Below are 72,089 nucleotides of genomic sequence, written 5' to 3'. Positions count from 1 at the left end.
ACCCATTGTGTGGCATTGCTGCCCGCGGATCGGGCGCAGGCCACGCGATCCGCGGGCAGCAATGTCACCGGATAAATACAGATCCGTTTGTGACGCGGGGGGAGGGGGGGCTGCTTACTCGGTAAGTGGCCCCCTTCCCCCCGTGGCCCAAAGCATGGGGCCACAGCGCCAGAGACCCCTGGGGGCAGATGATCACTGCCCCCAGGGGTGAAAAGAAAAAAGAAAATCGAGGGAAGGGTGGAGGTGGGAGGGGTTTTGGGGCCCTGGGGGCTTCGACACCCTAGGCCCAAATCTGTAGGTTGCCCACATGAACAAAATGGTCAGTGGCGAAAGGCTTGGGGTTACCAGAGGGCTACCCTTTTCCTTTTGCGCCCCCGGTAGGTGCACCCACACATCTGAGGTCCCGTTTTCATTGGGACACATGTGGGGATGCGGGAAGGTAGGCCATGTGTTGTTGGCGGTGTGTTTCGGTGGGTGGCCAGAGCGAAATGTCTGACAATTGTCTTAATTTCCAGCCAATTTCAGAGACTTTTCCCTGTGTCCACTCACCGAAACAGGTCGCCAACAACAGATATCATACCTTCTCGCGTTCCCACAGGTGTCCCGACGAAAAAGGTACCTCACATGTGTGGGTGCACCTACCGGGGGCGCAAAAGGAAAAGGGTAACTTGCTGGTAACCCCAAGCCTTTCGCCACAGCACAATTTGTTCATGTGGGCAACCTACAGATTTGGGCCTAGGGTGTTGAAGCCAGCAAGGAAAACAGCGAACCCCATGCATTTCCCAAACGAGGACACCCATTGGAATGCACACTACACATTTTTACTGCATTTATTTTGGATTCTTTTACAAACAAGTATACATTGTAAGATTTATTTTTGATTTTTTCCAACTTGTGTCTCTAAAAACAATCCAGTTACATAAGCACACAATTTTACTGCATTTAAATGTTGGAAACATAATGTCAAACTAGTTTCGACGCTGGTTGCCGTTATTTAGCATTTTAATCTGATTAAACATTTTGCAGAGATTAGGTTTTATTCATTTTGCATTTTGTTGGTGCAAATTACAAGTCCAACTGCACTTAACTAATTTCTCCAGTAGATAATGCCTAGTCGCTAACATTCAGGGTATACTAATTTGCAGCAATGGGTAGACGAAATGGCTAACACCTCGGCCATCCCATCTCCCAACGTGCCACCTGACTCGCTGGATGGTGGCTGCCTGTCTCCTGCCTGCCACCCGGTACAGCTGTACCCCTCCTCTGTGCCCCTCTGTATACCACCCCCGGCTGTATATCTGTTATGTTGTTACCTCTGGGAAAAAAGAAAATGTATCCGCAATTACTATTTTATTTCTTTCATTTATTGGATACTTTGTAAGTCCCCTACACAACAAATGGTGTTTCAAGGTACCTCAAGACAAAATAAAGGTGGGCAGGGGGGACAAGGGAGAAAGATAACAACGGCCCGGCTAGGCCTTGTGACATTTGGATCATTGGCAGCAAACCATGCCTGAATAGCCTTCTGTCTCTACCCCAAACAATAAATACTATGTATGGTACTCTTAAATAATTTACATTTCTTAAGAAGATGTAAGTAAACCAAGCAGAAAAGAAGCAGAAAAGAAATAATATGCTTACCAGGTGGGGCTCATGGCCGGCCCCTGCTTCTGGCAGGCACTGGGCCATGATGGGGGGGTTTGGCTTTACCTTTAAAAATGCCATATCACAGTGAGAAAACATGTCCAAACTGGATGCACAATGTAGGCCAGTCTTATAGTCAGGCCTGGCTGAAGAGGTATGGGGGCCTAATTCAACATGATGGTTGGAGGACCCTTTGCTTATAGTGGAAAATAGTCTGAGGCACCTGTGGGGTGCATACATCATAATTGAGAGAAAGAAATACAGCCATGGGTTAATAGCTGCCAATTTTCCCATTGCGCTTGCACGATCCAAATGGAATGTGCCTGAAGATCCTCCATCTGTTCTCCCTTGTCTTCTCCCGTTCATTGCACTGGTAAAACTGCAGAATCGCTGCCAGGCCTATTTGAAGTGTCTCAACTGTTAAATGTATATTACGCACTTACTCTGCCTCTGGAGACTATTATCGTCTCAGAATTTAATGATAAGACGCTTTAGGGAAATGGTGAAATCAGGATTGGCGTCCAGTCTTGCAAATGAAGTACTTAACCACATATCTTCCCAGCTACAGTTTGTGGACATGTCTGGGTTTTAATGGAGATGACTCCAAATGTATGCAAATCACATGATAAACCACGCTGACAAGCATTTCCTTATAGAAATATGTGTAACACGAAAAAGAAAAAAAGAGCAATTTTAGTTGCCTGACCCCATCCTCCTCCCCATTTTCACTGGACAGCTACAAGTACCAGAAGGCAGAGTAATATAAACCCAATCTCCAAGTAAAAACCACTGAACAGGTTATCATGCCATGTTCATTCTAGAGAGGAGTGCCTGCTATCTTTTTTGTATTTTTTCAAGGAACTTGGTGTTGGTCACCTTTGTTATCTGGGGGAACCCAGACGTGGACCCCTTGCTCACTGTGCTCAGAGAGGCACAGCTCCAACTCAATGATGAGGCCCAACAAGGCTGAAACACGTGTATATGGTTTCTGTTGGTACTCTTGTTCAAAGGGAGTTTGCCAGGCATTTCAGTGCTGGACTGCCCTTGTGGGCGGGACAAAGACTGATATGCAAATGGATATTCCTCCTTTGTGAAAAGTACAGTGAGCAAAAAGTGATGGCTGCGGACTCTGAAGGGGGTAAAAACTACTGAACAGGTTATCATGCCATGTTCATTCTAGAGAGGTGCGCCTGCTACCTCTTTTGTATTAATCTGCATGGGGTTTGCAAATGTGCTTTCAAGACACACAACAAAATGTATTTTGTGGTAATAATATGGACCTACATTTAGTCATTGTTTGACTAATAAAGAGAATTTAATTTAACTGTGATCATAAAGGGTTTCTGAGGAGAGTGGGGTTACATTTTCTGAGTATACACTCATACTTGCCAACCCTACAGATTTAGGCAATAGGCTACTGCTTTCTAAGCAGTCCTACCGCCTACAGATTTGTGTGACAGATCCTACTGCATTTACAGTGACAGGTAATTTATGTGACTCGGGCAGGCTGCTTGAGGCTGGGCCCAGGACAAAGCATGCAACACATTAATTAGTGTGTCTGTACAGTGGGCTGGTAGGTGATTACTTTGATTGGGCTCAGACCAATCCACTGACCTGACAGCTACGTGAACCTGTCCTGCACTGGTGCCGGTACAACACTTAGGTGAACCACAAGTGAAGGCAAGTGGTAGAGCATAACACCATCAAACAGCATCTATCTATCAGACTGAGGGGGGTATCAGTCTCCATCAGGGCTGGTCATTGGGCCGGCTCTCGCCGGATCCGAGATCCGGCTACACATCTGGTGCCGGATCTCGAATCCGGCCAGAGTCAGCCACCTCAATCCCTTGCTATGCGCTGGGAAGAAGAAGAAAAAAATAATAATAATAAAGCGCACGCAAGCAAACTGTAACCTCCTCTGGTGACCCCATGCAAGAGGTCACAAGAGGAAATTACAGTCCTCAGCTACGACCCAGCTAATTTATTTATTTATGCAACGTTTGTCGGATACATGGTCCCGAATTATTTATTTATACATTGCATAAATAAATAAATATACAGCTATCCGACAAACATTGCATAAATAAATACCCCTATTAACATCACACATGATGCAGCCACCCAAATGGTTTCATAAGGGATCTGCAGGAGCTGTGCCGGGTGGGGTTCAAGTGAAGGAAAATGTTGCTTATGGCAGAAATCGCCGTGTTTGAATAGTACCTAAGGGGGCGTTTTTTAAAATAAAATTGGATGCAAATTGTCAATTTTAAAGAATATTTACTCAGCAACACAGGTCAAACTATTATTCGCATAGTGAAGTAATTCATCACCAGTGCCATGCAAGTGGTTTAAAGTGGAATTGATATATAGTTTGGAAAAGAAGCAGCATGAAAGAAATAGCACCGTTTTAAAGTATTATTTTGGACATTTCCTTTGATCGGAGGTCAACTGCCAGCTCTGCCCCCTTAACCCCGTCTCCTCGTGCACTGCCCCCCAAACTCTGCCCCCACTCCGGCCCTTGAGGGATCCCCCACCAATTTGTTTCCATTTCCACCACTGGTCTCCATGTCATTCGGTGTTCAACTAGCACTGCAGGAATACATATCTATTGCCCAGGCTGCTGCTACAGAGCAGTGGCAAACGCTGCCTACCAGCTTTGTGTGATTACTTCTGTGTAATTGAATTTGGTGTTCACTTACCATTCGGAATTATACATTTTTAACATTTGAACATCTTTCTATGTTGTGCTGTTTGATGGGTTGTGTATTTTAGGATGCTTCAATGGTGCCAACAGTGTATGTTTTGTATTTTCCTGTAATGTCATTGTTATGCGAATAATTATCTTTGAAACTTTAAAAAATCTACATCTTTTTGGTCACAGAATGTTGGCAACCCTAGTAAAAAAGAAATCCACTTTTTGGATTGTTTGGGATTGCTTCTGGATTGTTTTCAAGCTGCAGATTTTTTGGGGATTTATTTTGGATTTTTTGGGGATTTATTTTGGATTTTTTGGGGATTTTTTCAAGCAAGGATTTATTTGTCTTGGGTGGGAGGATTTTTTTTGGATTTTTACTGACTTGTTTCTCAGTAAAAACAATCCACTAACACTAATTGGCAGGCAGGCATTTCTACAGGATTTATTTTGGAGTTTTACTGACTTGTTTCTCACTAAAAACAATCCACTAACACTAATTGGCAGGCAGGCATTTCTACAGGATTTATTTTGGAATTTTACTTACTTGTTTCTCACTAAAAACAATCCACTAACACGAATTGGCAGGCAGCATTTTTACAGGATTTCTTTTGGATTTTTTGAAGCAAGGATTGCTTGCTTTTAAAGTGGAGGATTTATTTAGGATTTTCTTCAACTTGTTTCTCAATAAAAACCAATCCAGCAACACTACACATTTTTATTGCATTTATTTCGGATTCTTTTACAAGCAAGTATAGATTGTAAGATTTATTTTAGATTGTTTCCAACTTGTATCTCTATAAAAACAATCCAGTAACATAGGCACACATTTTTACTGCATTTAAATGTTGGAAACCTAATGTCAAACTAGTTTTGACGCTGGTTGCCGTTATTTCGCATTTTAATCTGACTAAACACTTTGCAGAGATTAGGTTTTATTAATTTTGCATTTTATTGGTACAAATTACCAGTCCAACTGCACTAATTTCTCCAGTAGATAATGCATAGTCGCTAACATTCAGGGTATACCAATTTGCAGCAATGGGTAGAAGGAATGGCTAACACCTCAGCTATATCTCCCATCGCGCCAACTGACTCGCTGGACGGTGGCCGCATATCTCCTGCCTGCCACCCGGTACAGCTGTACCCCTCCTCTGTGCCCCTCTGTATACCACCCCCGGCTGCGTATCTGTTCCATTGTTACCTCTGAAAACTGCTCCGTTATGCATCTGTATTGTTGTATACCTCTGTAAAGCGCTCTGCTGTTTCTCGAAGCTTGACCTGCACTTAATAAATTCAATAATAATCAAATAGGATGTACTCAGACTACAATTGGTATGCATTAAATTTGAAAGGATGTTTTGATTTAAAACATAAGACCATACAAATCTCATATAACAGTTACAGTTCTTTTTATTTAATATTTGTCATTTTCTTTTCATAAAACATATTTGGCAGATGTCAACATTTCTTTTACTTAACATCCTGGATACTTAGACACATTAATAGCACAGTTCTTCTTAAAGCAGTTTTTTTACTCCCCACTTTCATTTAAAAAGCTGTCAGTAGTAGAATGGACAATGAAGTAATGGTGACAACACTTTCTGCCTCATCACGAGTTTGGCGGTAACCCTTACATGCGGCGGCAACGCTATTGCTGCCGCCGCGATTTTGCTGATTTCCGGCCCTCTGGGGAATGGGGACTTCTCGAATGGGCCCAATGGGGAATGGGAACTTACTGTTTCGGCCAAACCTGTCATCCGGTGCGGGGGGTTTGGCGGTAACGCTAATAGCCCAGGTGGTAATACCGCCGGGAATACCACCCAACTCGTGATGAGGCCCTTTGTCTTTACAAGCTGTGTGGATTTCCTTAGCCAATTAAAAGAATCTGCTGCTTCTTAATCTAGGTCATATCGATTTGGCGGTGCATGTCAACACCTTGTTTAGCATGAATATTTTTTAACAGAAAGCCAATCAAATCTTCAAAAATAAAACAATTATTGATATACAGCGGGCCTTTAAAACGTATGCAGTCTGTCAGATGGTCTTGAGGTGCTTCCAGAAACAGAGATGGTTCTCCTCAATTTTTCAGAGAGGCAGGGAGGCTGTTCCAGAGGAAGGCCACAGCCAGAGAAAGAGATTTACCACCAACTTATTGCTTGGAGAAACAACTGACCCTGTGGGAGTTGGAGGCAGATGAGTGAAGAGCTCGAGAAGGAAGATATTTAGGAACTTGCTAACTGGCCACCTGGTGTACCTCTGAGTCTCACAGGTCCCAGGCACTCCTGCCAGTCCTCTCTCGCATTTGCCACTGGGCCCTTCACCCACTCACCTTCAAGGCACTTAGAAATAACCAGAGAGTGTGGTTCTCTCTGCACTTACCCCTGTCTCCACTGACTGGGTGCACGTGGACCTTCCCCTCCCTGTTACTCTCTATGCACTTGCACGATCCAAATGCATATGCCTGAAGATCGTCTGTTCTCCCCGGTCTTCTCCCCTTAATTGCACTTGCAAAACTGCAGAATTGTCGTCAGGCCTATTTGCCGTGTCTCAACCGTTACATGTATTTTATGCACTTACTCTGCCTGTGCAGACTATCGTCGTTTTTCCTCTTGTTCCCACCCTCCTTGAGCGCTTTGAACCACTTTCCTGTGTATAGGTGCTATATAAACAAACAATACAATACAATACAATACCTTAAAGAGATTTACAGCCTCCACTCCTCATGCAGTATGCTTCCACAAATGTCCAGTCGGCCACTGCACATTAATAGCAGGCTCTACATATGCTATAACAATATCCAAAAATGGACTCCATGAAACATAATATATACACCTCGTCTTTGGGCCAAAGGTTATTGAGTTTGTCAGTGCTTGTTTAAGACACTGTGGCTTTTTTTAATGCTCGCAGCTTATGTTTGTCTTTGCCAGTTCAACTAATAGGATATTTTTTCCCTTAGCTTTGCACAATATATTTCAACAATACACATTTTTTTTCATTCAGTCTTTCCTCTCTGCCTATGTTGTACCTGCCTTCCTCAACCCCGTCTTTCCTCTCTGCCTATCCTGTACTTGCTTTCCTCGCCCAACCTAGTCTTTCCCCTCTGCCTATCCTGTGCCGGCTTTCATTGCCTAATCTAGTCTTTCCTCTCTTTCTATCGAGTTGCTGCTAGGAGGGGGGTCAGGTCTTGGGGACATTTGACATATATGGGCAATTTTCCACCAAAAACACACTTTGCTAAACTTGTTGGAGATATTGCACTGATCCTGAAGGTAATTATGCTGCTGTATTTTTTTTTGGCCCACTAGCTGTTTGCGCAGCGCTTTGTTTAAGCAATGTGCCAGCGGCCGTGTGATCGCAACGCCATTAATGCGCATCGCGGGTCCGCGCTATCCCTGCAAGCTGCTGCCTGTGGGATAGTCCATGCTTATATAACACCAGCATCGCGGTCATCGCGCGCACTGCTCGCGGCACTGATTGTGTGATTGCCTGCATTGCAGCGACTGTGTCCAATCGAGATTCACATTACCGGTAACTCGATCCTGCCACTTCATGCATGGCGAAAAGGATCTTATGAAGTTCAGAAAGTAAACGTGTTTCCTGCATAGGGGCTCAAAGGCTTAGCCATCTTTATCACAGCTTTGCATTGCAGGCTGCAGCCACGCTTGCTTAGAGTGGAAAACAGTGTGAGGCACGTGTGGGGTACAAACATTATAATGGAGAGAAAGAAATACAGCCAGGGGTTAATAGCCACTGGTTTTCACTAGATGGACAGCCAGAGGGAGCTGAAACACTAAATCCGCACTGAAAAGCTACCAATCCTACTTTGTTAGCAAGTGTCTGATGTGGAGACACCTGTGTTAAAGGGCAACGAGGGAATAGTAACATGAAGGAACAGAAGTGAAGGACCAAAAGCCAATAATGTGAACATTCTAATTGTCAGAAAAATAAAATGCATTTAAAATTAAAACAAATTATTGTAACATGAGATGTGTGTGTTTTCTCTATGTTTATGCTAGTGTACTACGTTTCTTACTTTTGAGAGCTATCCACACTGTTTGTGGCGTACGCTTGCTTTTTTCCTGATTATTTTGATGGGAGTCAGCTTGTTTTGGGCTTGTTTGGGAAGGAGATGAAGCTTGTTTTTTCCTTCCGACCTGGAAACACTGGACTCCACCACCACACCACCAGCAATGGCGGCGGCCGAGATTCCAGCGTGGGCCGGGGAATCGAAACACATGAACACCAGAATAGGGTAAGCAAGGGATGGATGCCCTTCTAGGCTTGCTTCATTTAGAGTCATTTCGCTGCGCATGTTTTTGATCAGGACGCATACAATGTTTGATTTACAAGGAAGACGACTGCCTCCCATGTCTCCCTCCCCAAAAACAGCATTGTCTGAAAGGCGCGCGTTGGCTGAAAGCTTGAGTACAACTTCTCAACATCACAGTGACTGGTGAGGAAAATGTGAATTACATAAAGCGACTCCCTGCACGTGAGCCGCATTTGTTTTTATGATGTGTAATGCAAAATTTAGGTGAATGGAGAATGGATACAAAATAGTCCATCACAATGGGAAAGCGCATGCAGGCAGCAGTTTCACGCTCCGCAGACATGAAGCTGCTTTACACTTTAAGCTGAAAAGTTCACCAATCCCAGTACGTCGGGCGGCAAAGAGAATACTTTCCCGATGTTGCTGGGCCCCTCCAGACCCTGGCAAACCACGTAAAACCACTCTCCAAGGATCAATGTGAAATGCTTTGCGCTACCGTGTGTTTTAATAAGTTTAAATGTCCTCCAAGTGAAGCCACTGTGAACAGACTGCGGGGCACACACATTTGTATTGGTATATGCTAGCCAATATTTATACTGCTGAAGAGGGAAAATCGAGATCAAACCCATGCCCCCTCACCTCAGGCGCACATACAGAAGAACAGCAGGAAGAACAAGGAGTGCACTTATCATTTGAACCAGGCCCCAGCGCACCCATGGGTGACAAATATGCTGAAAGACACCCACTTCACCAACAGTGCAACTTCCATGCTACATTACAATCAATGCTGCAATATCAGAATCTACAAACACAAAAATCCCTGTTTAAAGGCTTGCAAACGCCTAGATGAATTAACATGGTCTAATTGCACAGTGAAAAGCCATGTTTCAGGAAAATTACAGCCAAGTTCATTTCTCTCACTGAACACTAGCTGCAGATGCCTTCACCAATACTCCTCGCAAGCCCACGAGCAGCCAAGGTCGCGCAGTCAGATAACATTGCTTTCTGCAGACACACATTTCTTAATTCTCCACTAATGCTACTAAGCCACGGCAAAGCACCAAAGCCCAGTGTGTTTTTTTTTCTTTTCTTTCTGGGAACAAAAGACATTTTCGCAAAAACTTGCACAACATTTGAAACATAATTGTAACAAGAATGGCTCAGCCCTGGCCAATGAGCGCTCAGAGCTCAGGTGCGAAATGCTTGCTTCAGCTAAAAAGTTATGGGAACAAATTCATAATGCAACAAGCTAGAATTAGGTAATGGTGGGCTGGCACAGCTAAACCAACCCACTGACGCAAAAGTCTAACATCCAATTATCAGGCTCTCTATAAGGGCTACAGAGGTAACCTATTACTCAGCAGCCAATAGCAGGAGAAGATAGGTTTCTGGGAGCTGATCCAATTCTGTGAGGTCAGCCTGCAGTGTGATTACAAAGCTGGCTTACAAGCCAGCCCCGTTGGAGACGGCGCCTGAACTCTCGATGTGCATGATGCTCTGCATGTTTTTTTTTTCTTTTTTGCTGCCCAGAAATAAACGCAGTTTGGAACATGTGGCTGCCTGCTGGGGTCTCTGTTGCATTTCTGTAGTCCATATGGGAGGTGTTGGGGTCTCCCATAGCTGGTGAGGGTATAGCTGCTGGGCCCCACAGCCCTGGTGGGGGTCCAGCTTCTCCCCAACACTGCCTCCTCGCCAGTGCTTTTACAGCGCCTGGACCTTGTGCAAGGGGTGGCGTTTTGGGATTCCGCTGGGAATGTATATGCTGAAAGAAACGGAAGAAAAGAGGTCTGGAAACTTGATAGTTTAAACATTGCTCCCTGGGAATGCTGAATGCATGTTTTCATTTACAGTGTGCACAGAAAGACCTGCACGACTGCACCAAGTGCATATTACTAGTGCTATTTCACATGCTTTTCACCAGTATGGAAATAGGGTCCTGGAACATTTCATGCACTGTTAGAGAGAGCAGATGAGGGTAGCAGTCAGGGCTAAAATAGTCAACTCCCCAGGTCACCCAATAACCATCGGCCCATGGAGCTTCCATCTACTCACATTTCTGCATGTGCAAATCTGATGATGTGGAAGAGGCCGGGTTTAAAATGTGTGTTATTGGTGTGACATAGATGACGTAAGTGGCAGTGCTGCTGAGATTGTCTACTTTGTTGCCGTTCTGATCCTCCTTACAAAATGTACCTCCATCTACTCTAGCAGTAATCTGTGTTCCACCAACCATATGGGTAAAAGATTCACTTGAAGGTGCAGGGATTGTTATCTGCTCTGTTTCTGTATATTGCCCCGCTGCCCGTCCACCTCTCTCCCTGTGACCTGCTGTCTCTTCTGCTATCTTGCTCTCTCTCCTGGTGGCTCCTTCTGCGACTCCTGCTGTTTCTTCAACTCTCTCTGTCTACCTGTGCATTGCTGTCTCTTCTGTATTGCTCTTCCTCTCTTGATAGCTTAACCTGTGAGTGATGCCTGCTGTCTCTTCTCTCTCTCTCTTTCTCTCTCTCTCTCTCTCTCTCTCTCTCTGATGCCTGCTGTCTCCTCTGCTCTGTCTCTATCTCCCTGTGACCTGCTGTCTCTTCTGCTGTCTTGCTCCGTCTCTCCTGGTGGCTCCTTCTGTGGCTCCTGCTGTCTTTTCTACTCTCTCTCTGTCTTCCTGCGAGTTGCTGTCTCTTCTGTATTGCTCTACCTCTCTTGGTAGCTTACCATGTGAGTGATGCCTGCTGTCTCATTTTACTTTTCATAAGTTGTATGCATAATGTTTTTTTCTGCCAAACTGTCTCATCACACGACATTCCATCTTGAGTGTACAATTTTTTTGTAAACGATCATTACTGTGCGTGAGGTGGCTATCTGCCACAGTGATTGTGTATACGTCTTCGTGTAACTTGACTCAGATGCATCATATCATAATTTCTTTTTGTGTGCATATTTCACCAGCTATGTGTCTTTTGAATCTTTTAATCACGCTTTATCTTCATGTAATACCAGTTGAGTGATTGGATTGCAAAGTGACAGGCAGTACTAAAGCGTTCAGGATGTTTGTTTGCATGTATGAAGTAACTAGTGCCCAGATTACAGGATGTCATGTGAGTGCACTGCTTTCCCTATTTTGCCAATCACCGAAGCCTGAAAAGTAGATCCACGCAGGCTTGACATGTGGCCAGCTTTGCACCACACCTGCAGATGAAATGGCCTGCTGTTTAATCGCAGTTATCAGTTGAATGGTATCCACTACAGAGTGCAATTTGCTTTCTCACTTTGAGAACATTCAGACATATAATTACTCATTTTGCTACAGCCGGTAAGATAGCTCAGTGGGATAAGCACTGGCTGTAGCGATGTGTGATATTGTATGGATATTCGTTCTATATAATGCGCTTAACACATCATTATCATTTGGCCTTGGACATCTACTTGAATTCAGTGATTTAGTAATATGGGCCTATACACACTGATATTAATGATACATATGGTTATCCATTCTTGTATGAAATGTATATCATATTATGGTGATAGTGTAACCATAGTTTTCGTAGTGTATTTAGGAACAATGCTATGTGATGCCACTTCTGTTTTGTCAAGAGGTGAAAGGTCGCGTTTCATCACTTACCGTGACACAACAATGTACAGCATTGTTGGTAGAAAGTTTATTATGATAATAATCAGGTGTTATATGGAGTAAAGTAGTATTTTAACACAAATATGCTACAAAAGAGAGATTAACATAAATGCAAATATGTAAATCATACACATTGCAATCCCTCTGAAGTTTCAAGGTAGTGGGAAGTGAGTTTGGAGTGTGTGATGTGGGTAGAATGCCATTTCCTGACTGTTTTCTCATATGCAATACTAGAGATTGATCTTGCTGGTGCGCATATTGTTTCGTGATTGATCTCTTTGGCCCCCCTCTTCTCACCTCTCTCTCCCCTGTCACATCTGATGAGGTCTCTAGAGAAGTCCTGGTACCTGCTCACCCTGCCACACACCCAAAACTGCCTCCGGGCAACCCCTTGCACTGGGATACCATACAGTTGCCCCCCCCTCTTTTTCTTTGTGCACTTATCAGACATACCCTGTCTGCTGCCTTAACCCAGCCCTTGCCACTTGCTGGCTGCACTGCCACTGTTTGTTGCCTTTATTATTTATTTATTTTCTATAATGTATTTGGTTCTACTCTGGTCCGCACTTCCCACCCCCAGCCCCCCCATGCACTTTTCCCTTTTCCCTCTTCCATGCACTTGCGCGTTCTCAATGTCACTGGGCCTAGTAAGATTCTTGTTTTTGTTCCCCCGCCCCCCCCCTTGCTCAAATAGCATGCATTACTAGTTGCTATTTTTCATAAAGTTTATATTGGCGACTAGTTGAAATGAAACATCTGTTTTCAAATTTAGAAAACTAATTTGTGCCTTGCTTTGGGTATTTAACATTTGGGTGTCTTTCAGACCACCGATACCGTTCAGTGCTTAGGAAGAGAGGAGTTGGAGTTGGAATTTATTACTGATGACTTGCGTGGCAATGACAGGGGGCGCATTCGTGCCTTTTTTGATACTGTAGAACTGGACCACGACGGAAAAGATGCGATTATGAAAAAGGATTACTCTGGAACAATTGTATTGTCGGGTGGTAAGTTATTGTGAGTCACTGGTTGATACTATGTCGGCCATCTGAATCTCTCGTAGCTTCTCAATGTGTATTTCAATAATGCAATTATTTTATTGTAATAAAAAATGTTAAGAATCATATAGGAATGTTTATGATTTGATTTGTGTATCGCACCACCACCATTATTATTAGTCCACGTGCACCAGGACTTAACTGGGGCAGGAATAGCCCATTGTGAACAAAACGCTGAACATGAAGACATGAGCAGTGTCTTCAGGGGGAAGCATGGAATCGTCATTTGGAGATCAGGGACAACGGAAAAGGTTGATCGGTCCCCGATAGACAAAGATGACAATATGGTGGAAACATTAAATTGTAATCTTGGTAATTGTCATTAGAATGTATACTGTATTAAAATGTGTAATATTAATATTTGTGCTATTATTTCAGCATACTGGGACACAGTGGATTCCCGTCAGCAGGTAGCAGTTGTGCACTGCTTGGAACTGGCCCTTCAGTGGATAAAGAGGAGACGGATGGGAGCCACAGAAAACGTTTTCCCCGATCCAAATCCCAACCCTGGTCCATCAAAAGCATCAGAGGTAAGTAAGTGCCATTAGAGTTAAACAAAAGTTGGTTTGTGCCCCTATGAAATAAATAAATGTTTTTTTTCTCTATCCAAATGCTATTGGTTGTAGGCTTCTGTGTGTCTCCACCCCAATCTCAAACCCTCCTCCCCAACATTCCTACGAAGCCATAGGGTGTGAAAAGGTAGCTCAAATACTGTGACTCATGTATTCACCGGTTATTGTCCATCACTCATTATATGCCCACATGCAAACATATCGCTTTGTCCATTACTTATGACCCGTTATGCTTCCAATGTCATATAGTGGTGTCCTAAGTTTTTTGTTGTTGATAGTTACAAAAGCAAGCACATAGTTAAATTCCCGTGGGTATACGTGATCGACATTAGTTGGCCTGGGAGCCAAATGGAGCTCCTGGTAGGCATGTTATAAAGCTAACCAGGCTCTTGAAGGCTACAAGCAGGGCTTCATAGTCCCCAGCTCCCCTCTATTTCAAACCCTGTGTATTTATTTTGCTTGTATGGCTCCTTTACCAATGCACTGTACATGGGGAAACATGGGGGAAACATGAGATTGATAATTTCTTCACAATATACCAATTATGCAAAGAAATGGGAAACAAGATAAACGGAGAGCCACTTCCTGGGGAAGTGACACTAATATATATTAAATTCTAAGGAATTTCCATGGTTTTATCCAGATTGAGAGCTTTGAGAAATGTAGTAATTTTTCATTTTTTGTGTACACAGACAAAAATGCCCCTTGCAACAGATTGGACCTGCGGGTTTGCAGATGTTAGCGAACCCCATGAAGTTGATGGAGATTGTCGTAACTGGCAAAAAATCAGACTAGCAACCCATCACGTTACCTACTGAACAAGCTGCTAGATCTTTTGTTCACAAAAGAAGAACTGATGGCAGCAAAGGGGAGGTTAAAATTGGATCTTCATCAACAGGAATCTATACAAGGTACATAAATGGAATTACGAAAGCACATTAGAGGGTGTACAGTGAAATTGTCTATGCTTTATTTCTCACAGCTGTGTGTCAACCAAAAAGTAATTTGCTTGCTCTTCTCAAACTTTTTATACAAATCTTTTTTGCATTTTATCAATGTTCAAGCCAGGGATATTGGCTTTCCAGTACTTTCTGCATCAGAGTACAGAAAAGCCCTCCAAAATAAAATTGGGAACTACCGGATGAAGAAGGAGCCACACCTTGTCCTTTCTACACAAGTGTAGTTCTGCATTCCCTTGCTCTTTGGCCTCGGCCTGGATACTTGTATGACTCTCTGAACTGGTTCTGCGTCCCCTATCAGGCTTGCTCCCTGGGCTGGACCCCACCGGACTTGCTTGCTCCCTGGGCTGGGCCTAGATACTCGTGTGACTCCCTGACTGGGACCCCTCCCACCCTTGCGCCCTGGGCTGGACCCCACCGGACTCGCTTGCACCCTGGACTGGGCCTGGATACTCGTGTGACTCCCTGGACTGGTTCTGGGACCCCGCTCACCCTTGTTCCCTGGGCTGGACCCCACCAGACTTGCTTGCTCCCTGGACTGGGCCTAGATACTCGTGTGACTCCCTGGTCTGGTTCTGGGTCCCCTCTCACCGTTGCTCTCTGGGCTGCATACTCGTGTGACTTTCTGGACTGGTTCTGTGTCCCCTCTAACCCTTGCTCCCTGGGCTGGACCCCACCGGACTGGTTCTGGGACCCCTCTCACCCTTTATTTTTAAATTGTAAAGCACCCCACCTCCCTTCAACACTTACCATGGTGCACACCTTTTAACCTGGAAGCAGGACCAAAGAGGGTGCCCAGTGCGCTGGCCACCTTATATAGGGGCTAATTGGCCGTGGCTCCCCCAGCGTTGCCCCTTGATGACGCATCTACCCCCCAACCATACCCTGGGTGGTGAGTGCAGAGGCCCCCTCCTCTTTAGCATAAGCCGAGCCAAGTGGGTGTCCCCGCTAAGGGTGGTCCTTGCCGAGTGGCTGTTGCAACGGCACGGGAGCCTCGCAGAGTAAGCATGTCTGAGTCCAACCAAGCACATGTAATTGAATGACTGGGATTGTGTGGGAGTGACTGACTGTGGCCCTCATTACGACCCTGGCGGAAATCGAAAAACGATGGCGGAAATGCAATACCGCCATCGAATAGCGCTCGGTGCGATTATGACCCGTCACCGCAAAGTACGATGCCATTAGCGACACCGTAGTGAACGCCAACGCTAACTGCACCAACTACGCGCGCGCGCGCCATGCCAAACCGTAAATACCACCATGGCGCAACGGTACGCGAATTCTGACCCTAGTGGACATGCACCTAACGCCATCAAGCACGGCGGAAAGTACCATTCCGCCATGGTGAGAAGTACGGCATCGCGAACCAACCGTAAACGGCCCCACTGAGTGCCTGTACACCGCTCCCTGGCCACATTGTACAACTCCCCGTAGGTGCAATGAAGTCACAATGCAACCAGTGAAATGTACAAGTCACCCATTCATGCCAACGAACAAAAGAATCTCAAGAGGGGCCAATGGGAGCTGCAGGGCACAGATGGCACGAATACAGAAGCTATTCCAATGGACATGACCTCAGTCTCCCACCAAGAAACGCACGCAAACACAGGCACCTGTGACCAGCAATATTCCGAAAATCACATCATTCCACCAATCCACCTGGCTGACCGGCATCTGTTACACAAAACCTAATCCCCCGCCCCTGAGCATGACATCATTCAAACAGTCATATTGGCAGCCCTCATCCCTGACCTCACTGGGCTTCGTAGGCAAACGCGCCCAGCACAGTACCACGCAACTATACTCCGAAGCTGGAACCCAATGCAGATCTCCTCCCAATACATCGCTCCCCAAATAGGAATATGCCACATCACTTGCAAAGAAGAACGCTACACGGCCCATATCAGAATAGAAATTTAATGCACAACAAATTCACCAAGCCCATACAGCCATTAGGCCATGAACTCCAAAACACATTTCACCATTGTGGGCTGCATCCGCAATAAATGACCAGCTACTTCTTGTGTGACGCCCTGTTCCTTCATGGTACACAGGGCCACATTCTCGTACGAAAAGGCAACATGGAAGCGCCCAGAACCGCAGGGCCGTCCCAATGGGGAGGCACTAGTCCAGCTGAAAGGCCGAAATGTTGCTCCGAGCCACTAGTACTGCGTAAGGGCATGTGGCCCATTGGCGATCGTCCCATAAGATCGTAATGCTGCTCCACTGATTAACACGAAGCAGCAGGTGTCGGGAGTAAAATCCATCTGCAGGAGTGGCATACAGATGGCAGTGGCAAAAGGGGAGGAGATACCTGTCAACCAAATGAAAAGAAAAAGAATAGAATGGCCATCAGAACTACATTAGAATAACTCACTTCAATGATCACACCAAATCCACAGCCATATGCATGCTAGCCCACTCCAAAGGATCATCACCACCCAAAAACCACTTGCGACTCATAACTATCTATATCGAGGTGAAAACACCATCACAAACGAGTGTACCTGTGCATGCGTCTGTTAAAACAGAATCCATCAGATGGGATTGGTAACGTGCATGGACACACGTGTCTGAAGGCGCGTCGAGACAGGGAGGGCTCAACAAGGCCAGATAGACGATGGTCCCACTATGGCAGCCCTGCATCACATAGCGCAGGGGAGGCGGACAGATTCCAAGAAGCCCTGTACATGGCAAACTCTGTATCAAATCATCTGTCCATGCATCCATTCATCATTCCCTCATCCCGTAATGATAACGCCTGTTTCCATACTCACATAACATGTGAAAATTCCATTGAGTCTGTGCGTTATGCAGCCTGCAAAATCCACTGTGCCCCAGCCCGTAATTCCAGTGTTGTGAAGTAACATGTATTTGGGAACGTCCGGCCTCATCGTCCACTTCGCTATTGCGCATCCCAAACTATTCATATCAATAATTGCATCCTCGCCATGGACCCTGTCCCAAGGACATTGAACAATAGAACGTTATATTTGCAGTCAGACCTGTGGGCATCTCCTCGCCGCTAGCTGAAAACCGAAGGCGCTGCCCTTCAAATTCCTCATTTGCAACATCAAGTCGAATGGGCATCTGTGGCCGCTTGAAATCACAAATTAATCCATCTAGTGCGGCTGTGTGTGAAAATGGCAACTGCCTTCACTCACAAATGGGACGCCCCGCCCGTCGTTGAAACTCGGTACAGTGATGCATGAGGGTCCACCGTTACTCGAGTACTACGTTCCACTGACCCTTCACAAGTCTGTTCGCGACTGCTAAGATAGTATGTGAAACAATGGGACCATAGCCGAATGAACATATCAACCAATGTTACACTGCCATCGGGTACAAATACATGATTGTAATAGCAAGATGCCATTCCTCGAATTGCAGCGTTGTGTGCGGGACGTGCTCGCCCAAAGGGGAGAGCAGCTTGCACAGGTGGAATGAATCACCACAGGTGGAGGCCATACAGCCTGAAAACACATAAATAGCACACCCACTCTCCTCCCACAACCACACCCACTCCGAAATGCTACCGGCAGGACTCGCGATGTTGGCCTTGGGGGACCTGATAGCACTGCAAGTACTCCAACTCCAAGAAGAAGACGAACACCAACTACAACCGGCCGCACGGAGGAGACGCAGGAGGAGGAGGAGGGCAAGGCAGGGCCAGCAAGGGCCGCCAGCACAGCCACTACCACCACGCAGGCAGCCCGCAATCCCACGCCAACGAGCACATCCGTTCAACCTCACTGATGAGCAGATCCACACCCTCTACCGTTTGGACCGGGACACCATAGCCGCCATTGTGGACATGACACAGGCTGACCTTGTCAGCATGATAGATAGCCCAACCGCCATCCCACCCCTACTGAAGGTGGTGTCTGTACTCCACTTCCTGGCCACAGGCACCTACCAGCACACAGTCGGACAGTTGCATGGCATCTCACAGCCACTGTTCTCACGGACACTATTGCAAGTGCTCGATGCCCTCCTGCAGCACGCAGACGACTACATCTCTCTACCACGCTCGGAGCAGGAAATTACCAACACAAAAGTGGGATTCCATGCACTTGCCGGCATACCGGGTTGCATTGGTGCCATCGACTGCACCCATGTGGAATTGGTCGTCCCACATGCCATGGAGGCCCAGTACCGCAACCGAAAACAATTTCATTCTCTGAATGTACAAATGGTGTGTGACTCCAACAGGATCATTACACATTGTTGTGCCCGATTCCCTGGATCAACCCATGATTCTATGGTCTTGAGGAACTCAACCATACCACGCTACATGGAGCGACACGCAGGGAACAGATCCTGGCTACTCGGTGAGTCTCATTTCATGCATGATGATGTGGGGTATGTGATGCGGCAATGACCTGGCAGGAAGGGGGGGGGGTGCGTACGTAGCAATGGCATTCCACATAATTCGTTTATCATCCACATACAGGTGATGCCGGATATCCACTGAAGAGATGGCTCCTCACACCAGTCCGGAACCCACGGGACCAGCATGAGGAGGACTACAACCATGCCCACTCACGTACCCGTGTAGTCATTGAACAGGCATTCGGCCTACTGAAGACTCGTTTCCGGTGCCTCAGCAGGTCTGGCGGGGCACTCCTGTACCGCCATGTGAAGGTTGCAAAGATGGTGATGGAGTGTGTCATGCTACACAACATGTGCGTACGTAGAAATGTGCCCATGCCCCCTGACGCAGAACTGCAAGCACCTGAAGATGGTCATGATGAGGGTGGGGATGTGGCAGCACCTCAAGGAGTCTGCGAGGCACAGGAGGGCCGTGACATTCGTCAGCATCTCATAGATGCATGCTTCTAGCACTCACGCCTGGTGGCTGATACATGGACACGGGACTCGTGGCACTGTGTGTGTCTGGTACATGCACAATATGGACTGTACGCCTATAATGGCCTCGTACACAAAGATCAATGTCCACACATCTCATTGGTTGATCCTGCATTGTTTATGGCATATGTGATATCATGTTGAACACCCTATCGACCCGCCACCCAAGTGAGCCCAACACACCCCCTCCACCCTCCTACCTCCCCCCCGAACACCAGTGTCCAAAGATGCTCATTGTCAGTGGGCAGTCGCTATTGCAAGCCCCCTCTGCGGGTATCAGGGGCACCCCTGCCTGTGGAGCGCAGGTTCCTCCCAGATCTACGTTGGGGGCTGCCCTGGACGGAACTTGCAACGGATGATGTCTCTGCCTGCTCACGTCCATGCATGTCCCTAAGGGTTTGTGAGAGCTCAGTGAGCACACGGCGCACTGCGGCAAGTTCGGCACATACGTCTTTGGACGTCGCATGCAGTTCCCCCCTCAGGCTCTCGGTGCTTCTCTCCATTTGTACTCTCAGGCTCTCGGTGCTACTCTCCATTTGGACTCTCAGGCTCTCGGTGCTACTCTCCATTTGTGCCCTTAGTGTCTCTGTACTTCTCTCCATTTCTGCCCTAAGTGTCTCAGTTGATGTTTCTATGTCTGCCTTAGTGCCCCCACATTCATCGGCATGGTCCTTGAGGAGCGTGGCCAGTTGCTGCTGTTGCACGATTAACTGGTCGAGGGACTGTTGCCTCTGCTGGGCCATGGCCATTTGCGGTGGTGTCACAGAGTGGCTGTTCGCCTCATGTTGCCCTGCCACAGGGCTTGTGGGGGATGGCCAGTCGTCGTCTTGTGGGTGCCCCTGCGTGGTATCCTCATGGTGTACGGGATGGAACAGACAGGGGGATTGGGACAGGTCATGGATGGATCTGACTTCGACATCCCCGTCTTCTGTGTCGGAGCATGCTGCCATTAATGGAGTGTCACCTATGGTGCTGCTGCCACCAGAGGCAGTGCCTTCTGTGGCATCCATTGGGGGGACCTGTGGTGGTGCTGTTGTGGGCATGCTGGCTGCTGGGGTGCCTGTTGGAGTTCCCTCCTCTGTGCTGCCACTTGATTTGTGCTGCTGCCGTGTCTTGATGCGTGCAGCTGAGGTGGAGGGTCTTTGGCCGTTGGTCTTGGCCCTCTTTGCAGGTGTGCTGGTAGGGGTGTCCTGAAGCTCGTCGTTTGGATCGGACCCTGTGGTGGAGTAAAGGAGGGCGAGCGTTATTAATGGGTCTGTGGGAATTGGAATGGCAATGTATCACATGCATTGGGGTGGTACCTGAGGGTGATTTGGGTCGGGGCCTTGGAGGTGCTTTCATTTGTGTGTGGAGTGAGGGTGCAGTTGTTTGGCAGCCTGCAGTTAGGGTGTGCCTGCTGCACGTGTAGTGGGTGTTTTTGGGGTTTTTAATTATTTATGTATTTATTGTGAGTTTTAAAGTGCGCTGTCAGGCCAATGTGTGTGGACGTTCTCCTGGACATGTGTTACTGTTGCGCTATGTGGACACATGTGATTCACATGATTGGACATTGTGGATTTGGCATGGTTTTATTTGGGCCACCTACCGGATTCTTCGGATGTCTGCACTCCTTTCTCCATCCCTCCGACTCCCTCTATGCTCTCCATTCCTATGGTGGAGGCACAGATTTCTTCCCAGGGGGTCAACTTGATTGGTGATTCCGATCCTCCCCCGGTGGCTGTGGCAATGTTGCGGTTGGCAGAAAGTATGCTACGGACGCGTATCCGCAGGTCGTCCCATCGCTTTCTGCATTGCTGTGGGTTGCGGGGTGCGGTCCCCACCGCACTTACCCGCTGTGCCACCAGGGCCCATATGGCCTTCTTGTTCGCAAGTGCCGTCCTGGTCATTTGCGTGGAGAAGACGGCGGCAGCATTCTCCTGGAGGGTCTCTGTGAGCACGGTGAGTTCCTCACGGGAGAAGTGGACCTGCCGCTTGCGGTCGCACGCTTTCTTCGCTACTTTTCCCATTTTTCTTGGTTTCACTAGGGTGGATGACGGGTTGGGATGTGTCTCAGGGTAGTGTTTTTAGTGGTTGTGTGGATTTTGTGGTTTTATAGGTGTACGGCGTGATGTTTCCCGTTCCGGGACCATGTTTTTACTTCCGTTTCCGTATATTTACGGTCACCGTACTTTCCGGTTGGCGCTCACTGCGGTGTCCGCTAAGATGGGTGGCGGTATTGCACCTAGGGCGCCGTACGGCGGCGGTGTGGGCCGTTTTGGGGTCATTTCCGCCATCGCGGACTTTGCACTTCCGCCATGGCGTGGTGCTCGTGCCCGATGGGTCGGAATGGGCCGCACTTTGCTCCATCGTGCAATGGCGGAAACGCTATTTACGCTGTGGCGGTCCGGTCAGTCACTTTCCGCCAGGGTCGTATGTGACTAATGTTGAGTTACTGACTGAATGTGACGTGATGGTGTGACTGCATGAGTGGCAAAGTGATTGAGTGACCCTCAGACTGGCAGACTGAGTGAGAGAGTCAGTGAATTTTTTGGTTTAGGAAGTGAGTGACTGGTTGGCTGGAAATGTTATAAAAGCCTACAACTGGCCCAAGCAAGGGCTATTTCTGATATGATGTCTTTTTTCACCAGCAGATTCAAACAGTGCTCTTGGTGAAAGTTGATAAAGTAGATTTATCTTCTTGGCATCTACGAACTCTCGAGGCCAGTATGGATAAAGAAAACAAGAGTGAACTCTTGGGAGGAAGTAGTCTGCTACTCCAATGCAAATATGCTACCTTTTTTAAGAATGGTATATCAAATTGGGATTTCTTTTAAACAGTGTTTTTATTTTATTTCTTGGTTATTTTATTTGATTGTTTTATATTGTACTTTTTGCCCCCTTCAACTGCATAGAGGGAGTGATCGAGTAGGTGGGAGATGTTGTGTCGGTGGGAGTGTTTGTGTGGGTAGAAGATGGGTCATTTTAAATTGTGTCTGCGGCACCAGGGGTTCAGCCTCCTGCTTGACTGGAAAACAATGCCTTCAGCTAGATTTGGAGATGGATGGCAAATGCAGGACAACGTGGTGAATGAGCGCAAAACCAGGGTGCTCACAGCAGGTATGCAGGGAAAAGAGGCACATCAGAGTGAGTAGCCACTGACTGTTATAGCGGTCTGGAACTTGAGCAAGAAGCGGGAGATCAGAGCCGAGTGGGATGGCCATGGGAAGTGCACAGTACAGCATCCAATACATACAGTGTTCAGGGGGAGCAAAGACTGATGACCCCAGGCCTCCCAGCCAGCCAAAAATCATGGCGAGGGTACACTGGGAGTGGGGGATGACTTGGTGAAAACCGATTTCAGAGCAAATTGAACATCTGCACAAGAGGCTCAAGTACCTGAGTGGGAATCAGCCAATGATCTGGCTGAGGTGGTGTTTACTTCAGAGCAAATTGAGCATCCGAACAAGAGGTTCAAGTACTTCAGTGGGAATGATCCAATGTTCTGGCTGTTGTGATGTTTTTGAAGTGTTTCGACAACAAAGAGTAGTTGTTATATTGTCATTTTCCAAGCAATGAGGCCATCCGTCTGAATAGGAGTCCCCTTCTTGAAGAAGCATCAGCAGGCAACTGAGTAGGTCAATATTGAGTCCTAATGTCAAGGCCTTTGTAACACTTTCTGGAAATGAATAAGACCCCAGCGACACCATAGCACCCATCTGCTACATGAGCAGTATAACAACTGTGCTGCCTCTGACTCTTGCACCACACGTCCCCCTTGCCCCTGCAGATCACTCCTCCCATATGTTTGCGCCTTGAGGTCCCTCTTCTCTGGCCTGGACTTTCCTCTCATGCACCTGATCTTTCTGCACCTGTCTTGCTGCTAGGTTGCCTGGTGAGTTCATTGTGCATTGTCTCCATCTCACTCTACCACTCTTCCATCATCTCCATCTGTGGTACTCTCCATCTCCCCTATTTACTCTAACTGCTACTCCATCACCTATCCTACCTCTTTTCTGAAGCCTGGAAGGATAAAGTTCAAGAAAGCTCTCCAATACAGGCCTGCCCATCGCTGACACCTACGTCAACGCTTCTTCGAAGTAGACTATCACTGACATCCTCTTTGTTACTTCAACTCCAGACCTTCGGACTCTTCACCCATTAATGGTGAACCCAGATGGGAAATGTTCTTGGCACATTTTTCATCCTCTAGGTGCATCATTAATGTCTACCAGAATGGCACTGTCATGGCCCAGAACTCTTAGCCCGACCTTCTCCGTCTTGATGGGTGTCTTTCATCTCTCATCAACTTCCTCCTTTCTCCTGCCACTCCTCCTTCTGCTACCCCCCAACACTTTTGCCACCACCGAGGTGTGTACCGCATCCCTGTACTCTTCCTCAGAAGACCTTCCAAGGTGGCAACCAGCTTCACTTAGATACCCTCAACTTTTGCTCTGCTGTTAAACATTCCTCTGCTATCTGTCACCTCCTTGAAGACTTTGACCTTGACGTCCTCACTCTCAATGAGACATGGTTCACTGCCAGCTCTGTCACAAGATCCTTTCTAAGTCCCGGCTTTAACGGGCTGGAGGCGGAGCGGCCCTGATATTCCCTGAATGAGTCCCTGCTACTATCATACATACCCACTCAGTCCTACTCTTACTTCGAATGCCTCCTCTGTAGGCGTGGTCTCTTCTGTCCTCTCACTGACTCTTGCCACCATCTACAGGACCCCTGGTCCAGTCCCTCACTTTCTTTCTGAGTGGTCTGACCTCAATTCTTCTCTCCTGGCCTCTACCTCCAAACTTCTCCTACTCGGAGACTTCAATATTCAACTTGACTCTCCTGATGCAGCCACTGGACTCTTCTGCAGCCTCTGTGACTCTTTCCCTCACAATTCTACCCTATGGTCTGACCGACTCAGCCGAACCCACCTCGGATGAAGGATGAGGATCCGCCCTTCCCTAAATATCTCCCTGCTTGAGCCCTTCTGTTTTCTAGCTCCAATTCTCTGCCGATCAGATGCTTTTCTAAGTAGAGAGTGGGGGTAGATCTCTCTCTTCGGCAGGATCCTCTCTGTGGAATGGCCTCTCTGACCCTCTCAGGCTTGAGCTGAATCTCCTATGTTCCAGAAGCTTCTCAAGACCTTCCTTTTCACACCTTCCTTTCCTCTCCCCCTCCCAATGCCCCCCTCTACCCATGGACTGGCTGCCTGGTCCCTTCTGAGTCCTACAGGGAACCAGGCCCTCCTCGCCCAGTCTTCCCCAGCACTCTGGTCTCCCTAAACTGCACTTGCCCTTCTGGGCCCCCTTCCCCTCACTAGTCTGACAAGTGTGCATCTCTCCCGAGCCTCGTCCAACCCCGTCCTCACACTTAGAATGTGTTCCTCACTCCCTGCATCCCCTGGCACTTGCCCACCTGGTCTCCCCTTGGCACTTGCCTAGTTCAATGGGCCCTTCTATTCCCTTTCTCCCCACTTGTACTTGTATGCCCTCACTCTACCCCATATTTCCTTCCTACCCTAGAATGTTCCCTCCCCCCTACCTGCACTCCTTCCCCCTGCAATCCTTGTTACTGCACTTGGTCAATCCAAATGACACAAGGCCTAGTAGCACCGTTTGTTTTGTTTTCTTTGCTGCCCAAGCCCCCACCCCCCCACCGCCACACACACTTTTGTCTCGTGGCACCTTGAAACACCATTTGATGTATAGGCGCTATTTAAATAAGCAATACATGATAACATAAAATATAAATTTTACATTGTGGAAAGTGCAAAGACTGGCCATTTCGTTTTCTTTTGTCCTCCTCAAATGGAATGCAGCAAATGAAATTGCTAAGAGCTGTTTATCTCATGCTTGTAGATTCAGAGAGCCCAGATAGCTTGACATCAAGCAATACCAGGAGCTACAGTTGACTCCCTTGTCAAACCGGTACCATTGAACTATACCTATGTGAACATAACCAGTTATGGGAATGTGTATAAAGGAGCATTATGACACACATTTAAGTAAAATGCAGCATATTAATAATAAAAACTAGTGTATAGCTTAAAATAAACATTCCACAAAACAATCACACCATAACATAAAGAAAGAAAAACAAACACAATTTCATTCGCATTACAATGAGGAATTTATAATGGACAATAGTTTGGATCTCAAATGAAAGATACATTTGTGGCATGCCATGTACTAGCTGCTAGTTCTCCAGATATGTTTCCTGTATACTAGGTGATGCCAAATACCTCGGAGCTGCTCCTGCCCATTAATTCTTTATTTTTATTAGTAGCAACATGTCCCCACTCAATCTCATAACCTCATTGCTGGTAATAACAGGTAGAAGATGGTCAGATGACTTGAGTTACAAGGCAGATTGCCTTTAACCCAGTCCGTGTTCCAAGAGTTTCTTCTATGCCATTCCAGCTTCCTGGTAAGAGATCTAGACAACCACTAGTGTAAGGATGGGTACTTGGAAAAAAGATGCAATATAGTTGCATGCCAGGGTTTTGACCTGCTGTGTTTTACAAGCATGAGTTGCGTTTCTGGAAATCTGATTAGGTCAGAGGGAACAGCAGCACCACACAGACATATGTTGGTGATGGATTTTAATGCTAACGAGGATTGGTAATCCTCTTTATTTTGGGATGGCTGTTCGAATTTGGGTATGAGTTTATTGATAGTTGATTGAAAGCACAATATACACATCTTTCACTGAATGTTTAACTTGAAATGAAGGGGCTAAAGGGAATGTGTTAGATGTTTTTCGACTTCACACGCATACAAAGCAGTAATCAACGGCTATTGTAATACAAGGCTGCTCAATGTCCGACAATGCATAGGCATTTAGGCTGAGTGATGTAAACTACACTACTGTCTCAAACAGTTAACATTTGTAGACCAGTATTTAAAGCTTGGTCTTGTTTGTGCCATTCTCGCTCACCTCCAGCTTGGGATTCTCTGTCCTGCCTCCACTCCCTTGGATCCCAAGTAAATATCTGTCTCTAAGAAGTCTCACACTATATTAATGGTCATCTTCCTCCTTTCTTTGAATCAGAGGCACTGTGGGGGCGCTCGCTCCAAGCGGTCTGCTACTCATTGCTAATGGTTAGCCTACTTTCTTACAATCTGCCATGGAAGAGGCGCTCGCTATAAGCGGTCTGCCACTCTGTGCTAATGGTTGTCTTGCTCTCGCTCTGCCTTCTTCTCTTTCTTTCTCCCTTTTTTCTTTCTCCCTCTCTCTTTCTTCCTTACTTTTCATTATAAGCAGTAAGTCACAATTAGCTAATAGTCCCCGTTTTGCTTTTATAGAATTTGAGTTATGCATGTATATGTGGTCATTCACACCATGTTAATTTCATACCCACGTTCACAAGGGGGATACAGGGCCTCACAAAGTGGCTAAGGGAACCATGGTTCCATGATGAGGGCACAAAGAAGTAAGACCTTCACAATGGGGAGTCCAAACTTTACAAATTGGGTATGGTTAACACATTGTTGTGGACACCTGGTTCTGAAGGAATAAGTGACATACCTCAATAAACTGGAGCATTAGCGGACTTTATAAGTCGCCAACTTGTCAAAACTCTGATCTTGGTCAAATCAATATCGATAATGCCTTTTATGCTACTAGTTGCTTTCTAACAGGAAATATCTTCTGAAAAAACTATTGAATACTCTACAATTTAAGACTCAAGATGGAAGGTTTAGCTATTTCTGCTTTGTAAGTGGTTAATATTACTATTTGATGAACTCTGTCAAGTAATCAGTGGCTGATGTAGAAGCTAAGATGATTATATTGTTGCTGCTGCAGGGAATTGGTACAGCAGATGCGTCTAACTTCCCATAGGTTTGTTTCTATATTTCTAATGACCGCATTCAACATGCCCCAATACCTGGAAGGCTTAATTTGTACAACTACTTGACCACAGTCACACACTTTGTAATTGCCATTATTCTGTTTTGAACGCGTGTGCCTTTTAAGTGCTTGTGTTTAAGACAGATTTCCCGACTCCAAACAATGGATGTGAAATAAGGTTGGATACTGTCTGGGATTAGAATTGTGATTTTGATTAAACCCTCTGTGAGGCGGGTGCTCTGCATCGAAGCAGGTTTGAAGTGCACACCAGTACTTTAGCAGGCTAGGAGAAGCATATGCTGGACTTGTCTAAATATAGGACCTTGTTTTTCAAAATGCTTTTATTGTCGGTTTCCAATATAGCATACTTTAGCTTCACCTATAGTTCTCTTCTATGTGCTGTAGGACCTCATCTGGCTTCATCAGTGTTTTTTTAATTACATTTGCCAGTGTCCACTATATGTCTAATGGTCAGCATACAACAGTTTCTTTAACTTTTAAACCCACTAACCTATTGGTGCATATGGCTGTGACCATGATTTGTATCTGTTGCTTACATTAATTTGCCCTATGAAAGTTATTTTTGGTACTCTAGCACACTGAGGACTTTTATGACATTTGAGCGACTGGTGAATTTAGATTAAAAAAGACAAGTAAAGAGCCATAACTGGAGGATTAACCAACAATTCATAAGACATGTAGGTGTTGTGTAGCAAGAGTCTAGTGTCCTAGAGAAATTGCTGGTTACTATTGCAGGGGTTGAAATTAGGATTTCTTGACCAGGAACAAATTTCAGCCCCCTTGTTTCGGGCATCACCAATTAGGCAGTAGCTAGTGCATAGAGTACAGCAAATGTAAACTTTGCGTAAGACACAAATTCTAAATGTTTGTCCATTTATACATTATCCAATAAGTTTGTCCATGATTTTATACACATGCCCAAACCTACCCTGTTAATATTACAAAACCATGTTTGTATTGCACCACTTGGTTTCGAGGTAACCAGGCTCTCCTTGCTAAATAGCTCCTAGCTCCTGGCAATTTCGAGCCCTGTTATTTTTTTTTTATTTTTTTTTTCAAATGGATTTACATCTTTGATGCCCCCAATGTCATATTAACATGCAGTCAAATAGTTGAGAGGCTTTAAATATTTGTGTAGCCTTTTTTAAGGTGAGCTGCCAATGATGCACAATCAAGCTGTTTTCTTCAAATCATATGTGCCTTTTCTAAGTCACTGCAGATAGTGGAGAACAGGTCTGTATTTATGAGGTTTCGTTAGTAAACTCCTAAAACACAACCTGGGAACATTGGGGGTCATTATGACATTGGTGGTAGCCGTGCCTGCAGTACAGGCACGGCTGCTGCCGGTGTCATTTTGTTTCCGGCGCCCGCAAATGGGCAATTACCGGGTCATTACGGCCATTACGGACCCTGCCGGACCCGTTAATTGCCCATTTGCGGTCACTGGAAAAAAGATGCTCCCCATTCCCAGTCGGCCCCAATGGGCAGCTCGGATGCACCGGCACTGTTAATGACGGTGCCGGTGCATCCGAAATGCTGTGCTCGCAGGTGCTGCTCTGCGGGTGCCTTGGCGGGCAGAAAGGCACCCGCAAGCACAACTCGTAGTTTGCTGGTTCGGGAACTATGGTACCTGCAAGCTTACTGGTACTGTAGTTACCGGACTGGTAAACTTATAATGAGGCCCATTGTGTTTTAAGGGGTTTACTATTTAATAAAGTAAAGGTGGAACTGAAAACTATTTGCAAAGGTTTACACGCTTTGTAAATTCAGTAAACCAAATGTTTACTAATGAGAATTTCAGGTGTACACTAGGTTTACAAAGGTTTACAAATACGTTTTCTTGGTAAATGAAATGTTCATTTGTGCATGAGACATTAAGTGTACATTGGGTTTACAAAGTATTCATGATTTGTAAACTATGGCAAACTTAGGGTTTACAAAGTATTTATGATTTGTAAACCATGGCAAACCTGGGGTTTACAAAGTATTCATGCTTTGTAAACCATGGTAAAACTTAGAGTTTACAAAGTATTCATGATTTGTAAACCATGGCAGAACGTAGGGTTTACAAAGTATTCATGATGTGTAAACCATGGCAAACTTAGGGTTTACAAAGTATTCATGATTTGTAAACCATGGCAAACTTAGGGTTTACAAATCGCTGGAACATAAAGTCCAAATGGACTTGCATAACTACATTGGTTTACTTATGTGTAAACGCAATGTAAACCAAAGCTTTACAGAAAAGGTTTCAAACACTCGTAAACCTTTTTAAACTTATAGTTTGCATAGGTTTGCATGCAGTTTACCAAATTTGTAAACCATGATTTTCATGCACTGTTATTCCCATACCAGTGAAAGAATTCCCACCCTCCACGGTGACACCTCCTATTCTAACGGTCAATAACTGTCCTATATTTGCACTTTGCTGTTTCTGCATGGGTGCGTGCTGTGACTGTCCTTCTGGCGGACTCAATGGTGCTTGCTGTGATTGCAAAGAATGCTGTGTTCATGGTGCTTGTGTCCACTGTCGGATATTGGGTGAACCCGTCCCTGCTTTGTGGGTTATATGCTGGCGGATAAGCTGTTCCCCCCCCTTGAGAATTGCCCATTCTATACATATCCTTGGCTCCCACATGTTTGTGCTATATGTCATGTCATTCCACATGTTGAACATACAGGAGGGAATCATCTACATTGCCCATCCTGCATGCCCTGATTGCCACCTTGGTTATTCTGAAAGTTTCCCTGATTATTCTGAAAGCCTCCTCTTCTGCGGACGCCTCCTCTGCCTTTCCGCATAAATCTGTCCTCCTTGATCTGACTGCTGTTGGTTATTCACCTGCAGCATGCCTGCTGCTTGCTGTGCTCCTGGCCCTTCTCCACTAGTCAGCAGTGCCACTTCTATAGCATATTTGGACAATTTCTTCTGCACTACTTTAGCTTCTTCGATCTTCCTAGTGTCCACTTTCTTCCGATTATTCTCTTGCAACAATTGACAATAATGTGCTATGGTCAGCTGTATTTCTGGCCATGGCTTCCCCTCCATACCCACCAGCTTCTTAAGCTGCCTCTGTACCTGTTCTGGCAGTCCCTGACATAGAATATGATAGAATACCGGTATAGATTTTCACCACGGTTCCCGAGTTTCCAAAGACCACTGCTCTTGAAAATTCTGAATGTAAATAATCAGATCCTCCCCATCCTGCATTTTGCATGCCATTATTGCTCCCATATCTGAGGTGTCAGGATATTGTACTCTAAGCGCTTTCCAGACTGCTGCTCTACAATTATTAAACAGCGCACCATCATGTGGTGTGTTCTGTGCAGTGACTCCTGTATATACTGCTCTCGTCCAAATGTCGTCAGCCCTTTCCCAAAGGATGGCTTCAAGGAGAGCCTTAATGTCCCATTTAGCTAACGTGTTTCCTCCTGTCATTTTTTCTAATTCATAAATCAATTTTCCGACACCCGAACATAAGCTGGGAAACTTACATCTCATGTTGTCCTTGGCGATTTGGGGCCATGGAATATACTGCGGTCTGGCCCCTCCTTTTTCTAACAAGGAAAACTGTGAGATCCCAACATTGCAACCGCTTCCATCATGTGCCTATCCATAGTAGGGACAATGGTTCCCAATTGCCTTCTTATTGGCAATGATCTTAGATTGTTCACCTATGGTGACAAGTCTCCCCTTACACTATGCGAATGCCCTTTAGGTCGACCTGGCCATTCCACAAGCTCTGGCATCCTCGGTTTAGGTAGGTCCAGATCCTACCATTTAACTTCATTGTCTGGTTGAAAACATCCCTCGGGACCACATGCACCAGCTCCCTCCTCCCCACAGAAGGTTTCCCTTTCTTCATCTGACATATCTTGTCCCCAACTCATATGCCAATCCTCTTTCTATTCCATATTCAGAGTTAGCCTGTCCAAAGACAAATCTTGGTGCTCAGAACTAAACAGACTTCCCTCCTTACCTCGTAACTGGTAAAAATTTCAAATTGATCCTCTATCCCCTTGTTTTTCAATGCACTTTTTGTCCCCATCTCATGATATGCTTTCACAATTCTGTCTCCTATAGTTCCTATTTCAAATTCCTCCTCTAGATCTACCCTAGAGGGCCCTGGCATCGGCCCTGTGTGGGAATAATTCTTGTATATCTTCCCATATTACCAATGGATTTGGATCCATTAGCTCTTTTTCAATGTGATCAATGTTGCATGATGTCTGTCTCCTCTTTCGTTCCATTTCCTCATAATTTTGCTTCTTCTCTAACTCTCTCTTCCTTCTGTCTTTTCGCTTCCCTTCTCTCATTTGCCCTACACACTTCTTCATCTTTCTGTCTTTGCATTCTTTTCTCTCTTAATTTCTGCCTCTTCTTCTCTCTTCTTTTCTAGCCTGTCCCGTTCTTTGATCGCTCTCTGCCTGTTGTCATTTTTCTTTGCTCTTCTGCCCTTTCTTCCTTTCTTAGCTGCTTATCCTGATATATCTGTTCTCATCTTTGTCTGCTCTTTCATTTAGACTCATCTTCTTTCAATCGTTTCTCTCGTTCCCTGTCTTTTTATCTTGCTCGTCCTGATCTTCCCTTTGCCTCACTTCCTCGATGCTCTTCCCATCAAGTTTGAGCAATATCTGACCACCCATCCACTCATTCTGAATGAGCGCTATCTTGTCAGTTTTATCTCTTTCTCCTTTCCATCTCTTAATTTCTCTTTCTATGTCCAGGGTCACACCTGACGATTCACTTCTCTCTTTGTCCTGTGGGACTTTAGGGATAACACCCTTCTCTGGAGCCCTCTCTGCGCTCTCGTCACTGCTATAAGCAGGTGGTTCATATGTCGGATTACTATATCCTGCCACTGCTTTAAGCTCTCTGAGTGGATACACTACTTCATCTTTTGCATTATCACTATTTATTTCAGGCACGGTAAGGGGAGCAGGAGGCTCTTCACCCCCCTCTTTACACTGGTTAAGCCTCCAGTCTTCAGGAGGCAGGTCTTCCCGTTCCTCCTGGTACATCTTCCAAAGCTCTAGGCTAGCTAACCTTTTTTCAACTTTTTTCCTGTGTATGCAGAGTGCAAATACTTGGCCATGTGTTGCAAAACCACTTTTGACAGAGATCCCCCTTGTGGCCATGGCATGAAAATCTTATCTACCGGACCCTTAACCCATTCTTCACTATATTGCATAAGTTTAGGTGCGTGTTTTGGAAACTGTTTGCGCAAGTGGATAAGCGGAGTACAATCCTCCATTGTGACAAGTCTCACCTGACTGTCAATACTTACTGTGTTTTACATAGACAACACTTTTCAGAAAAATAACACAATATGAGCATGCAGCAACCGTCGCAGCTCCAAGCCTCTATATGTCACTTTACTTCAATCTACCTGCTCAGTCAATACTCTCAATGACTAAAAAAAAATGCTCTCGTATTTTAAACAAAATCCTGTTATTTTTGTTGCTCGTCCACTCTTCACTTTTCATTTACACAAACGTATATAACATACAAGACACATAGACAAACTGGCCGGCCCACATATATCCCCGCCAACGTTCCTCGTGGCTACTTTCTGCCCCTAAATTACTCCTGATAGGGAGTTTAGATTGTTTCCTTTAACAAAATCTATTTGTTTGTCACCTATATTATCCGCTTTGGTTTTTAAAATAATCTTTTCTGACGTTCCTGAAAGCATGCCTCTGGGCTTATCCTATGGAACGCTCCTCGTCCTTATACTCATACTCAATACTCTTTATCACTAACCTATTACCCAACCAACCCTCTGTTACTTCTCCCCATTATTATTTTCCCCATGCAATGTACTTTTTGCCACATTTCCCAATCTACTCACCATTTGTTTTTCAGCTCCTGACCTTTAGGGTCGTCTCCTCCTTAACCAGCTGCTTCAGGCTTCAGTCTGTTCAGCTGCCCGTAGAAACTGGGAGGGCAATACTGTGAAAGAGAGACCAGTCCCACCTATCTTTTCAGTGACTTGCAATTTTTTACTACTGGCCCCTATCTACAAGGAGCTTCACATACCTCCAGCTAAATGGCAGAGGACATCCGATAATCCGAGACCCTTAAAAGCCTACTATTAGAAGTTTGAAAAGGAAAGAAGAAAGAAAGACAGAACGAAAGAAAGAAAGAAAGAAAGAAAGAAAGAAAGAAAGAAAGAAAGAAAGAAAGAAAGAAAGAAAGAAAGAAAGAAAGAAAGAAAGAAAGAAAGAACATCATCATCTTCCTCAGCCCACTTTAAGACACTCAAAAATGTCCATATGTCAATTGCGTAATTGCGTAAAGGGACAGTTCCCAAGGGCGCCCTTCAACTAAATTGAGAAAAATGTTTGTTGCTTGTCTCAGTGGGCTCCTCTGTCTTTTCTATGCTGGAAAGATTGTCTTTAAAAAAGCCAAGTACAGACAGAACCAAGGCAATAGAGCCTAAGTGCACTTAGTTTTCTTTTGTGTATATCCAGTCTAGATCTAAGAGTTTTTGTTTAACTTTAGTAGGATTAGACTTAAGTACACCTTCTGAGGAGTTTAGTCCAGCTAGAATATCCAAACAGTGCTTTTTCCAGGTGTTTAAATAATGTTCAGATTCTTCTCATAGAACTTGGTTCAGTAATTTGAATCCTCCTTTCAAGTTGTTAAGAAGACATTTACGGAAGAATGCACGTTTTTCAATTGTACTATTGCAAGTAAAGAGGTGAAGCCCAACTCTTCATGTATGAGATCGATGGGAGTACATGAAGGGAGACCTAGTATCTTTCGCCAGTATGACCCCTCTAAATTAGGCCAAAGTTTCTTAGAAAGCAGGAAGGTAGATTCCGAGCCATAGGTTATGATGGGAACTATCTTCATGTTGTAAAAATCTATTACAGGTTGCTGTGTGAATTTGCAATATTTTCAGGGGATAATTATTCCCTGCAAAGTGAGATTTCTCATGTTTGATCTTAAACTGAGCTCCTGTGATGCATCTGTTTTATTATTATTGATTGTGATCTCCAAGGAGACCAGACTTGTTGCTTTAGGGATAATTTCTCCCTTAAAAAAACATTTTTCCTTTCCTGAAATTTTCTGTGCTTTTTTTCCAACCAAAGTCAGAATTTTGACTTGGAGACATTCACCTTTAGGTTGTTTTCATCTAGGTACAATGAGATGGCATCCAGCTGTCGTTGTAGGCCCACTTTGGTTTGATCAAGAAGGATTATGTCATCTGCATACAGCAGATGACCCACAGCCGTGGCAACCAGCCTTGGTGGAAATGATCACATTTTTTCAAAGGGCAGCGGTATGTCCGATATGAACTGGTTGAAATTAATTGGAGCTAATCTACTTCCCTGTTTTAGTCCTTTTGTTGTGAGTATTGGGTTAGTGTAATTGCCTTCTCTGTCCAGCTTAACCGGCATGCTAGTATTTGTGTGCAGGGCCATTAAGGCTTCTCCTATATCCGATGGGCAGTTCCATTTATGTAGCTTTCCCCTTAGTTTGGGTCTTTCAATTATGTCAAATGCCTGGCTAAGATCTATTTATGCTAGGTGTACCTTCTTCATAGGGTTCGTCTTGACAATGGCCTTGATGTAGTTGATCAGGAATAGGTTTAGGGCAGTCCGTACACCCTTCTCAATCCCAGCTTGCCATTCGTCAAAATTACCCTTTGTGTATCTCCAGTTGTTAAAGGCTCTCAGGATCAGGGCACCAAAGATCTTCCCCATGACGTCAAGAAGGGTGATAGGTCTATAATTAGATGTATCTGACCTATCACCCTTCTTGAAAATGGGAACCACGATCAATGTGCACAAAGAAGCGGGTATTTTCTTCTTTCTTTTAATCTCTTCCAACAGCCTGTGCATCACTTCCATCCAACCGCCAGGGTCCTCCTTCAGCTTGCAATTTGTCAAGCTGTCTGGCCCTGGTGCTCTTGAATTGCTTGCTGACAAGATCAATGCTTTGATGTCTGTTTTGTTTCCATGGAGAATAACCAGACAGTGTTGGTAGGGAACTGTCCAGCCCTCCCTTCTTCATTTGAATTGAAGAGTGCATCTAAGTGGTTCTGCCAGGTTTCTGCTGTTACTCGTTCGTCAACACAGAGTTTTGTGGTGTACTTAAATTATTTAACATTTTCTAGATTCCTAAGGTGTACTTCCTTCCAATTAGTCATAGTATCTCTTCCACGTCCCTTTGATGCAGCAGCCATTTGTGATTTTTCACCCAGTACCTGTAGCACAATTTCAGTTTTTTTATGACAGTCAATTCACATCCCTCTTTTCTGGCTTTAGTCAGCTTGGACCTTAGATCTGTTTTCTTCCTCATGACTTCAAGACATGGTCCTTCTTGAAACCATACTCTATGCGCGTTCCATTCAGTTCTTTAAAGGACTCCAGCTTGCGGTTCTCTAATTTGTTTACATGTTTTCTTTTGGCGATACTGAGTATGTTATTTCCCGGTTGAACATATAGGTCCAAGGTTTTTATGTTTTGTACTATATAGGACCAATTGCCAAAAGATGCTGTAAAGATCTCATGGTCGCTCTTCTCTGATGATTTAATTGAGAAATCTAATAAGTATCCAAAAGTGATCTCAGATACAAATAGATAATCCAGCATTTTATGTTCCACTCCTCTCTTCCATGAGGCTTTAGCTGGAATGTCCCCCTGGGTATGACCATTGGCCATGAGGATGTCCCTTTCTGCCATCTCCTCTCTCCAGAGGAACCGCCTGGCAACTTGCTGTGAGGAGTGTGTACATCAATTCAATATTATTTTTGCATCATTGTCAAAACAGTGCATATTAAGGTCACTACAGATTACAATTTCAAGGTCAGGTGTTAGTTCCCTTGCGCTGTCCATACTGTCCAATATTATTTTGACAAAATCTTCATCTGAGATCCCCAGCTGGCTCCAGTAGAGATTGAAGAATAGCATGTTTCTCATCTGTTGAGTAATCCTTGGACCTGTTGTGATCAATAAGGCCTGAATGCAATGCATCGGACATAATTCTTTAATCAAAGAGTGTGCAATCAACAGGCCAGCCACTGAAAGACAATGTATTGAGGTCGTGTAACCACTATCATAAGATAATATGTTGTTGTTTTTAAATGTTTTTTAGATATATGCTACTCTTGCATATGGGGTATACAAAAGCAATAATATTACTTGGAAGAAATACACTTGTCCTGAAGAAGGCCATAATATCAATTGTTTGACAAGCACTAGGGATAGTGCCCGATTCTACCCAAGGGCCGAAACATGTCGACTACTGTAGAAGACTAAAAACAACTTAAGTCTTTTAATCTAAACTGGTACAATTTCATGTGGTGTGTTGTATTTGTGACAAAGAACCCCATCACATATATATCTGTGTTTTAATTATGTTCAATTGTTTTTTTGGGAATAATTATTCAGTTTTATGTATAAATATGTATTTTGTATGATTGATAAAAAAACTATATTTTGTGATAAAGTGAATAGTGAAGAGTAGTTTATCAGTTACATTTACTATGTCCTGGTTTTCCCTGCGACAGTTGTGACATAATCTGTTGGTTGAAGAGAACATTCCACAAGCACTAGGGAGAGTGCCCGATTCTACCCAAGGGCCGAAACATGTCGACTACTGTAGAAGACTAAAAACAACTTAAATCTTTTCATCTAAACTGCTACAATTTCACGTGGTGTGTTGTATTTGTGACAAAGAACCCCATCACAGATATATCTGTGTTTTAATTATGTTCAATTGTTTTTTTGGGAATAATTATTCTGTTTTATGTATAAATATGTATTTTGTATGATTGATAAAAAAACTATATTTTGTGATAAAGAGAATAGTGAAGAGTAGTTTATCAGTTACATTTACTATGTCCTGGTTTGCCCTGCGACAGTTGTGACATAATCTGGTGGTTGAAGAGAACATGATGTCCTGTATTGTATAATAGAAACTATCACACAACCCTATATTTAAAGGCGGAGAGAGGGATAATTTGTTTCTTCTTTTTTGTGATATTTAGTTAATTTTGGCTCTCCTGCTCATGAGAAATAGATCCCCCCAAAAACAAAAAATAAGGGCGATTACCTTAGTTGAGGTAACTGTCAGGTCTGGCGTCAGGCTCTGTCATTTCTATGACGTTTGAGTAGGGTCAGTGATTGTATTCAAAGTCTGTGTGGTTGTTTGTCTAGATTAACAGATCATATCATTGTTTCAAGCAAAATATGTATTTCCAGATTATTTTTAGAATTTGAAAGTTTGAGAAAAGAGATTCAACAAGAGTAAAAAAAAAAAGTAAAATCACTCACTCAGTTTATTTCAAGTATACAGGTGTAGGCGCGGTGGTACTTATATCCAACTTGTACGACTACCTGAATGCTATTCAGTCCAGTGTTGTTTTCAGAGGTAATGTAGCTATTAGTTCAAGTTCACACTATGCATAGATGATTAGCAGCCTGGGTTCAAAGGCAAAATTTGCTTGCCGTCTCCCCGGCAAAGTATGCGTGTTTCACGTGTATTCAGTTAAATTAAGTCCTTACCGTCTGATCACTTGAACAAGTTGTTTATAAACGCCAGCCTCCTGGTCTCCTACGTCTCTGCGCCGCTCTGCTGAGACAGAAAATTCTTTTGCCAGCTCGCTCCGGCCCTCTTGAACGTCATAGTCAATCCAAAATAAGGGCACTTGTGCTTCCAAACACAAAGGTGCAAGGGCACCTCAACCCTCACACGGCACACAAACACAGGAACATTCAGCTCACTCCACTCGCTGCACAAGTCTGAGCTGTTTTAAATGTTCCTAGCAGAGTTGGCAGTAGTGGGTCACTCCTCCCAGCATAGGCAGCAAAGAAATCCTTCCAAGGAATGCACAGCACGGCATGGCAGAGGTTTGCTACTAACACAGGAACACTCAGCTCAGATTAATTGGTTACACAAACTATAGGGCTCTTTACTACGTTACCCTCTATGATTGGGTTGACACTCTTGCACCCTTCTGGAATATTCCACAAGCTAGCATCATGCAGGCTACCACTCCAGGTGCATGGAGGTTTGGCGTGGTGTTGCCTCCCCACCAATTAGCCCAACATCTATCATCACTCCTACAGTCTGCCAGTCAATTAATGCTTTGAGCTTGGCCTTGCAGAAGCTGCTTGTGCCTGAAAAATAAAGGGAGTGTAGCATTATTCTGTCTTCTTGGTTTCACTGTAGCTTGACCAAAGCTATTTTGATCTCACCCATGTGACTAGAGTCCACTCTTTTGAGCCTTTTGCTGCATTTAATATTATTAAATGATGAACTCTTGACGCCTTCAGTGTTTTTTCATTCTGCTTCAAACAGAAGTTTGTTATTTTATCAGTAATTTCCAACTGTGCCACACACTGAAATCCTTTCCATCCATGGGATTTTGAGCCTTGCTAAAGTGCATTGTGGAATATCCAAGTTCTGTACATTCCTATATGTATACATCGGCGTATCGCCACAAAACTATTCACTACGTAGCCAGCCTTATGATTACTTTTCCCTACTTGCGTTACTGCGTCTGTACAAATGTAAACTGATTTATATATTCTTCAGCGTTTCTGTAGCATTAGCATTTTCATCTCGAGCGCGGAATGTTGCTCATATTTACCATCTACTATTCAGCTCTTAGAGAATGTTTATGTTCTTTCACCTCGTCCATCTTTTCTAGGTGTGTCAGTTCTTACTTCGCATGGCGTAATCAGTCTCCTTCCATGTTCAAATGCACACCTCTTCTGGCACGCAAGCCAGGCAGGCACCATTTCTTTGTGCATTTATATAGGGTTTTCTCAGTGGGTTCCTTATCTCGAAGGTTCTTCACCGTATTGGCATTCTTACTGGAACTGCACATGTCATCATTTCTGGTTCCAACATATAGGGAACTTGGGGTCGGATTTTTTGGTGGGGGTACTTGGCTCCACCTATACAAAACCCTTCTCTTAAATTCCTTACTGGATGAAGAACATTCTTTTGTTTTTGTTTTATGACATCGATAGTAGTTTAGCCTGCGTCCCTGCAAGGGGTACCTGGTCTGACATTCTTCTCTCTATGTCCTTGGTATAGTAATTGATTGAGATATGAGGCTGAACTTGTCATATAATGGCAGCCAGCCCCTGAGCATGAGAGGCTGTGTTACATACAGTAACCTGGCATAAGAAAGTTGTACTTTGACAATGTGTTGGCACTTGGCATGTGGTAGCATCTAGGGATATGTGGTTGGACTTGGCATATGATAAGGCACCTGGGAAAAGTAAACTGTGTTGAGCACATGGCAACCGCATCATTTGATTAACATACAACACAATATCTGGCAAATTGCCCTAGGTGGGTATATTGGCATGTAAAGGCAGTGCCCCTGGTATGCTGTGGCCTTTTCAGGTGTGCTGCTGCCATATCAAAGCATCCCCTTTGCCAAACCTAGTCAGCTTTAAAGCTGAATTTGGTTGGTAACTAAAATAGCCTTTTGTCCACTTAACTAACATTGTGTTGTTATATTATTGTTGTGAATATTGTATTTTTGTAATCTGAGTATTGGCACTTCCAGTGATGTGGGGTGAAATGGCATTTGACATCACTTCTGGTGATTAATATCACCATCTTGCCCACGTGATATCTCTTCCTTTGTAATGTGATGTCATGTCTGCTGAACCTATCAAAACCAGAGGAGGGCCTAAATGGATAAGCACTAAAAAGTCCATATGTATATATCATAGAAAAACAATTCTCCTTTCAATACTATCTTCCTTCATCTTACTTCAAGATAATGTTATGAAGAAACTTCATTTAATAAATAGGAGCAAAAACAAATATCAAAATTACAAATGTCCTATATGTTTTAAGAGATGAACAATAATGCATGCTTGCACCAGGGGAAGGGCACAAAGCCAGTCAGGTGGCTGGAAGAGCAGACGAGAATACACTGTATACCTCCCACTGTTTCCAGACACCTGAGGCTCTACCCTGGGTGGCGCCATCTTGAGTGTGCGAGGCAACCATGAGCCTCCCCCTGTTGCCTCCCAATACCCCCCAAAACAAAACATACAATTTCCCCACTTGCCTCCCTCCCCACCTACCTTCTGGACCAGAGCTTTGTGCTCCGGTCCAGGTGCTTATCCTGCCACGGACATCACTGTAGAAAGGGGAAAGGCTTCCTATGGCAGCTGGGATCTTATTTGTTTTCTCTGGAGCGTGGCATCATGCAATACACAGAGCTCATCTCCTGAAAAGTAACACTATGTGCAGCCCAGGAAACCCTAGGGTGCGAATAGCCATCACTCCCTTATCAGGGGTGCATACATGGTTGGTAATGGCCTGCAGCCCTTGCTGACGCCCTCGCTTCACTCGGGCCTGTCTAGGCTTAGGCTGGCAGGCCATTGCCATCCATGTACACCACCTGACTCCGGGGTGATTGCTATATTATACATTTGGTGCAATTAGGCATCAGTAATCATCTACATATGTTTAGACAATCTTGTGAGAGAGCCATGTGCCCACCCCAGTCTTCTTCTGAACACTCAAGTTTCCAGCTGATTTCCACACCCATCTTTATATCCTTATAAGAAGTTATATACTTAAATATATCAATTTAATACCAAATGTATCTACATATCTCACATAAAAACATCCCAATCTATGCCCAATTTTCATAACAAATCTAAAGCCCCTGATTGAAATAAAAGAAAACACAAGGGAGAGTCCTGTCTATGGAGACAAAGCTAATTGCAATTTGATTATATGCAAAAGTAATTTGAGGTGCATCTGATCCTCTATTGTAGCCTTATTTATGCATATCCTAAGGATAGGTGTACAAACAAAGGAGTAATAATACACATGCACTCGTGTAAATTAAATTAAACCTGAGAGTGGTTTTTATTTTCTCTCAACAGTCATTAAATCACTTTTTTTTAAAAAGGAAACAGAAAAATTGGATTGTCAATTCCAATATGAAAGACAAAAATTGCATTTATACATTGATACAATTGTTCCGCATATTCAAAAACATGAAGCATGGAGACTTTTTCGGCATGCATAAAACAGAATCTGAATGAATGGATACATGGATATGCCGTATGCTGACATTCTTTGAGAAGGACCCATGTACAGGCAGATTTTTCTTATATTTAGTACATTACTTGTTCTTCTCATAATTCACCTAATGTCAACACCAGGTAAGTTACACATTTACCTCAAACAGATAGGAACAACATAAACAATTATTGCTCTAAACACAAGACCTTAAATAGGTCTGAAAAAAGCCAGGCTAGAGGGTGACCAAGGTGGATCATAAGTGTAGCGAGGGTTCATGTGGAAAGGTCCCTCTTATAGCAGTCGCTATATCTCAACAGAGTAAACGGGAGGGAGAGCCCAAAACTATAGCACAGGACAAAGGGCTATCAGTTGAAAGAAAACATGAGGGAGAGTCCTGTCTATGGAGACAAAGCTAATTGCAATTTGATTATATGCAAAAGTAATTTGAGGTGTATCTGATCCTCTCTTGTAGCCTTATTTATGAATATCCTAAGGATAGGTGTACAAACAAAGGAGTAATAATACACATGCACTCGTGTAAATTAAATTAAACCTGAGAGTGGTTTTTATTTTCTCTCCTCTCTCCTCATTTTTAATTTACACGAGTGCATGTGTATTATTACTCCTTTGTTTGCAGCTTAGAAGTATTTATCCCCTCTCTGCACACTTTGGTACACCAGACAGTTCATGTGGGACTAGGCGTCACAACTTTGGACAATTTATTTGCCCTCCGCGAAGTATGTCAAATGTATCAAGTGTAATACACTAAAACCTATAACAATATAGGACTCTCTCAGCATGTTATTATATCCCCACACAGTGTTTCTCCCTTTGGAGTATACACAGGGTTCAGTAATTATGAGAGAACATAATTTTCACATAAAAAGACAATTCTAATGTCCACAACATTGATTCATATGTCCGAATTGCTCAAGTCCACTATGTGTCGCTCTTAGTGAAGTGACATCTAAAGATCTGGTCGACCGGTTTCAATGATCTTCTTTTGTGTGTCATCTTCATCAGGACCAATTGCTTCTTGTCTAGACCCAATCTGTGCACCCCTCAGAAATGTAGTTTCGGCAATTTCTGTGGGACAAACAGAGAGAACGGTCAAACTGACTTCTCCCATGTTTAAAACAGAGTGTACAGCATTTCTAAAGCTTTTTATGTTGCACAATTATTATTCTAAATGTGTATTCAATTAATGAAAGTCCTATGAGTGACATTATACAGCAGGCTAAATTCCCCCTCCTCTCTCCCCACCCTTACAGGGTGTACGACATAGTTTGGTATAAAAGGTCATACCCGATTTTCTTGTTATGCAGGCAATAGTGCAGCGTGCCTAACTTCAAGATTTTTGGGCAGTTCTGGTTAGCCAGGTCGATACGACTGTGTCGATGATTGATCTGTAACACAAGGTAATCAACTATTTTACTCCCCAATCAGTATGCTTTGTGCTCCGTCCCCATTCAGTTTACTGAATACCCAAGCACTGGCAATGTCTCCTAATTACCTGGCTGGAGTATGGTTGGCACGCTTCAAAACTGGTAGAGTCAGTGGTGTAGCATTCATAATCCAGTGTTATTACACCTGGGGCGGTCCTGTGATTAAAGAGTAATTCAGCTTGTAACAACAGCCCAGATGTTTGTTCTAAGTATTTCACAAATCGTGCATTATTCTCTACCCATCCAAAAAGGCATGGTTCCCACCTACAGCTTTGCGCTGTCTCAATTCAACCCGTTGTCTGCGTTAGATGCAATCAACTCGTGCTGGTGGTCCTTTTAACCCAAATGTGCCCACCGTGTGCCCTATGAACGTACCAGACACACTCGAACACCTGTGGCCAACACCCACACCCTGCTGTGTCTAGCTTCTTACTTGGTCCGTTCCCAGCGAGTTCACTCAGCATCTCACGCGAACGTCGCAGCCTCCTCGTGGCATCCAGGTTCCTCTGGTAAACGCGGAACACGAAGTGCTTGTTTACATATCCTATGCGCGATATGTAGGCGGCCATGTTTGAATGGGTGCCGCAACCAGTAATACCGTGGCCATCTTAAGATGGGTCCACTGCTGGGATCGAAATCATATGAGTAGGTCCGAGAGGAGTTCACTCTCAACTCGCGAATTATTGTCTAAATAATAAGTAGGCACCAATTCCCCTCTCTCCTCCCGACCCTTTTCTGGGATCGACATTAGTTATATCAATTGTACACATTTAGTATGGCTGACATTAACTATCTTGCATACGCAGAAGACCTGGTGGAAGGGATATTATCCAATCCATCCCTCTTGGGGCTCAATAGACCAGGACAGAAAAACACTAGCTCAAATGAGTCGAATGAAGTAGAAATCCTTCCAAAAAAGATCATAAGGGCGGAGCTACATGGGGCCCTAATGACCGAATATCTTCGGGCCCATGCAGCACCAAACGGTCTTATCATTAGGATCGAACCACAGATTTTCTTGGAACATTAGCGTGACTGGCTAATATTAATAATAAATACTGCAAAATCCATCGCAGATAAACTGGTGAGGGAACTGGAAACCAAATTGACAACAATTAAAGATCCAATTGATATTGAAGCCTTTAAAACCAAACTGGCTGCATTAGATGTGACTTTGAATGAATTCAAGGAGATTAACACAGCGAGATAAATCCTCAAGCTGAAAAAAGATCTAGCAGTATTCGAAACACTCTAAAGTGTACCCATATACCATCGAGAAGTATTATACATCAGAAGCTAAGCTAGCGAGACGGAACGCCTACCTAGCAAACTCCCCAGGTGGACAGAGAAGCTATAGAAATAACAGTTCAGCCTCCTCAATCAACTCCAGTACCAGTCTGAATACTGGAGCGCAGGGCCAAGGAGGATGGACACAAGGCAGTCCAAGGCAAAAAGTGCACTTCAATGCACAAGGTTTCCAGGGTAACCATGGAGGTGGTTATAATCAACAACATCAACAACAACAACAAGCCCCTAATTTTTTAGGCCAACGCAGTGCTAATCGAGGCAGACCCAGGTGGCAGATGTTCTCACCGAGAGTAACACGGAGCAGGGGACAGAATTTTCCACAGCCAATGTTTCCCTAATTATGAACTTCTTCAAGTACCAGTTGACGGAAGCGGAAGAACAAATACTGCAGAAGGGACTTTCCTTTGTGCCAACGGCCAGATACGACCCTTTCCAAACTCGCATAGAACTTACACAATTGATGCAAAAAATAAGGTTAAAACAATTTTTTGCAGATAAGGACGACACCAGACAAGTTGAGGATACAGGTTTACGACCCCCATCACCATTTATTCCACCACCACACAGTAACACACCAGAATCGGCAACATTTGAACAAGCACTCATGAAGAAATTGGAAGATCTGGAAGGGCACCTTCCATTCGTTAATAACAACTGCACAAAAGAACAATTGGCGGCACTGAGCAATTTGGCGAAAAATGATGCCATTGTAATAAAACCGGCAGATAAAGGGGGAGGTACAGTAATACTGGACCGGGAAGAATATGAAAAATGGTCAATGAACTTCTGAAGGATGAAAGAAGCTACCGTAAACTACCAGCAGACCCCACGCCAGCCATCCGAGGCCTAATAGCACCACTGGTGGAGGAAGCGCTACTGGAAGAGCTAGTCACCAACAATGAGGCGGCTTTCCTCACTCAGCCTAATCCGCGAACTCTGGCGTTTTATGCACTACCAAAGGTGCATAAGGGGGTCCTTCCAATCCCTGGGAGACCCATTTTGTCAGGGATACGGTCAATCTTGGAGCCACTATCACAATATGTGGACAGATTTCTCCGGGATGACATACCGAAGATGCAATCGTATGTCAAGGACTCTACGGCTATGCTTGTCCTTAGAGATACACTACCCTTCAATACCACCGAACAATGGCTTGTCACAATGGATGTCGAGTCGCTCTGTACGAGCATCCCCCAACTGGAAACCATTGAGATGGTAAAACGACATCTGTTACAAAACATCTATCTCAATAGAGCACTGGTCGGATTTATTACCGCATTAACAGAAATAGCACTCACCAAGAATTTCTTCCTATTTAATGATCAGTTTTAACAGCAAATTTCCAGGATGGCGATGGGCGCGACATTCACCCCCAGTTTGCCAAACTTGTATGTGGACCATTTTGAGAAAGTATACTCCGCCACCAATCCGTTTCTGAAGAACATCAAGGTGTGGCGGAGATACATTGATGATATCTTAATTATTTTTGAGAGCAATGAGGCGAGTTTACATGAATTTCATCAATGGTTAAACAAACGAATTGACTATAGGAAAACAGAGACACACTTTTTGGACTTACATGTTGTGGCAAAAGATGGAGGATTAATTTAGAAGATTTATAAAAAATCTACCGATCGGAATGCATTACTAAACTATGGCAGCTACCATCCACGGGCCTTACGCGACAATTTGCCCTTTGGGCAATTTTTGCGATATAGGCGAACCTGTACGAGAGTTATAGATTACCAATCCTAATCAGGAGAATTGAAACAGCAATTGTTGAGAAGAGGATACCCAAGAAGAATTGTTAAAGACACCCAGAAACGTGCAAGAAATATACCACGTGTGACAACGTTGCATTAGCACGAAAAGAAAACTCACGGAGATAACATCACAGCGGTTCTGAGCTATTCCCCCATCTTCAATATACTAAAAAGAGAGATCAAGAAGCTGTGGCCAATCCTTAACACCGGCACTATTGAACTACCACATCCAGTATTTACCATCAAGCGGAGAAGGAACATTCGGGATTGACTGGTACACACACTTGTTGAGCCAAAGGAAAATGGAAATCAAAATACCCTTTGGGACATTGCTAGTCCATCGGGACACACGCCGTGTGGAGCATGTGTGATGTGTAACCAGACCACACGAAGTAAATCCATTGACATTGGGTGGAAAACACTGAGGATACAGAAACATTTGACAAACTGCAACACCAAAGGGGTTGTATACCTCATCACCTGTCCGTGTAACCTGAAGTATATAGGGATGACAGCACGCCCAGTAAAAACAAGACTGATTGAACATAAATCTTGCTTGAGGACATGAAAAATGACAGCACCATTAGTCTGCCACTTTGTATCACAACAACACACGGGGGAAGATTTTAAGTGGACCATACTTGAAAAAGTACACCTTCCATAGTGGAAATTTCCATGACATTCTTCTTAAGGAAGAACAACAATGGATCTTTTGTTTAAATACAGTCAAGCATGGTTTAAACAAAGAGATACAATTGAACTCCTTGGCATTATTGAAATAACAACCTATAAACAGGGTACTATTTATTGAATTGTGTCTAGATATTCTGCAGTATGAATTGATCTATCGGAATCTATGTGAGTCTGGAATTATCGTCTAACCCCAAATAAATGATCATAATACACAATAGAGGGGCAGCCTTTGAAATACCCTATTAGACCTAACAAACTTGATAGGGATGTTAACATTCTCCGTTAAGCAGAATTCCTCGCATAACAGGAGCAGAATATGGTTGGGGTTTCCATCCAAATATGGCTACCGAGTAGTCATGCAAATGCAAACCTGCGCCTCGAGTGTGAGTGGACTCGTCTTAAGATGGCCGCGGTATTACTGGTTGCGGCCCCCATTCAAACATGGCCGCCGACATATCGCGCATAGGATATGTAAACAAGCACTTTGTGTTCCGCGTTTACCAGAGGAACCTTGACGCCGCGAGGAGGCTGCGACGTTCGCATGAGATGCTGAGCGAACTCGCTGGGAACGGACCAAGTAAGAAGTTAGACACAGCAGGGTGCGGGTGTTGGCCACGGGTGTTCGAGTGTGTCTGGTACGTTCATAGGGCACACCGCAGACACATTTGGGTTAAAAGGACCACCAGCACGAGTTGATTGCATCTAACGCAGACAACGGTTGAATTGAGACAGCGCAAAGCTGTAGGTGGGAACCATGCCTTTTTGGATGGGTAGAGAATAATGCACGATTTGTGAAATACTTAGAACAAGCATCTGGGCTGCTGTTACAAGATGGGTTCCTCTTTAATCACAGGACCGCCCCAGGTGTAATAACACCGGATTATGAATGCTACACCACTGACTCTACCAGTTTTGAAGCGTGCCAACCATACTCCAGCCAGGTAATTAGGAGACATTGCCAGTGCTTTGGTATTCACTAAACTGAATGGGGAAGGAGCACAAAGCATACTGATTGGGGAGTAAAATAGGTGATTACCTTGTGTTACAGATCAATCATCGACACAGTCGTATCGACCTGGCTAACCAGAACGGCCCAAAAATCTCGAAGATAGGCGCGCTGCACTATTGCCCGCATAACGAGAAAATCAGGTATGACCTTTTATACCAAACTATGTCGTACACCCTGTAAGGGTCGGGAGAGAGGAGGGGGAATTTAGCCTGCTGTATAATGTCACTCATAGGACTTTCATTAATTGAATACACATTTAGAATAATAATTGTGCAACATAAAAAGCTTTAGAAATGCTGTACACTCTGTTTTAAACATGGGAAAAGTCAGTTTGACCGTTCTCTCTGTTTGCCCCACAGAAATTGCCGAAACTACGTTTCTGAGGGGCGCACAGATTGGGTCTAGACGAGAAGCAATTGGTCCTGATGAAGATGACACACGAAAGGAGATCATTGAAACCGGTCGACCAGATCTTTAGATGTCGCTTCACTAAGAGCGACACATAGTGGACTTGAGCAATTCGGACATTTGAATCAATGTTGTGGACATTTGAATTGTCTTTTTATGTTCTCTTATAATTACTGAACCCTGTTTATACTCCAAAGGGAGAAACACTGTGTGGGGGTATAATAACATGCTGAGAGAGTCCTATATTGTTATAGGTTTTAGTGTATTACACTTGATACATTTGACATACTTCGCGTAGGGCAAATAAATTGTCCAACGTTGTGACGCCTGGTCCCACGTGAACTGTCTGATGCACCATAGTGTGCAGAGAGGGGATACATACTCCTAAGCTGCAATTTTTAGAAGCACTTTGTGTTTTAATTGTGTTTGATAAAATTTGTTTTGGTAATAATGTTGCCCGCAAGTCATTTCACTATATGCAAAGAATAGGGTGAGTTTCTCTTCGTCTATCCTCTTTAGATAGCCGGTGCTGCAGCGCTCTCTAGGGCCAGCAGCACTATGAAGGGATAGGATATTTTTTCCAAGTAAGGAGAGTGTAAGGATGCTGCATTGACGGCTTGATTACTAAGGAGCTCAAGAGAAGCTGCTTTCCGATTTCTGTTTTGTGTGTTAATGTAAATACAGTCATAGGTACTCTTGTGTTCCTTTTTTCAGAAACACGCATGCTAATTTGATAGGTTAACAACTTGGTTTCAGAAGGGCTGTCATATATCAAAAGCAATGGAGGATTTCAGTCTCCATGTAAATTGAGTAACAGGCTAAATCAAGGGTGGGTTGTCTTATTGAAATGCTCTAATCAAACTATCATTAGCCAACAATAAAACCCTACCTTTACGTGTATAGGTCACCATCAGACCTCTGTGTCTTTAACTTGATTACTTCTACTGACCCTGGTGTTTTGGTGAACTGACATCCATTCTGGGCCACCAACCTGCTCAGTTGGTAGCGTACCACGGCTGACACCCTCATGTATCCCACAAACCTATTGGTGATTTGCAGGCTACAAATGGCCAACTGACACACCTGGGGACTGCAGGCCACTGCAAATCAATATAACTTTGTATTTTACTTTGAGGGCATAGTGTACCCCTCTGGTCGCTTCCATTTCTCCCTTTAGTCGCAAGGCAATTTCAAAGAATGCTAAAATATGCTCTTTTTAAACAAACATTGAGCCTCATTACAAGTCCGGCGGTAGCCGTGCTGGTAAAACCGGCAGGCTGCCACCGGACTTGGGATTTTTTCCAGCGCCTGGCTTCACGGAAACACTGGGGAATTACAACCCCGGTGTCTATTGGAAGTCAGGCACCGGAAAATCGTTAATCCGCATTCCCGTTTGAGTGCCCTAGGACTCAATGGGAATAGGGATGACAGTGCTGGTGCTTCTGTGAAAGGCTGCGGGTGGCTGCCGTTATGCCTGCCGGTCAGACCTGGCGGGCGGGACAGCAGCCGCCCGCAGACTCGGAGTGGGCACACTCCTAATGAAGCCCATTGTCTCCATCAACTACATGCAGTGAAGGCACCACCTCAGTGCCAGCTGATTTGGTGCCACCACCAGATGGAAACTAGATTGATAGATACTTGGAAGAGAACCTGCCGAAGGATGTGTTCCACGGTTTTGATGCTGTGTGACATCCAAATTATTTAATTGAGAAAGACAAAGCTGTAATGGGTCAAAAGTTGGCCATATGTGTTGCATCTATACCAGACTTTTTTCTTAGCAATGGCTGAACTTGACACATTTCGTCAATTGTTAGATTAATCCCCTGGACATCTGAACAATAACATAGCAGACAGAGATATGTGATGATAGATGGGCCAGAGTCCTTGATAACATAACACAGTAGTCGATTGCGTCATCACTGGTTGCTTTCATTACATGAATCACTTTCAAGCTGTCATGTCTGACAAGAGGGAGAGCTCTTGGGAATGCATTACCATATATGTGATGGTGGGACCAGAGTTCCAGGACATTTTATAGCTAAAATCTTCCATTTGTGATACTTTGTGCTACTTTGTCAATAGAAAGAGATAATACAGGAGAAACATTGGACTTGACGGCATCCTTTGATAATGTGGTAAGGGAGCTTCTCTGGAAAAAAATGGTGAACCTCGGCATACCAGGAAACTTAATATTTTGGATCATGGGATTATACTCTTCCACAGCATACATGGTGTGAATTAATAAGCAGTGAGCCTTGACTGAAACGATTAAACAACACTAGGTTTAAAACACGGATCTAACCTAGCGGCAACTCTTTTTAATTTATACCTCTGCGATGTGGAGAAGATCTGGAATGCTAATGGTATGTATCCGGTATGAATGGTGGATTTGAGAATCCACTGGTTGGCTTTTGCTGACGATTTTATGATTATGGGTTCTACTCCAGCAGGCCCACAAGCAAAGTTGCATCTCTTTGAGAATTATGCCTATGAGATAAATCTGGCACCCAATGCTGCTAAAACAAGCATTATGGTCCTTCACGCTAGAAAGAAGCTAAAGACCTATAAATGGAAATTGGGTGATGTGATCGTGAACCAGCCGGAGGAGATATATCATCTTGGCTATCAATTTAGTTGTAACTCTTCTGTCAGCCTTTGGAAAGAAAGATTGAATCAAAAAGCTCGACCCCTAGGAAGTCAGATGTAAATTAACTTTGCCAAATATTGTAAATTCTCCCTAATACCAGTGAGGGGCTTCCTAATAATGACAGTACAGACTTTTTTGGCTTATATCTTAAATATGTGCTTGTTTGATTTAACTGTGTTCCTTGACACATTACAAGGCCGATTGATCAAGGGAGCAATGCATTTGGCATTAGTGATCCCAAATTGTGTCATTAGGCACGAATTGGGATTCATTTCATTTTCATGCATGGTATGGTGCACTTTATGCAATTATGCGAAAATGTTAAATCCACCGAAGCATAGTTTATATGTTGATTTGCAATTATTGCTTAATGCTCGCACAGTACCGTCGATCAATCAGTACAAAAAACGGATGGAAAATGTACTCGACAGTCTACTTGTTACTCAGGAGGATCTATACCTCAGACCAGCATACGTAAAAAAAAACTGTTTGAGAAAGACTGGGCATGTACTATTGATCAGATAAAGCAATATTCAACTTACACGGAATATGCCAAATTTACCCAGAAGCGTGTTCCTTGTAGTAGGTACCTTTGTATTTTTCCATGTGCGACTATAAGAGCTCATTATCTGTGATTTAAACTGAATCAGTACCATAAAAAAGAATGTTCTGGCAATTGGGATAATATATCAAATGGAATGCAAGATATGAAATGTCGATTTCCCGGTTGTCAGGAGCCTTTGGACACATTGAAATTTGTAACCGTTGATTCCGATGACTCTGAAGAAAATTTGTGGAAAAGGTTGATGAATTGTAATTACTATCCGATAATATATGCATTAGGCCATCTCTTAAGAACTATCGAAAAGGAGTTGGCCCTGTATGCTTGAAGACAGCCTATACTCAAAGGAAGAATTGGAGATTTTAAGAGTTTTGATATGAAAGCTAAGATAATGCTTGTTGTTTATTTTAATTTGATGAAAAGTATGTGAACTGTTTTTATATTGTAAATAGATACTGGATTTAATAAATGAAAGCATGAGTTTTGTAAAGGTTTTATTAACCAAACACAAATAAAAAAAAAAGAGGCGAAACATTCTCTTAGGTGAATAGTGACTAGCAAAAGTTTGCTTTGAGTTATTTTAGATTTGATCTCTTTAAGAGCTGCATTGCAGTTTGCTCTCATTCCTATACATTTTTTTTAATAGGCGGATCTTTCCATGAGGGCCATTCACACTTCCTAATAGTCATTGTTTGACCCTTAAAACTAACTGAATACCAGGACGAGGAATATTTCTTACTGGCTTTATAATTCTACAAAGGGCCTGATTCATGTGCAACCTTCACAGTTATTGCCTGAAAACATCTGTCTAGCTCAACAACTGCTCCAGTAGGACAAGAAGCAGATTATATAGCCACTTCTTGACTGCCCTCCTAGAATATATGTAAGTTATAATTTATATAGGAAACACAGAGGTCCCACAAAGAACCTGTTATGACAGTCCTGTACTCAGTCTTTGTATGAAAGGATAAACATTACTCCTAAAACGAGGTCATGAATTTAACCAATTCAAGGGGTACCAAGGACGCCTCTCAACAATTGTTAGTTGGCCTACCAGGGCAATGACAGGGCAAGACCAATCCAAAGGTCAGGTGGGGGAGTAGAAGGAGACATTTGTCCCCACCTCCCTGGTATATATAGAGACCTGCATGAACATTGGTGCCTCTGTCTCTGTCCCAATGCCTATCAGCCTCTGTCCTGACCAGGTATCATTTCTGTTCTTTCAGATGGTTCTTGAGAAACTACAATGAACAGCATGCAACTGATTCTTTTGACCCCTGAGATGGATGGTGAGTCCCAAGAAGAAGCACCCTCAGAAGAATAGTACAGTAACCACAATGTACCTGGTCCCAACAGACAAGACCAGGCCTTGAACAGGAGGAACGGATGGTTACTCAAATGGTAATGGACTATGCTTCCCCCTTTTCGAAGCTGAATTGGGGGTGAAACACCTATACTGCAAATCTCACACTGTCTACAGGGCAGAAGCAGGGCAGCAGTAGACAAGCTGGAGCTAGCAGGAACTGCTCAGAACTAGGGGAGACCAAGGAAACTTCCACAAAATCTTTACAAGAGAAAACTTAATTCACCCTGGAGGGGAACAGAGAACAAATGACTACAGTGACAGTATAACCCGATTGGCAAAGATGGAGAGGCTGAAAAGGGGGCTTGATGAGAGTTCTTTATGATATCTGCCACAGGAAATGGTGGCTCAAATGGGATATCTCAGAGATTGCCCCAGGTAATTAACTGAATCTAAACTCCAAAGGGAACAGAGGGAAGCTTCTAGGCAGAAAGGGAAGGGCTATAAAAAGTCAGCAGAGTCAGTTCACAGTGAGAGGTGTATGGATGAGGCCAGGCAGCAGGAGAAGGAGGACCAAAATACCTGAGAGGAGGGTATAACATCTGGAGGAGACCTTGAATGACACTTTGGGGTGTTTACAAAGAGAGGATTTAAGCTGTTGGGGTGACAATGAGGTACCAATTGCATGTAGCTGGGAGAGTGGCTGGGAGTATTTTTGGAGGGAGAGTATGATGGGAGTTGAGTGAACGTAGGAGAGTGCTTGGAAGTAATTTTGGGGGAGAATAGGAGGCGGGTTGAGAGTTGGAGAGAGCAAGAAGAGAGGGAAGTAAGAGGCAGGAGCAAGAAGGAGAGCAGGGGAAGGTAGTGTTGGAAGGCGTGTGATTTGGAGGAAAGAGGATAGGATCAGGAGGAAGTTGGAGTGTGGAGTGTGGAGACAGGAGAAGTGGGAGAGAAACTTAAGACCAGAAGATGGAGTGTAATGAGAGTGGAGACATCAGAAAGGAGATTTCAGGTCAGGACAGGAGTAGGGAGGGAGATGGTTAATACCAGGAGTAGGAATGTGAAGAGAGAAGGTGAGAGAGAGGGAGAGAAAGAAAGAGAGAGAGAGAGACAGAGAGAGAGACAGATCGATAGAGAGAGAGAGAGAGAGAGAGAGAGAGAGAGAGAGGCAGGTGGATACAAGTGGAGACAGATGAGTGAGGAAAAGGTTTGGAGATGTCATATAGGGAGAAAAGGACTCCAGGACAATCAAGCTACACAGCCCGGTCACCTAAGAAGTCCCTAAGGGAGTCAGATAGATAAGGCCATGGCCTATAGTTCCCTGAGGACAGAGTTAGACTAGGCAGTAGGGGCACCGTGGCTCTAGTGAATTATATTTAATTAAAGTGTGTTAATTTAAATTCTACAGACACAATGAAACACCCACAGGATACACTACACATCTGGCTCAGACACGACTCCAGGTAGACTGGGTTATAGAGGTGGGATCCCTGTCAAAGATTGAGGAACGGTGCACATGAATTACACCTAAACTGCAACTGCAAGCTCCAATTGCATGTTTTGTAAGACAGATTTCTGTATTATAAAACGTACAACCTGTTGGATTAGTCTTGTTACTCACTGAGTATCTTGTCTCAAAATTGCTGTACATTTCTTTACATGCATATAGATGATAGCAAATCTTAAGTAGATCCGCCTATTCTTTATTAAAAGAAAGGGCATCTACGTAGTGCAGCTCACAGTGGAAGTGTATCAGAGTCATAATTAATATGACAACAAACTTCACTTCTTAGTGCAGTACGAAAAATGATTAAGTCACTGTATTCAGATGCATGGCAAGAACTAAAAACAGCTGAGCAGAGTGTTTTGTGTTTTGCTCCCCTCATTGAGCACATTTAGGCTGAGTCAGACTTTGCTATCTACCTTCTGGAGGAGGAGTGGCTTGCCTGCTGATTGCTGCCAAAGTAACTCTCATAAGCCTCACCCCACACAGAATGCACAGAGTGAGCAGAGTGTTTTGCAATCTGTGTTTAGAGCTCGGAGCATGACAGATCCTTACAGCGTTTGAAGCCATCTCAGTGCGGTAAGCCTGTTTCCCCCTTTCATTGGAGATCTGCTGGTGGGAACATAAAGTGGAAAGCAACGGGGCCACTCGCAGTGCGGGCTGCGAAGCGACGGATGGGGAGGGGCTGGAATAAGCCTGAACCCTATTGGGACTCGCAGTACTACTGCTGCTTTGGCTAAACATATGCCTGCAACTACTACCAATGATCAAGTGGACCCCTCCTCTATTCCTTCCATTTGCCCATTGTCAAACGTAGGTCATCCCAGCGGGGGACGCAAGCCTGGCGCTGATGTCATCTCTAGTGCAACACCTGTGCAGGCTTCATCTAGTCCTCGGGAGGATGAGCCTCCCAATATGCACTTGATTACCACTACTGTCGCAGAGAGATTTGATGGTGATTTGTTGCCTAACCACATCCCCAAATCCTTTCCCCACACGACATTCCGGTCCGGTACGATGGGGGAAATAACGGACTTCTACTCTGTCCTTGGGGAAACCACTGCTACTCCTCTTGGCACTGTTAATATCTCAAAACCTATTTCCTCCGATCTCACCAATCAGTGGAAAGCAGAGCTGACAGTTTCAACTGCCTTGGGTGGGGGCTTTGGTCCACCCAGTTTCGCACGTGAAGACGGCTCCTTGTCTGCAGACCTCTTACCTGGCGTTGCACCTTTTTCAGAGGAGAGTTGCGTCCCCGTCGACATGGAGGTTTCTCAACCTGTTCCTGAGGTTAACCTTAACAGAATCAGTAAAGTTAATATTATGAGTGGTGATAATGATCCTCCAACCACTGCTGCCATTGACTCTGAAGTTCTGACTCGCAATAGGGTGGCCGTATCGGCAGAAGTGCATCCATCTACTCTTCTAACTGAATTTAACTTGCCTTACTACCTCAATGAGCGTTCAGCTGTGTTTGTTGACAATGCAGAATCCCCTCTAGAAGGTCTGCTTTCGAACACACCAAATCTATCAAATTCTTCTTTCACCAGCACTCATAGTGTCACCAGTTGTGATTCTGCCTCCATGTTTGTAGTCCTCGAGAATCTACTCACTTTACTCCTTACTCGGTTTAATGACATCTTGTCACATCTAACGCAACAAGCCCTTCTGATGGAAAAACCTGCAAGCTCCTTCAAACAATTGGAGTCTATCCTATCAGGCCATTCCAGTAATTTATTGGAAATTGGAGCTAACATGGAGTGGATGCTGGTAATTAAACCGCAAACGAGTAAGCCCCCAGTACACCTCATTCAAATTCAAGAATCATTGGTAGTTTGGTCACAACTAAATGTTGGTGTACCAGCTGTTCGGCATACGTGTGAGAAAAGGAACATTGTATGCGAAGCAAAGAGGCATGTCGATAAAAAGTCCACCAACAAAAAGGCTGTAGCTGTATTGAACTTTAACAGTGGACCAGGCCCTGAAAATGGTTGTCCTGTTTTTAAGGGGGTGGGATTTTCTGTTATTGAATGAACCTACTATTCAACAGACTAAACAGAGTGAAAATCCCAACTTGATTGGCCTACTGGAAAAACAACGCATGGGAGCACAGGATGCAATTAGCAAGGATGCACCCCTGGAAAGCGGGCCCACAGATCATATTATAGACAGCACTGCCAAAGGAGTTTATCGGAATAACTGCACTGTGCAGACATCATTTTCCATCATGAACCTGAGTGCCCCCCAGATTGCCCCTGCTGAAGTGAATACTCCTGTGAAGTCCTTAGCGATAAAATCGAACATCTTAGAAGCAACTTCGACTCTTCACATCCCACCGGTTGCTGGGAAGAAGATGAAAGAGGCACATTCAGACACACAAAATGGTGGGGCAAATGGCAGGAAAAGAACAACATGATTTGGTTCCTGTCTATAATTTGAAGCAACTGTTCAACACTTTTGTTGCTACAGCCATTGTTCCTGCCTCTGTGATCACCAGGACCCCCATTCCTGGGCCTAAGGATACTTCTATCACTATGGCAGTGGCCCAACCCTACTTGCCCTCCTCGTCGGCTGGATCTCGCTGGGATGACTCTGACCTTAACATCATTGACACGGAGAAGGCCCTCCAAATTAGAAGCCTATTTCAGAATGATCTACAGAACTATTTGAACCGTGCACAGGTTTGGATTTGTTCTATTCCATCATCCTGCAATGTACTATTGGGAGCAATGACATTAAAACTGTTTTCCAATGTGAAGAAGAAGAATTTGTTACCTCGCTAGTGATCTTTCTTTCTGCTGATGGGATGGTTGACTACGTTATGTAGAAGGATTATTCTATTCAACATATTCAATATGTGTGCTGATAGGATCTATCACATTAGGCAGCAAAAAATAGTTTTAATATCTGTTTATTTCTCTTATGTTTTAGTGTGTTGATCCCAACAATGGACCTTCCAACACTGAGTAATAGCCAAAAGGAACCTGGTGAAAGTAACCTTCTGCCTATTAATACACTTGCAAATTTACACAATTAAAAATCAATACCAAATGTTTGAGAAGAAATAGGCATTTTACATTAGATAATGCCTGATGCTTAGAATTTTATAGGGCTATATTTGCACGACAATGTGTAAAAAAACTTTATTGGCCAATGTAGTGCCAGCCACTAGAAAAGTCTATCAATTTATACTAATAACACACAATACATCAAAGGACCCTATGCTATAGGGTCCTTTTCCAACATCTAAAAAATGTACAGGTAAGAATCTATTTCGGGACCTGGTATATATCAGAGGTCAAATTGAATTAAGTGAGTCTGTGCCCAGTTGTTCTGTACACAAATCATAAAAACGCATGAGACCAACTCATACTGTATCGAGGTCGACTGGTTTCATAACCATGTTTTCTTCAGGTCATCTTCATCAGGACTTTTGCTTATAACCAAGGGGTGTCAGCCCTTCATCTCTCTCTCCCCCCTCTTTTGTCATTTGTGTACAGGAGCAAGAACACACATGAATGGGAACAATTATCTTACCCACATAGGGAGTTGACACCCCATTGTTGGGATCAACGCACTAAAACATAAGAGAAATAAACAGATATTAAAACTATTTTTTGCTGCCTAATGTGATAGATCCTATCAGCACACATATTGAATATGTTGAATAGAATAATCCTTCTACAGACCGTGATTGTGTGTTACAATGTATTTAATTTATCGGTAGAAATGTAAAGCAGACCTCTTGTAGGTCGAATCAGCAATACCCTTAGTGTTACTGACTAAGTTTTGGACCACACTCAACTTCAGAGCTGGTTATGAATGTCTAGGCTTGAATTGTTAAAAAAATTCCCAATCTCGAAAAACGAGGTGGGGAACCTGGTTGAAGTAAACCTGCTACTACCGCCTGTGCCAACGGTAGCCCATCCCTGGTTCAACAACTTGTTATATAATCTCAGGGACCGGGGGAGGGACAGGAATACTAGTGAGGAGGATCACTGGGAATGGTTAGATGGGCTGGTCCACCAGAGGAAGTTGCAGGCTCCCTAACAGTTCCTTTTTTCTCCTCAATTGGAACACTAGGGGATATCAACATTTATATGAGCAGGATGGTTTGTTTTACCACATTGATTGTTTTATTGCTTTCAGATTGCCGGAGACCTGGCTGGTTAAACCCCTTGTTCTTGATGGATGTTCCAGTGTTACTATTGGGCTCAAAGAAATCCCCAGAAAATCCAATTGCTGAGGTAAATGATCTAAAGGAATCAAGGCTTGAACGCTCATGTTCTTGTGGCATCAATTGAATGCTTTATTCCAGAAGGTTTGTTATGATGAATGCAACTCAACATTCACACTGTCATCCAAAGTTTACAAGGTCCAGCATTATAAAGGATGTATTTGTAGCTAATGGGGTCTCTCTGATAATTTACATGGGTATTCACCATCGCTCGCAGAGTGATCAACTCCCGATCATCTTGAACCTCGATATGGAGAGGCCTAATTTTGGAAATCCCACAACAGGACTGTTTTGGTTAACAACACACTGACTAGAGTTGTTTGGACTTCCACCAAAATAGAGGCTGCCTCTGCCACTGCCCATAGGGTTTTTGAAAACTTCATACCCCCAGGGTCTTTATCTGTATCTGCTGTGGATCAGAGTTTGGGTACTAAGACAAAGGCACAATATGAGGAGTATGTTGCATTCATTAATGAGTGCATCAACCACAACAATGTGGGCAAAAATAGGTGGGCTACTGTCCCCAATCAAATCCATAAACATGGCTATGACAAAATAATCAGGGATAAAAAAAGGATCTACTCAGAAAGAGTTATGCCCTTTCTGTCTCTGATCAAGCTCATTATGCAATGGGCAGGAGGGAAATTAGAGTTGCAAATACCAAGTGGCTCAGACTCCATCAACAGTCCAGGCAATGCCAAAAGTGGAGACATTTGGTTTTGACCACTCTTACCAATGATCCACGGAAATGTTTGAAGATTGTAAATGGTAACAACATTACTTGCTCTGACATCAATGGAGCCTCTGAGCCAGAATGGATAACATACATATTTGACACTCTAGGGGGATCCTCCCTGAAACAGAGCTATACTTTTTACCCGTTGGGGGTCTGGAAGTTTGGGAAAAACAAGGAAGAAATCACTAGCTAATTAATATCAGCAAACCATCCCAGGCTCCAGGCCCCGATGGTCTCTATAACCTGTTGATAAAAACCGACGTCTCTTTATGGGCAGATGTTCATTGCCATATTTTTTGCTGTATTGCCACCACCCAATCATTGCCTCGATCCTGGCATGACATTATTCTAATCCCAGTATTTAAGAAAGGTTCCCATGCTGACCCTCACAACTATCTTCTTTTGGTGATGCTCGATGGTCCATCTAAGGTGTTTGCTAGGGTCCTTCTTGAGGATCTGACCAGCTGGGCAGAGGCAGAAAATATTATACCATGGAACCAAACTGGCTTCAGAAAGGCTTATACCAGCACAGTCAATGCTCTAGCTCTTACCACCGTCATACAGCATTCTTGGAAGACATGTAAAAGACCTGTCTATGCAGTATTTGTCAATTACAGAGTGCCTTTTGACACTGTCATCCGTGCAAGGCTGTGGGGGGAACTGTGGGGGAACTGAACAGTTGGGGCATTAACCTGGCCTATTGAAAATGATAATGATGCTGCATGATGAGACTCCTGTTAAGGTTTGATTGGAGGGCAACAGGGGAACCTCCTGCTGGATCCCCACTATCATGTGATTAAAGCAAGGTTGCATACATGCCCCTTCGCTTTTCAATTTATATCTATCCAATAAGAGGAAAGTTCTGGCTCATTCGAACTGTATCCCGCCTAAACTTGGTGATCAAGTGGTCCAATGGGTGGGTTATGCCAACAACATTGTCATCCTCGGCTTAACCCCCTGTGGATTCCAAACAGTTCTGGATAACCTCTACTCCTATTCAGCGGCAAACTCACTGAAAGTGAACACCACCAAAACCAAGATTATGGTGTTTGATTTCCAACGCAAATGAGCGGCTCAGGTTCATTGGTATTTGAAGGGTGTCTCCATAGAAGTCGTCACCCAGCATACTTATCTTGGAATCATCTTTGATGCAAAACCTTCGAGCAACCTTCATTTGAACAAACTCAAGGTCCAAACTGCACAAGCATCAGGGGTCATCTGCTCCTTGGCTCCCAATGGAGGGGTTTACTCTGTGGGCACTCTGGTTAAATTGTACTCCATGAAGATATCACCCATAACTTGGTATGCTGCAGAGTTGTGGGCTTTGGGGTCTTTGGAGACAGTTTCTAAGCTTGAAATTGCAATTTTAAAGAGGATTTGAAGACTACCCTTGTTTGTCTCACCTGAAATCTTTCTTTTGGACTTTGGTATATTCCCGATCAGTGAGCGTATCACAGAAACACACACTCTTGGGGATGCTGTTTGAAGTTTTTTCTACCAAAGCTGTTTTTAAGCAGTTTTTCTTTGGGAACAATTAAACAATCAGCTGGTGCATTGATTAACAGATCCCTGGGTGACCCGTTAGAGTTGGGCTTAAACCATTATAAAAAATCTATGAGGGCACACCTGGAGGACTATATTCATGACCAGTTGATTGTAAATCTGGCCACTAAATCAACAGCTGAATGGTTTACTCTGTATATCTCTGCAAGATGGCTGGTTCCCCTTTATATCCACATTTTTATTGGCAACCGCTTTGTCTGGCACTATATGCACCTAAAATTGAATGCAGTAAAAACCGTCAAGATTACTGGGGGATGGTGTAAGATCCCAAGAAGTAATAGATTATGCTGCCTGTGTGGGGAGTTAGAATTGGAATCCGCTTGCCATCTCCTCTTTGAGTGTTCTGCAATGTGCGTCCATCGTGCAAGGGCCACCAGAGCGTCAGGATTGACATGTCTGCTACTTCTGATGTGCTCTGGGAACTTTTCATGTATGGAACACATAAGGGTTGTGTTATCTTTTTTTACTAAACTGTGGAGAGAGATTTACAAACTCATTATAGCTTTAAATGCGTGAATGTTCTTTCCTCTTTCATTTCCATTCTGGTTTTAACAACAGTGATGAGTTGTTGTAATTAAATAATATGTCAAATGTATTCAAAGTTATTGATTTAACTGATACTAACAATAAAAAAATAAAACCAGCTTTATACATACTTAAAGACAGAATGGTTCTACAATGTCGCCTCCTATATGTTATCGGCAATAAGGAATGTCAATAAATTAATCTCTATTATAACTTGTTATAACATTCACTAAGCTGTAAATTACTGAACATGCAATTTATGGTAGATATAAATCATAGCAAAAGTTAACTAGTTCTACTTATTCTTTATTAGAAAAAAAAGGGGCATCTTCACAGTGCAGCTTACAGTGGAAGCATATCAGACTCATAATTACTATGACAGCAAACTTCACTTCTTACTGCAGTGTTGAATACGAAAACTTGCTATTAATTATTGCTTGATGGGATGCAATTTAAAATGAATATACCCGTTGTTAGCAATGTGTAAAAATGCATTTAATTAGACATTTGAACATTCATTCCTTTCATGAATACAAAGGTTGTCTTGGAAACTGTGATGAAATATGGCGGGTTCTTCTCCAATGTGATGTAGGCACTTAGATGTACAAAAGGTTTGAGACGCTTTTACAGTTACTTGGTCCGTAATTAAGTTGCCCTACTTAACTTACATGAGACAGGAGTCAAACCGGTGGCATGGCTAGCTGCCCGCCAAATGGCTGCCTAACTGAAGAGCTCCTTAAACGGTTACCGTAGAAATCAAACCATGTGGGACTTAAGATATCCTACTTAAACTACAGTAAAGAGAGATAGGGCCTCATTATGAGGTCCACCAGGACTTGTAATGTCCCAGTGGCTCCAGAAAGCTAGGTGCCAGAAACAGTGTTACAAGGCCGACGGCAACCAACTGATTGCACCGGCAGGTAATTGCCGACCTCATAATAAGGACCTATAGACTTTAGGATGAAGAGATATGTTCAAGGGGTTTGGAACAGCCTCACCTTTATTAGGCGGTTTCCCGGCTACATCCTGCATATGCTGCAAAGGTAAAAGGGCCGGCAACACTGCCTCGGAAGTTAGTGCCACACAGGGGCAGTTGATTAGACAGTTTTCCTTACCATTAACGTCAGCAACTGCAGAGGCAGCCATCTGCTCCCTATGGCAGCATTGTCAAGCTCCCAAAGTGAGGAGCCTTGGAGAGGAGTGGAGAGATGAAGCAGCACAGCAGGTCGGTGGAGTGATCCGTGCTAACACTCTGGGTGGCTGAAATGAAGGGGCAGCCCTGGGTTGGCCTTTTGCAGGGACACCTTCCAGCGAGTCGGTAGAGTTTGGAGAATACTGAGCATAAGGCCCTTTTAGAAATGTGCATGCTATGGATGTGGATGCAGAACAACTCTGACACCAAATAATTGAACCAACCCAGGAAAATGGCAAATGTTCTGTTTTATTAGAAATTATCTAAAACAGGGAGTTACACTGGACATCAAGCGGCATTCGCTCGAGCTCTCAGTGCATTTCTCATAAAAACAACCTTATATGCAAACAATACATCAGACATGATGTCATACTATGTGGCAAATAATAGAAAACCTATTGAAAACAGTAATAGGCTTAAGGGGTACATCTACCTATACATTGCATAGGTACTAGGATTGTGATTTGCTGCCCACTGTCAGGTGGACAACTTATGCCTACCTCTAAAAACATGTCATCTTCAACACTATTATGTACAAAAGTTATCAATTGTCTTCAAACAATAAGGTCCTTTGTTATACGGCCCTCTGTAATTGGTTGGCACTCTCGTGCCATGTTTTTCAGTTCACTTAGCAGCATGTAAGCTCAGACCCAGGTGCCAGGAAGTGGACTTGACTTTCCCTCCCCAACCAATTAGCCCAACATCTTTCATCACCCATGCCTTTTATCATGAAGATTGTCTTTGAACTTGGCCGTGCAAAGTATTCTTGTCTCTGGCAATATATGGGAGTGCAAGCACTCCCTATCGTTGTTCTAGGACTCCACGCTCAACTCTATTTTCATCCTTGGCTCACGTGACAGCAGACCACGATTTGGTCCATTTTGCAGCATTTAAATATTTTAAATGTATAAAACTTGGCACGCTTAGTGTTCTCTCTTTGCACCTTAACGATGGACGATTCAGCTTTACACGTTCACTGTCTTCAAGAATAGATAACTGACCTTGGCTGCTTCAGTTTTGATACCAGGCCAGACAGCCTCACCATTCGTTTTCACAATCTCAGCTTATTCTTGCTGCAACACAGTTCTTGCCTTTTCTCTCCATGAGTCCTGGCTTACAGAATTCATGACACCAACGTCCAGTTTGTATACAATGGCGGCTTCGCCTGCAGTCTATTCACTACTTATAGCCAGCTTCTAAGATTACTTAATCTTCTTGCGTTACAGCATCTGGAGAGTTATTGAACAGTTGATTTTCTGCAGCACGTCGCACACCTGAAATAGTAGTTTCGCATATGAAAGTTTACTCGATTCTTAACTTTGTCATTAGTTTTTGTAAGATCCATGCATTCTCTTCAGCCAGTATTCTCAGCTCATCATGCTCATCTTTCGTGACGTCACCAGCTTCTCTCTTTTCTCCTTTTTATATTCCTTATGGGAGTTCCTGCCTCAAATTATCATCTCTTCAGGGATATATTTGATAGGGCTCTCTCAGTGGGTACCCTCTTTCGAATATTCGCTGCGGTATTGGCACAACTGCTGGTGTTAAGCATGGCACGATCTCAGTGCTGACAAGGACATGGTTTTGGCCATGTTGAATTATTCTGAAGCTCATATTAATTTAATGGCCTTCGCTAGCCAGCTGGATAACAGTTAGGCATAGTCTGCAACTAGAGACCAAAAGATAGCATTGCAATTATTTGGTTTGTAACGTTCTCCCTTCAATAAATCTGGTGAAGGAGGTCCCTCCAAAAATTAACTCTTCACTCAAAATACCCCCAAAATTTGCAAGATGAGCAGGGAAAAAACAGAAACCCGAACAAATGGACTCCCACACCCTGCCTGCACAGCTAAGAGCAGATATTAGTACAATTCACACTGACCTTGCAGCTAGCAAAGCCTCTATGTCATCAGTGGACAAAAGAACATTACGAATGTAAAAATGCAAGAAGGCATGAAAGTTATTACAAAATTAAATTAAATCTATGCCAAGCAGGATCTATGACACAGTGGAGCGAATAACCAAATTACAGGATAGAGTCGAAGGTCAAGAGAATCTTGAGTACAGAGTGAGGGAGTTACAGATTGGCTGCACTGACCTAAAAGACAGAAAAAGCTGATAACATCTGATTCTTCAGAAAACTGGAGAAAACAGAGGAATCTGATGCAATCAAATGCAAGGAATTTTCGATTCTTCAATTTTTGAACATCATATTCATACTGCTGTTGGAGATCCAAAGAGCAATATGTTTTTGACTGACCACTTATCATCTGCATACTAAGACGTCAGCAGACTAGCTAAATTCTCTTGGGAGTGAAGGAAACCTCCCCTATCATGTAAAAGTGTCATCACAGCAATAAGCATACTTTTCAAGACAATCTAAGTTCAAAAACAATACTTTTTTTGGGGAACTAAATGAGGTCAATTGCAGCTATAGTACGGTTTAATCGACCCAACAAATAGCATAATTACACTTAGCCACAGCATCATGTACTGATTCATGGATCCAGAGGTGGTAAGATATTTTCTATGACAGCATTCAGAAGACATGGGGCTTCATTGCGAGGTTGGTGTTAACCCAGCGGTGCTACCGGCGGGTTTGCCTCTGAAATTCATAACACCGTTTCCGGCAACTAGCTTCCCGGGGCCACAGGGACATTACAAGTCTCTGCAAACCTGGAAGCTAGGTGCTGCGAAATGTTAGTCCCCATTCCCATGGAGTCCATAAGGAGCCCATTCATTCTACATCGCACCATGAAGATCCCAAGATGGCCACAGCCGTTACTATGAAAACTAACAGGAGCTGCAAGCCTCCACTGAGCCAGGAAGCCCGTTGGCTGGCACCCACTGAAATGGGACGGCCAGCCCCAAGCTGGATGGTGCAGTCGGTCATCGTTGAAGGCTGGGATTTGAGGCCATCAGGAGTATCAGCCGGTCTCCGTCAAGACCAATGTGTACCGCTTGCCCTCCAAAGCTTACCAGAACTGATTATCATACCTCCCCGAGCTCCTGTTCACATGCTATACTTCCAAGGTATGCCTTGTGATGTTACGTGCACGATCTGACGTGCAGGCACCCATGTCATCCTGTGGCCATGCACTGAATCCATTCACCTTTCATGTGCCTCACACACCCACCTACCCCCTATGCCTACCTGTTTCATCATTCCGCTCTGCAGTTGACTCAAGGAGCCAACACTGAGCTTCCGACAGCCACCTGAGTCTACAAACCACAGCCCAATCATCCTCCTACCTTCCTCTATGCCCAGCATGACCGCACAGAACACCTGCCAAGCTAATTTTTGCCAGCACCCTCTAAGCGAATTTAGCTCTTGCCCTACGCTGTGAATCTACACAGCTGTTAAGCTCTCCCTTCACACTTCATGATACCTGCCGGTCTCTCTCGATTCACCTATAAACCTCCTGCCCCCCAACCTTGAAGCATAGAAATCACAGTCTGTGGCTTAGAATGCACTGCCTGCTGGGTAGCACCTACACTTATGCCCCAAATTCTAAAATCACCTGTACAGAAGTGCTCACACCTTTGTGCTCCACTCTTGTAGCAGAAATCTAGAAAAACAGCATGTCCTCCACTACATTAGTCCCCACACAGCCAGCCCACAACCATATCACGATGAAAGACTGGCCCCTCCAGCCTGTCCACCCAAGTGTCTCGCCATGTGAACCTCGTTTGCTTCCACAAACAAGAGCTACTCGCAAAACGACCACTGGGCTCTGCACTGGCCAGATTCCCATGCATTGCATCACTATATCCACTATCCACATTGGTACGGTCACACAAGACACATCAAAAAATGTTACAATCTCCACCTGTGCATCTAGCCAGGTAAAACATGCCAATTGCCCTGCCACTCATATTGGGTGCACTGCGGCTGATACCCCTAGCCTGGCCGTGGAGAGAATTTGTCCGGTGCCTAACTATATTGCTGCAAATGTTAGTGCCTGCCCTGCTCCTAAGATCATTGCTGAAAATGTTATTGCCTGCCCTTTTCCTAAGAATATTGCTGCAAATGTTATTGCCTGCCCTGCTCCTAAGATCATTGCAGCAAATGTTATTGCCTGCCATGCTCCTTAGATCACTGCTGCACATGTTATTGCCTGCCCTTTTCCTAAGAATATTGCTGCACATGTTAATGCCCGCCTGTTCCTAAAAACCCTGTACCCAAGAATATTAATGCAAATGTTATTGCCTGCCCTGTTCCTAAGAATATTGCTGCAAATGGTACTGCCTCTACACATGATGCCTTTGGCCACAATAAAAATGGCACGTGGACAACAAGCATAATAACCCCTACATTCAAAAAGGAAGCGAGGGACAACCCAATCAATTACAGGCCCATTGCATTGTTTTATGTGATAGGGAAAATATTTGCATAAACCCTACAATCCAGGCTAACGCAGTGGGCTGACTCCAATCGAATCACAGATCCTCGTCAGACATATTCACAAAAAGCACAAGGACCGATTTGAACTGACTTATCCTATCGCTACTAAAGCTCGACACCATCTGATTAAAAGTATCGTTATTCATAGCCTTTGTCGACATGAAACAGGCATTCGACAGTGTAAATCGTCAGAAACTGGAATAGCCCAGAAGATCTTTTAGGTCCAATCGAAACATTACATCAAGACACAACTCTGTGTGTCAGGCTAGACAGCAAAGGCACCTGTACCAAGAAAATTATTGTGAACAAAGGAGTAAAACATGGATGCCCTTTAGCAGCGAGCGACGCTGTTTAAACTTTACAACACGGATTTACCGGAAGCCTTTTGACAAACAACTCACTTTCCGCTGAAATTAAATAACACAGTGTAAGGGAGAATTCTCCAAATGTGCTAATTTCCCATACCGTTTGAGACCCCCCAACAACTTTGCTTGATTTCTAGGATTGAATTTTTTACCTGGGAAGAGTGTGAAACTTTCATTCCCACTCTTCCATGTATTTTGTGTGTGTTTTACTTCTGTGTTCTTTGTTTATGGAGTTTTAAAACAACTCCAGTAGCATCATCTATTTCTGTGTGTCGCACAGCACCTTCAGTTCAGTGACACAGGGGTGTCTTTTCAAACTCCCCAAATGTTTAAATATCTTCCCTGAGAATGTCTACTGTCTCTCAGGGCATGTAAAGGTATATTGACTTTACCAGTCTCTTTAAATTTACTGACCCAGCACACCCTATCTTACTATAGAGTGCTGGAGGGGTTGCTTAGCTTCCCCTGAGCTAAACCTCTCATGTAACAGTAAAATGTTACCTTTTCCTATTTTAAATGGTTGGCGGCAGTGGTTTAGATCAACTACCATTTTTTTTCGCGACCGCTAACAATGGTAGCTCAAAATCAGGGGTAGCTGTGTTTTTCAATATGGCGCCCAAGACCTATCTGTAAAAACAGACTCCAGTCATCTTTTTACGCCATTTCTTTTGGGAAAAGTCCTTCTTGTGTGTAACTCTGTGTGCCAAACCAGGTTTGGTCCCTTTGTTCATTCCCTTTGGCGGGCTTCTGTGCTGAAGCCCTCCTCTAGTGCCAGAGTGTCTGGGGTGGACAGGATGTGAGGGAGGTGCCCGAAACTTCCTGTGCTTACTCTCCTTGGAGATCTGAGTGCACTCTGGTATGATTGGCTGGCTGACTGTCCGGCAATGACAGCCACCCTGCTGGGTGCGTGACAGCCAGGCTGAATGAATGGGGGAAACTGTTTAAAAGCAGGTCTCTGGGACATGGAAAGCAGAGTCAACCACTGGAACGAAAGAACCAAAGAGGAGAGGAAGGAAGAGGACTGCTGCAACTCCTGGATGACCGGTGAAGCCCTGCTGAAGGTCCGAATTGCCTAAAACGCAGACGACAGAGAAACCCTTCAAGGTAACTTCTTCCCTTGAGTTTGGTGGTAACAACCAACTTGCAAGCCACCTGGACACCGTCCTATTCTGGACGAATTTTGAGCAGAGTGCTGTTGAAAAGCGGATAGCAAGAGGGAAGGAAACCAGGATATGGTTGTTCATGAGAGAAGGCTAGGATGTCCTTTTTCAATTTTTGTATTTTTGTATTCCAGTTAAATTCCTTGAAGTATTTTATTAGTACATCTAGCTCTTCCAATTTCTATTTATAGTTCTCCAAGACAATTTTGGATTTTAAGCAGTCATTTTTCTGCTCTATTTCTTCCATCAGTTTCACGTAAACAGTTTTTGGGGTGTTGATAATCGGAATTAACCAACCTTGGGTGCCTTTATTTGCTATACAGCTCCAGTCTTTACTAAACTGGAGCTGATTTAAAAAGATTTGTGGCTAAATTCTGATTATCAGTCCATCGGGAGCAGCCTGAGCTCTAAGGTATTCGGTCATTAGCAGACCATGACATTTGGTCCTAATGAGATTTTTTTCAAACATTTTAATTAATTCCACTCCGAATCAGTGGAGTTGTTCTCAATTGGCGGAATGATGCCAAATAATGAGGTACTGCTAGTATATTGTCTACCAGTTTTTCAGCAAATGCTAGATAGTTCAACTCAGTCATGACCGACAGCTCTTGTGTCACTTGAGGTGTAGATCCATAGACACTTACTGTCAACCCAAAGAGACCGAATGATGGGGCATGCGGGGACAGTCCAAAGTGATGAAAGTAAATCAAAAATGATCAAGGCAAAATACCACTGCTTGTCTATTTTACAGTGGTTTTTCGAAATGTATCTATGTAAACCTTTATTGTGAATTAAACAGCTAATCAGACCCATGGCTGCTGCTGTAAAAGACACTAAAAAGAGGGTTGTCTATGAGCTAGTAGGGATCTGTTCCAGCACTGAACTATTATCACACAGGAAATTGGGCAGAGTTCCTTTATGTTTCAATTATGACAAAATGTTGCGTACAAAATTCCAAAATATGGTGATGGTACAGACCTCTAAATTAAGTTAATTTGATGTCAGAGGTACAGATGGTGAAGGAAAAAGGAGGACAGAGAGCAGCAGCTAACTTGCCCTACCTTAACCCACCTGGCCCTAGGAGATGCGATGCTGGTGTGCCGCCTATCTAAAAGTGGATAGATTAAGAAAAATTAAAGGATGACCAGTGGTCTCTTCACAGGTGTTTTGGTATATTCTCATTATCTACTCTATATCATCACTTGACCCCTTTTTATCCTCACTCCCACGCTTTCAATCAAAGTCACAATTATGTTTGTGTAATCCAAAGGTATATCTATGGCAAATCCTTATATTTTTAATAGCAGATAGTCTAGGAACAAAAGCTTCTAAAACAGATATTTCAATATTCATTTTAATTGATACTTAAAAAGACCAGCTTGATCTACTTCTAAGGTACTAGTATGCGTAGCCCCCCAAGAGTCAAGTTTGCTGTGGGTGGTAGATTTTATTCAAGGACCTTCACCACAAATGTTGACCTGTTTCAGTGGGGCAATGTTTCTTTTTCCACTTTCATTAGGACGGTCTTAGTGAAAAAGAGGTGTGTTATACTCACATCAGTAGCTTGCTGAGATATAATTGGAGCATATCTTACTGCATATTTGGATAGGCACAAATAATGTGCAGTACTCCTGTGACATTCATCTCCGAGACCCTTGTGGGACCCCCCAGGCCACTGCAGCACCTGAAGCCCATTCATTCTACAGCAGACCACAAAAGTCCCAAGATGGCCACCGCCGTTACTATGAAAACCAACAGGAGCTGCAAGTCTCCACTGAGCCAAGAAGCCCATTGACTGGCCCCCACTGAAATGGGAATACCAGCGCCAAGCCAGATGGTGCAGCCAGCTATCGCTGAAGGCCGGCATTTAAGGCCATTAGGAGTCTCAGCCGCGGCATTCACCTCTGAGACCCTCCTGGGACACCCCAACCCCCTGCAGCACCAGAAGCCCATTCATTCTATATCGCACCATGAAGATCCCAAGATGGCCACCGCCTTTACTATGAAAACTAACAGGAGCTGCAAGGCACCACTGAGCCAGGAAGCCCGTTGGCTGGCACCCACTGAAATGGGAAGGCCAGCCCCAAGCTGGATGGTGCAGTTGGTCATCGTTGAAGGCTGGGATTTGAGGCCATCAGGTGTATCAGCCGGTCTCCGTCAAGACCAAGGTGTACCGCTCGCCCTCCAAAGCTTACCAGAACTGATTATCATACCTCCCCGAGCTCCTGTTCACATGCTATACTTCCAAGGTAAGCCTTGTGATGTTACGTGCACGAACCGACAAGCAGGCACCCATGTCATCCTGTGGCCATGCACTGAATCCATTCATCTTTCATGTGCCTCACACCCCACCCCCTATGCCTACCCCTTTCCTCATTCCGTTCTGCAATGGACCCAAGGCGCCAACACTGAGCTTCCGACAGCCACCTGGGCCTCCAAATCACAGCCCAATCACCCTCCTAACTTCCTCTGTGCCCAGCATTACCGCAAAGAACACCTGCCAAGCTAATTTTTGCCAGCACCCTCTAAGCGAATTTAGCTCTCGCCCAATGCTGTGCATCTACACAGCTGTTAAGCTCTCCCTTCACACTTCATGATACTGTCAGTCTCTCTCGATTCACCTAAAAACCTCCTGCCCCCCACCCTTGAAGCATAGAAATCGCAGTCTGTGGTTTAGAATACACTGCCTGCCGAGGAGCACCTACACTTATGACCCAAATTCTAAAATCACCTGTACAGAAGTGCTCACACATTCGTGCTCCACTGTTGTAGCAGAAATCTGGAAAAACAGCATGTCCTGCACTACGTTAGTCCCCCAACAGCCAGCCCACAACCATATCATGATGAAAGACTGGCCCCTCCAGCCTGTCCACCCAAGTGCTTCGCCATGTGAACCTTGTTTCTTTCCACAAACAAGCGCTACCCGCAAAACGACCACTGGGCCCTGCACTAGCCAGATTCCCATGCATTGCATCACTATATCCGCTATCCACATTGGTACGGTCACACAAGATGCATCAAAAAATGTTACAATCTCCACCTATGCATCTAGCCAGGTAAAAAATGCCAATTGCCCTCCCACTCATATTGGGTGCACTGCGGCTGATACCCCTAGCCTGGCCCTGGACAGAATTTGTCCGGTGCCTAACTATATTGCTGCAAATGTTAGTGCCTGCCCTGCTCCTAAAATCATTGCTGAAAATGTTATTGCCTGCTCTTTTCATAAGAATATTCCTATAAATGTTATTGCCTGCCCTGCTCCTAATATCAATGCTGCAAATGTTATTGGCTGCCCTGCTCCTAAGATCACTGCTGCAAATGTTATTGCCTGCCCTTTTCCTAAGAATATTGCTTCAAATGGTACTGCCTCTACACGTGATGCCCTTAGCCACAATACAAATGCCACGTGGACAACAAGCATAATAACCCCTACATTCAAAAAGGGAGCGAGGGAGAACCCAACGAATTACAGGCCCATTGCATTGTTTGATGTGATAGGGAAAATATTTGCATAAACCCTACAATCCAGGCTAACGCAGTGGACTGACTCCAATCGCATATCCTCGTCAGACAGGATTCACAAAAAGGACAGGGACCGATTTGAACTTACTTATCCTATCGCTACTAAAGCTCAACACCATCCGAGTAAAAGGATCGTTATTCATAGCCTTTATCGATATGAAACAGGCATTCGACAATGTAAA

The sequence above is a fragment of the Ambystoma mexicanum genome, chromosome 5p (assembly GCF_040938575.1).
Source record: "Ambystoma mexicanum isolate Mex_15411 chromosome 5p, UKY_AmexF1_1, whole genome shotgun sequence".
NCBI classification, from domain to species: Eukaryota; Metazoa; Chordata; class Amphibia; order Caudata; family Ambystomatidae; genus Ambystoma; species Ambystoma mexicanum.
This window is presented reverse-complemented; position numbering follows the sequence as displayed.